Source organism: Hibiscus syriacus, unplaced genomic scaffold (assembly GCF_006381635.1).
Source record: "Hibiscus syriacus cultivar Baekdansim isolate YM2019G1 unplaced genomic scaffold, ASM638163v2 tig00112131_pilon, whole genome shotgun sequence".
Classification (NCBI taxonomy): Eukaryota; Viridiplantae; Streptophyta; class Magnoliopsida; order Malvales; family Malvaceae; genus Hibiscus; species Hibiscus syriacus.
The window spans coordinates 185,186-257,274 of NW_024063261.1; the positions used below are offsets into that span (position 1 = coordinate 185,186).

At 34.1% G+C, this 72,089-nt stretch overlaps 4 protein-coding genes and 1 pseudogene across 5 annotated transcripts; 4 read left to right on the forward strand and 1 right to left on the reverse strand.

Annotated features, from left to right (window-relative positions):
- Nucleotides 1-5,680: 5,680 nt before the first annotated feature.
- On the reverse strand, nt 5,681-7,538 carry LOC120174967 (annotated as a pseudogene).
- Nucleotides 7,539-17,594: 10,056 nt separating this feature from the next.
- Nucleotides 17,595-36,032, forward strand: LOC120174968 (BTB/POZ domain-containing protein At5g60050-like). Of its 2 annotated transcripts, XM_039181689.1 has the most exons (3): nt 17,595-18,541; nt 18,911-19,876; nt 36,021-36,032. In XM_039181689.1, exons 1-2 carry the CDS (start codon nt 17,972-17,974, stop codon nt 19,862-19,864), a joined length of 1,524 nt encoding a protein of 507 aa, XP_039037620.1. In that variant the 5' UTR covers nt 17,595-17,971; the 3' UTR covers nt 19,865-19,876; nt 36,021-36,032. The 2 variants fall into 2 exon arrangements, with proteins under 2 accessions (XP_039037620.1, XP_039037619.1); XM_039181688.1 differs by lacking the exon at nt 36,021-36,032 and having other exon boundaries at nt 18,911-19,925.
- On the forward strand, nt 21,772-22,479 carry LOC120174948. Its single transcript, XM_039181676.1, has one exon. The coding sequence runs from the start codon at nt 21,772-21,774 to the stop codon at nt 22,477-22,479; it is 708 nt and encodes a 235-aa protein (XP_039037607.1).
- A 27,189-nt stretch (nt 36,033-63,221) lies between the features above and the next one.
- LOC120174949 lies at nt 63,222-65,060 on the forward strand. Its single transcript, XM_039181677.1, has 3 exons — nt 63,222-63,468; nt 63,745-63,999; nt 64,210-65,060. The coding sequence occupies exons 1-3, from the start codon at nt 63,222-63,224 to the stop codon at nt 65,058-65,060; spliced, it is 1,353 nt and encodes a 450-aa protein (XP_039037608.1).
- A 3,600-nt stretch (nt 65,061-68,660) lies between these two features.
- LOC120174962 (WUSCHEL-related homeobox 3-like) lies at nt 68,661-69,624 on the forward strand. The gene is made up of 2 exons (XM_039181685.1): nt 68,661-68,987; nt 69,364-69,624. The coding sequence occupies exons 1-2, from the start codon at nt 68,661-68,663 to the stop codon at nt 69,622-69,624; spliced, it is 588 nt and encodes a 195-aa protein (XP_039037616.1).
- The last annotated feature ends 2,465 nt before the right edge of the window (nt 69,625-72,089 follow it).

Sequence of the window (72,089 nt, forward strand, 5' to 3'; positions counted from 1 at the left end):
TTTACATTTTCAGTTAGGCATGTATTAGTAACTTGAGTTTGAACATTGCTATGATCTGTTCAGTTGTTATCACTTATTAGACATTCATTTGACTATCGCAACGGGGAAATCGCAACGCGTAAATGGCTATCGCAACGCGAAAATGGCTATCGCAACTAGAAAATCGCAATGCGAAATGAAAATCGCATTGCGATTTTCTCGTTGCGATAGTCAGTTTCGTGTTGCGATAGTCTGTTTTGCCTTCAACATAATACAGATTGAAAATCAACAAATCAACTATTACATTTCAATCAATTAAACAAGCACAATAAGAATTATGTACACATCAATTAAACAAATCAACATTTACAAATCATTTTTTACAAATCAATTAAATAATCAAAAAATAATAATTCTTATTTCCTCATCAATTATTGAATCAATGAATCAACTTTTGCACCCGTACATCCATTTCACGCAGCTCACTTAAGGATTAACCTGCAGAAACCAAACATTTGCTCAAACAAGACTTCCTACACATCTAAAACCTACAAACAGCAAATTATTGAATTCTAGGTACTTAACCAAACATTTCAAACCAAAAGGAGTATATATGTTAACAAAACTTGCATTTGACTTACCAATTAACAATGGATACTTTCATAACGCGGATGCAGGTAGGCAGCGTCTAGAATATATCGCTCTAGCCATATAATGCCAAAACCACAAGCCTACTGCAGCTCTATCTCTATCGGTGGGAGGTAGAAACTCTGTGCTTCCCGTCGTCAAACGCGCCAAGCACATGCATACGAGAGGACCATAATCCCCTCTGGCTCTCGACGATTGTTGTGGCACGGTCTCGTCTCTGACAACTGTGACATTGAACTTCTTTGGCTTCTTGTATCCAGAATGAGTCCAATAATTAATCCATCCAAGAATTTAGCCAAATGAGAGCTCCATCCCTTGATAATATCTCTCAAATCAGACAGTGATATGTAATTTATCATGCTGTCATATACTATTATCTTCAGGGATGGGAGCTGAAGTTGGACGAGAAGCCAATGACGACGTTCCAAAACAGGGATAAACACATGCAATCATAAGTAATAATTCATTTATTTGCGCACTTATTTATGAACACCTTTAAAAAATTTTAAAAATAAACACTAACCTTATCGACCTCCCACCATGCAGGATAAAGTTTAGCTTGTCCATTGCCCAACAAAAATGATTCATCTCGTTGATTCTTCAAGTGAACTGCGTGAAAAGCCGTCGGTATTATTGTATATCATGAATTTTTTTTATTTTTCCTAAGCTTCCTTATTATTAAAAGACGTGACACCCACGCATCGATATGTTGTTTTACAAAAAAAAGACATATATTAGTGAATTACATTAATTTTTAAAAAAATTAATCAAAATCATATATAAGACAAATATAAGACTTACCTCCCCATCGAAATATCCAATGTCTTCAACCCCTAATAACATACCCCACCAAGACCGATTAAGCAACAAATACATCTCATCGTTGAGTTTGCTTATGTCAATGTAACACCCTTGGCTCCGCTAGATAAAAATCAACTGCGGTCTTAGCCCAAAGGTATTATCCAGAATTGTTTCCGGTAGTTGTCTCTCTCCACTTCAGATACCGGAAGGGTACTAGCCGGTAACTCATACGAGAGCCAACCCTCATCCATCATATCCAACGGTGGGGGTTTCTCAATAATTCGATATATTACCCCATGTGAATCGGGCTCTAGAATGGTGGGAGGGACCTCTTCAACGATGACAGTGGCCTCTTGAACGGTGGGGGGGACTCTTGAGGGATGATAGGGCCTCTTGAACGATTGGAGGGGACTCTTGAGGGATGACAGGTGAGTCGGGCTTCTTCTTGCGGAGTCTTCGTACCATTGGGGTGAACGGATACGTAATAGCAAGTGCACGCCGTCTGATGCGTGAACTCCGTCGTGCAAGGAAAACCCGACGTAAAGCATCCACCTTATCGGGCCGCTAAAAAAATTAATACATAAATCAGTAAATAAACATACATGATATTAAACAAAGACAAATATGTTTCAAACTTGCATTGTATTCACCCAAGTCATTATTCTATCATAGTTCACAAAATGCATCATATAACATTCCAGAAGTAAGCACTTATATAAACATTTAAAAGGACAACATATAAACATTCAAGAAGAAGAATAGTTTACTTTTGCAACACGAAAATGACTATCGCAACGCGGAAATGACTATCGCAACGCGGAAATGGCTATCGCAATGCGAAATGAAAATCGCAACGACAAAATCGCAATGCGAAATGAAAATCGCAACGACAAAATCGCAACGCGAAACACAAATCGCATTGCGATTTTCATTTCGCGTTGTGATTTTGTCGTTGCAATTTTCATTTCGCATTGCGATTTTGTCGTTGTGATTTTCATTTCGCGTTGCGATAGTCATTTTTGTGTTGCGAAAGTAAATTATTCTTCTTCTGCAAATTGAAACTTGAATGGATTGCATTACTTCAACCAAAAGACAAAAATAAAACCAAAAACAAATACTAACAAAAATAGTTTAGCAGTATTGGCAGCAACCGAATGAATTTATTAAGCAATCTAAGTGAAATGTTAATCTAAGTGAAATTACGAGTAAATTTATCATCAAGTTAAATATGAAAATCTTAAACTTACCTCGTTGCGTAGAGTATGAACCTCATTCTGCAACGATGCTACTATCTCACGTAGAGCGGCTACCTCACCGCGTAAAGTAGACACCTCAACACGCCATGCACCATCGTCTTTGCGTAAAGTACCGACCTCCTCACGCAAGGCATTGACCATCACGTAACTCTCCTAACTCATCCCGTGGAGGTGGAGGTGGAGAACAGGGAGATAAATGTCGTGGCATCTTTGCCGGTCGCCTATCTTGCGGTGATGGTGGAGAAGAGGCTCGATGATGTGATAGAATAGGTGATGACTGTCGTTGTGGAGGTGTATAGTCGGGTCGATCAGGTGATGGCTCTGGGTGAGGTGATAGCTCTGGGTGAGGTGATGGCTCCCGAAGTGGAGGCTGCTCATCATCCGTGCCATCAAAACAACACTTACTAGCTTGCCACCAATCAGTGGTAAGCTCAGCTTCCGTGGGTGTCAGCCTCTGTAATGGAGTGTTGGCATCCTAACAATATAAAAGCTCAAACAAAGTTAAACGTGTACTAGTAATAACTTGTTTATAAACATATGGTAGTATTTATGTTAACTTACATTATTTATTGTCGTATACCGTAGTAAATCTTCCCATTGCAAGGTCCGTTTCCTCTTCCAGGAAATAGCCCTGGGAATATCATTTGAAGTTTTTATTGCATATGTCTTCATGGCGGGAAAGGCCTCAAATATCCAAATCTACAAACAATATAATAACAAACATTAGTAATTGTTAAATAATTACTTATAATTTTGGAAACATTATATAAAAATTCTTACCTTAAAGGCCCAAATAAAGCTTGTCAAAGTGTATTTGAAACCATCGCCATGCAAACTTTTTCGATCATCCAAGGCAGACGATAACTTATTCCATGTAGCTTTCCATAAATACGAGCCCCACGGAACAGGTTCCACGCATTTAGGTCTTCTACCAATTTGATTAGATCATTCGGAATAGGTTGTCTGGCCTCTCTGCCTAAAAAGCCGGCATGCAAAAGTATTAGAAGGCATACTCGAACAACATCGACGTCATCCATCCGAGTAAAACCATCTTTCTTATTCAATAATATCGTCAGGTCTTCCACGTGTAGATTCGGCCTCTCCAGCTCGGGAAAAACCCGGGATAACCATGATGGGCGGGTAATGTGTCTAGTGTACCGACCTACATCATCGTGTTCGAAGCGTAGACCGGTGATTAAGCAAAACTCCTCCCGCCCAAAACACGTATACGCCGGTGGAAAATTAAACCATATCTCTTCATCACGACGTTGTATAGTATCTGGTAGATCCCTAGTCATGGTTTGAAGAAACAGGTGTGTCAACATCGCATCTCCACCGGGATGTTGTACTTTCAGCCATGGCCCGAAGCAAGTATCCTCAAACATTTTTCTTTGTGAAGGTGAAAGCTTCGACGCAATTGTTTTGGCCAGGCTGACTTTATTTCTTAAGGTTAATTGAGCCGAATAAAAGTTCTACAAAAACAATAAACATACTAAGTTAGATATACCAAAAACTACACTGTGAAGATATACCAAAAACAATAATAAACATAAAGAGTAGTAGTTTATTCTTCAAACTTAAATTTGCAACACTGTGAATTTCTTTTTTGTCTTTGTTTTTTGGTTGAAGTAATGCAATTCATTCAAGTTTCAATTTGCAGAAGAAGAATAGTTTCTGAAAATGAAAATCGCAACACGAAAATGACAATCGCAACGCGAATTTGACTATCGCAACGAGAGAATAAAATCGCGTTGCGATTTTGTCGTTGCGATTTTCATTTCGCGTTGCGATTCTCGTTTGATTTAATAAGCAATCTAAGTGAAATGGTTAATCTATTATTGAAATTACCAGTAAACTTATCATCAATTTCAATATGAAAAACCTAATAATAATGCAAAAATTTCAAAAAGAAAATAATTAAAAAAACTAACCCTCGGTGGTTGATTTGGTTGATTTTCCATTTCTGATTGTGAGGGTGGCTCTGAGAGATGGAGATAGACGGATTTCGCCGGAGATGGGGACGGATTTCGTCGGAGATGGGTGAGAGAGTGAGAGATGGAGATGGGACTGAGTTGTGATTTTAGGTTTTAGGTTATGAGTTGCGATTACGGGATATACTGTGGACGGTTCAGTGTTCCAATATATTAATATTCGTGTTTGGAATTTGAAAATAAAATACGCTTTGCGATACTAATGGCGTTTTAAAAATCGCATTGCGATTATGTATTATCTCGTTGCGAAAGTCAGTATTGCGTTGCGAAATTAAGTATCGAGTTGCGAAAGTCAGTATCGCGTTGCGATTTTGTATTATCGCGTTGCGATAGTCAGTATCGCGTTGCGATTTTCAAAATTCGCATTGCGATTTTCAAAATTCGCATTGCGATTTACTTATTCGCATTGCGAATTGGGAAAATCGCAACGTGAAATTGGAAAATCGCATTGCGATAGTCATAATCGCGTTGCGAATCTGGAAACTGATTTGCGATAATGGAGATCGCGTTGCGAATTAGCGATCGCATTGCGATTTTATTGGTCATTTTGGCAAATCCGAAAAAAATTGGTTAAAATCGTATATTATATGAGATTTTTGGTCACTAAGGTTATTTTCTCTAATTGGAATCAAAGAAATTAGAAACAATAATTAAAGTACTGTTCGAAGAATCAAGAATTTGATTTGATTTGATTTTGATGATTCTGAAATAATAGCTAATGAAGTTATACCCTTTTGTTTGGTTATCGAGAAAGCTGTAGTAAATATTTCATTTTTTTTAATAAAAAAGCAGTGAATGTGGAGATGATGATGGCAAAATCGTTGATATACATCATGTTGAACTGAAAATTACACATGTATGAGACACCATCAAGAGAAAACAGCATGAACATCCAATGTATGAGATTCGCCTCAATGATTTACTGAATTCTGGGTGAATTATTTGTTTGCTTTCTCTGAGCTTGTTGGAGTAGTTTCAGATTTTTCTAGGTTACATTGTGAGTGACTCGTTTCATGTATGCCTTGGGGTAAAAAGGAAGACTAAAAAAACCATTGAAAAAAATGAGCTATCATGATTCCTAAATCAGTTTTAACTCACTGATTTCACCCTCTCTGCAATTCCCCACTGATATAATCATTGAGTTATTTGTTTCTGATTGAAGAACTCTGCAACAATCCCTCCTTGGTGACTGCAAAAAAACAAAACAACATTAGGGTTCATGTTTCTAATGCCATTCCTATGGTGATCTACGAAGAAAAATAAATTATTGTACCTTTCGCCATCGCTGATCGTCCTGTTTTTTTATGACGATAACGTAATCGAATTTCTCCGGGGAGGCCATTCTCCACCGACATTGACGACTCTTGATTTTATGACGGAAGTAAACGCCGATCGTTTGCCTACTAGGACGATCAAATGTAACCTTTCTCATATAGAAAAGGAAGGGCTTTAGACAAGGGTGCCTTTCAACAGGCCTAGTGTTGAATGCATAAGCAGTGTAATCGGCTCCCTTGTACCAATTGAGAAAAGTTCTCGACGGCATCTCGAGCTCTCTAGGAGACATCACTCCCCACATGATTTGAACCACATAGCCCCAAGAGACCGAGATCGACCAAAACCGATTCGAATCGTAGCATATCGATTGTTGCATCAAACTCGCCGAGTCCACATTGGCAGCTTCAAGCAGGTGTTCGACTGCTTTGACTCGTTTCATCCTGGGGAAGACAGGTTCCACTACATCTAGGTGGTGAAGTGATACAAATGGAGTCACTGGGTGGGCTCCCAACAGGCCTAGCAAATCTCCATACACATCATACTGTACAAAAGCAAGGTGAAAACTTCAAAAATAATAGTTACAAGGACTAAAACATCAAGTTAAGTATAATATAAGGACCAAAAGATAATTAGCGTACATTGATTCAAGAAGTAATTTGATTACCTGATGGAAACCAAGTTCCCTGGTGAGTGGCACTCCAAGCTCCGCCATGCAAGCCTGAATCCTATCATCACTACCGTACAATCCCGGATATCGTTGGATGCATTTATCTTGCATCTTCGACAATTCTTTAGCCAACGGATAGCTTATTGCGAACCCGCCCCCACCATACGCCATAGCATACGAAAACAATATGTTCTGAATATGGCACTCCGATCCACTTCCGATGTAATAAAACTGCGTATGGTCGTATTGGAAAGCACCTTCACGACGTGTCGACGATAAACACTGTGTCGTCGTCCCCCATTACGAACCACCTCACGTCCTTCATCCCGAGCTTAAGTGTCTCGGATATCACACGCGTAATCCTCAATGCCGAACGAGACCCATGTTGTTTGAGTACTTGAACCTTGAAGTGTCTTGAGAGACCCTAATCTGGGGCACTTTTTCGTTTTATAGGTCCTCACTTTCTTATCCACCCACACTACACCCCTAGTTTGATTCGGCCTCCACCATGCTTTGATGTACTCTTTCCGAGTTTCCCATAAGTTCGACGAGGCTGCTATCCCGAAAACGATGTGTTTGAGCTCGGTGTTGTAGCCGTGGTAGTGTCTGGTCAGTTCGATGGTCTTCGCCAGTTCTGGCTTTGTTTCCTCCGGTACATTCGAAGACGACGACGATGAATTAGTAGTGAAGGAATGGTTTGAGGATGAATCGAGTTTGGTGGAGAGATTTGTGTACTTTTTGTTGCGGTCATCGTCGCTCAACAAGATGTTTGAGTATAGGATGTAGAATAAAATCATGGTAGAGAACAAGTATACGAGTGAGCGTTTATAGCTGCGTTGTGCGGTGCGGTGCCGGGGAGAGGTCATTTGCTCTTAAAAAATTTTATTGGTTTTTGTGATTGTTTTGATTTTGGCATTTGTTGTTGTTCTGTTTGGTGTTGTGTTTATGTTTTCCATGTGTTTCGGTCCAAGGCTTCGTTATAGAAATTAGCTTGGACTGAGGATTGTTCGGATCCGCATACATGAATTGATTGTGTCAATCAGGAACGAAACTCTACTTCGTCGCCTTCTTTTTTATTATTAATATATATATATAAATATTTATTTAAATTTCTTAATTTTAATTTTGTTTCTCTCAGTTTTATTATTAAATTATTAATTATATTTTGTCCCATTGGGTTGATATGTTAACTTCATCACGGGTGTCAATTTTATAACAAAAATTATAATAAAATGGGTAAACTTCATATGGATATATGCCATTTAGGTGTTGTTTGGACTATAGAAAAGATGATTATCTGAAAGACCTTTAAACTTAGAACCTTTAAAGAGAACAACATACTCTTTCTAAGTCACAATCCAAATAAATATATGCATGGATGCAGGTAAGTCGCCATGCAAAGCAGTTAATGCATCGTTTATTGCATAGTGATCCGTAAACCAGATTAGGTTGGCGTAAGGCACATCCATTCTTCAAAGGTGTAAATTGCGCTCTGGTTCGCTTGACGGTAAATTCAATATCCTTGCAACTCAACTCATTCAAGTAATAAATGAAGTTTTAGCATGATTGACAAACTCGAAACAATCTATGAACACTGCCATCAACAAGCAGCCCAGCCACGGAATCGACTGCAAAAGGGGAAGGTTATTGATTGTATGTTTCTGTTATGTTTACATAATATTTTTTATGTGAATAGTCTGAAGTGATTGCAATGATAGTATCTGTGTATAATTATTCTTAACGATGACAACACACACTCTTTAAATATAATTGTTCGAAGTAAGATATAAAAAAGAATAATATTATGTAGTATACTTTATTTCTGGAACCCACTATGCCCTCATCTTTGCATCATCATTGTCCTTGATGTTCCTTCTATTGTCGACAATGACATTTATTGTGAAAAAGAATGACAAACAAACTCTAAACCAACTCATATATATATGTTAAAATCAATGCCATGAATGTAGTATTATCAATTTGTTACAGTTTATATTCCTAAAATTCACCACTTCAAAGCATAGTTTTGGGAGGACAATTACCTTAGATTATGTCCCAAGTGAAACAATGGCCGACATGCTCATTCACCCTCCCTTTTTCACTGTCAACGGTATATAATGAGTTTTACCTTTTCTTTTCTTTTTCCCTATGTACATGTTAATTCTCATTTTGATTATTATATTATCTAATCAAAGTAATATAATTTTTCTAAGTGCTAATCATAAAAAGGATAAGGTATTAAACATGATATTGTACAAAGATGATCGAAAAAATATATATAAATTAAAAGATAAGAAAAATGATATTATTATTTTTTTATTTAAAGCCTCTTGATATTAAATAAATCACATTTAATTGGGAAGATGAGTTACCAAGGAAAAGGGGAATGTTAATGGGGACATGTGCAACCCATTCTCCGCAAAAGAACCAACAAGACTAGCTAAGGGCAATCATACATTTGATCCACTGACCTCATAAAGAAGACATAAAGTTATAAGGTCAAATAATTTGACTGAAAAAGCCATCTATTACGGTTTCACAGCTACACATATTTGTTATGATAGCAGCTAAACTATCATTGAAACACAAGAAGAAAGGAGAATGAAGAATAACTTCTCATTCATTTTATTAAAAAACAATCACACACATTTCATACTTAGCAATAGGTACTTATATACTAAACAGAATAAAAGTACTAACTGCAGAATAACAGTACTAACTAACTCAATTGACAGCTTAACACGCAAAGAGAGGGAATACACGTGAGCTGAATACACGTAAGCAAACAAACTCATAACAGAATCTTAACAAACCCATACTTAACATCATTCAGTAGGTAACAACAGTATAGTAGTGCTGCAATGTATTTCATACTCCAACATTCACCCTACTCAATTACTCTTGAAAATTTGCATTCATCAACATTCACCCTGCTCAATAACCTTTAACATTTCGAATTACATTCATCAACATTCACCCTGCTCAATGATTTTGCAACGCTTCAAACTGCATTCATCAACATCCTCAACAATGGCTTCATTACACAGTGCAGGAATTATAGACTTATCTTTGAGTTGAGCAATTAGTAATCGTATTCTATGCTTTAGAAACAAAGGAGCAGAGAGTGGTTTCGTGAAAATGTCAGCTACTTGTTCAATTGCTGGAATTTCATGAACTTGTAATGTTCCAGCAGTAACCATCTCTCGAACAAAGAATAAATCCAGTTCCACATGCTTAAACTTAGAATGAAGAACTGGATTAGCACACACGCACTTGAATTATCACACCATAGAGTAGGTGTACCATGCACCACAATATGCAACTCAGAAAGTAAAGATAAACTCTATCACATGTCAACTGCAGCACATGCAACACTTCGATATTCATCCTCAACAGTAGATCAAGCTACCACCTGTTGATTACGAGAGCTCTATGATACTAAGTTTCCAGAAAAGTAAATACAATAACCAGATGTTGAACGCCTATCATCTACATCCGATCCCCAGTTAGTATCAGCAAAGCCAGATAGCGTTAATTTGGAGAAAGGTAAAAACCGTAACCCAAAATCAACGGTACCCTGCAGATAGCGTAGGATTCGCTTCACTGCCTGAAAATGAGACTCCAGTGGTGCTTGCATAAACTGACATACTCGATTAACTACAAAGGCAACATCTGGACGAGTAATTACAACATACTGTAATGCATCAACAACACTCCTGTAGTAAGCTGCATCTTTAAAGATGGGTTCACCCTTACTCGACAGTTTACAACTCGACACCATTGGTGTAGAAAGATTCCTAGCCCCAGCAAAACCACTATGCTGGAGCAAGTCCTTAATGTACTTTCTCTGACTCAACACAATATCACCTGAGTCATAACAGACTTCAACACCCAAAAAATAGTTTAAGGTTCCAAGATCCTTCAAGGAAAACTGCACATTCAATTTGTCAATGACAAGTTGCACTTCATCAACTTTATTCCCAATAAGTATTATGTCATCAACATATACTAACAAGTATATAATACTGGTAGCTGTCTTCTAAATATAAAGAGATGAATCAGATTTGGCTAATACAAATCCCTCAGACTCCAAGTATATACGGAGTCGTTCAAACCAAGCTTGAGGAGCTTGTTTCAGTCTATAAATAGCTTTATGAAGCTTATAAGCAATGTTCACATCACCTAGCTCATAACCTGGTGGTTGAATCATATAAACTTCTTCAGTGATAATTCCATTCAAGAAAGCATTATTAATATCTATTTGTCTTAACGCCCAACCATTAGTCAAAGCAAGGGAATGTATAATACGAACTGTAGAAGGTTTAACCACTGGACTGAAAACCTCATGAAAGTCAACTCCTGGTTCTTGAAGAAAGCCCCTTGCTACAAGACGAGCTTTATATCGAGCCACAGAACCATCAACTTTTCGTTTTACTTTAAACAACCATTTGCACGCAACAACTCACCTATTTGCAGGAAGAGGAAAAAGATACCATGTTTTGTTTTGAACTAATGCATCATATTCAGCTTGAGCAGCAGTCTTCTAATGAGGATGCATGAAAGCCTCTTTTATATCGTGAGGCTCTCTAATAGCACACGCAACTTGATAAATTCTCGGTTTCCTAATGCCGCTTTTACTTCTAGTAACCATAGGATGGGCATTAGTAGTTGTTTTAGGAGGAACACGAGTAGCATTTAGTGATACAGTTGATTCAAGCATGATTTCATGTGGATAGGACTCACTATCAGTGTTATACGTTTCAGCAACACCATCAACTAGCTGATTCATACTGATATTGGTCATACCTGGACTAGAACAACATTTGATTCATCAACATTTGTGCTATAGGAAACATCCTGCCCATCGATACCACAAGTATCATGAACTGGAGTTGCATGAGAATTATTACTAGTACATCTCTCAACCGAAGACTGATGATCTCGTGGAACCATAACCACTGGCAAGACTCCATTCGAAACATGAGGGGACGCACTGTGATTTTCAGTCACCTTGCACACACTGTAGGGAAATACTATCTCATAAAAAACCAAGTGCCTAGAAACAAAAATTCAGCTATTTTCATCCAAGCATTTATAATCTTTGTGAGAAGAGTTGTATCCAAGAAACACACATTGCCTAGATCGATACCAAACATTTATAACCTTTGTGAGAAAAGTTGTATCCAAGAAACACACTTTGCCTAGATCGATACTCCAATTTGTGCCTATTAAAAGGTCTCAAGAATGGAAAACAAGTACAACCAAATACTCGTAGATCAAAATAGTTAGGTGATGCTTGATATAATTTCTCAAAAGGTGACTTACCACTAAGAACATCAGTTGGTAGGCGATTTATCAAATACACAACTATTGTAAACGCATGACTCCAGAATTTCAAAGGCAAATGAGCCTGAGCCAACAAAGTCAGCCCCATCTCAACCACATGCCAATGTTTCCTTTAAGCTTTTCCATTCTGTTCAGAGGTATTCAGACATGAAATTCGATGTTGAATTCCATGATCACGAAACCTTGTATGAAGAGGTTGATACTCACCTCCACCATCACTTTGCACAGCCTTGATTGTTTTACCAAACTGAACCTCTATCATTTTGTAAAAATGGATAAAACACTGCCCACCTCAGACTTATGCTTAAGCAAATAAAGCCAAGTATGCCTACTAAACACATCAATGAATGATACATAATATACATAGCCATCTGAAGAAGTGAAAGGAGCTGGTCCCCATACATCTGAAACAATCAATTAAAAAGGAGAAGTGTATTCAGTCATCGAATTACAAAATGGAAGCTTATGTGCTTTGCCTTGTAAACAAGCAATACAAATTTGAGATAAGTTACATGCATTAGTAGACACATTACAAGTTTTCATAATTGCCTTTACAGTTTTAACCGAAGCATGGCCCAATATTTTATGCCACAGATCCAAAAGAGATTGTGATCTTGACACATTATTAACATGATAGCTAGTATCCTTTTCAACAGTAGGATGTAACTGGTATAGACCTTCATCCGTGAGCTTCCCTCACAATAGAATGGTCTAAGTCTGACCATCATTCACAAAACAGCCAAATGGATGAAATTCAAGAAATACATTGTTATCACGTGTAAACTGAGAAACTGATAACAACTTTTTCTTAATATCTGGAACATGCATCATATTTTGCAAGATCAAAGGCTAGAAACTAGTCTGCAAGCAACCTTGACCAATGTGTGTTATGGAAACACCCTTACCATTACCCATTAGAAGTGTGTTATTACCTGTATAGGTAGTTCCTGAATCAAACACTGAGAGATCATTCGAAACGTGATGAGTAGCACTCGTGTCAGGATACCATAGTGCACCAGCAGCAGTAGACTGAGATGTCACACTCGAAGGCGCAACACCAGGCAAAGAAGAAGTATATGCTGCTGCTGGTACCATTGGATTGGATGAACTAAAACGAGTGTCTATAGGCATGGATCCAAAAGATGAGTATGAAAAACCATGATAAACCGGAGGTGATAGTCCGGGAACTCCAGGATACAACGAGGATGGATAAATCATACCAACTGAATAAGGTGATGCCATAAAATATGAGTAAGCTTGCATCCTAGGAGCAAGTGAGGGAGATAAATGACTACCAGCATTTGAATTTGAAGACTTCTTCCAAGTATCACTCTGCCCAGCTGCAGTAGAAACACCAGTGAAGTCCCTATCAAACCAATGATAGCACTTTTGAACTGTGTGACCGAACTTACCACACAACTGATAATGAGGTCGATTGGAACCATTAAACCTTCCTCGGTCACGCCCACTATAGCTATTACCTTGCTACCCAGTAACTTGAGAAGATTGCTTCTCAAACGTCTCTTCACTTACTGAAACATCACGAGCACGAGAATAATTTGAACGAACCACCAGATTTGCTGAGAGACCCTCACTAAGAAAGGTCTTCTGCTGAGCTTCACAATCAAGAAGCATTTCCGTAAGGACATCTAGTGATAAAGAATCACGAGACGTAATCGCAATAATAAACTCAAACTCCATGGATAATCCAGCAAGCACAACACTTATATGCTCCTGCTCTGTAACAACACAACCAGCTGCATTTAATATATCACATATAGATTTTACCTTTGCTAAATACTCACTTACAGTCAAACCTGTTTTTCGTTGAGAATGCAAAGTATGTCGAAGTGCAGAAATTTTAGCACTAGATCTAGCCCCAAACAATCGTGCTATGGCATTCCAAATAGCAAGGGAAAACATTAAACCTGTAAGGTGAGGTAAAACATCCAAGCTAATTATTGTCAACAACCAAGACGCAAGTAATTTATCTTGTTGTCTATAAATAACAAAGGTTGGATTCTCCTCAACCTGGCCAGATTCTCCTCAACCTGGCCAGACTCATTTGTAATTCATTTATATGGAACAACACTATCAGGCGTAACATATTTCAGCAAACCATATCCATCAAGAATAAGAGATACCTGATGCTTCCATAGCAAATACGTACTTTTAGTAAGTTTGATCGTGTCATGTTTGGGAATATGTTGAACACAGGATGGAGTAGAGAGAGACAAAGAGGAATTCCAAATTCCCAGGGGAATTCACTGAAGACGCAACTTGTGGTTCAACCATAACTCTTCACCAGCAAGTGCAATACCACACAGCGAAAAACGCATTTCCAGGAAAATCGACTGATACCATGTTATGATAACATCTAAACTATCATTGAAACGCAATAAGAAAGGAGAATGAAGAATAACTTCTCATTCATTTTATTAAAAAACAATCACACACATTTCATACTTAGCAATAGGTGCTTATATACTAAGCAGAATAACAATACTAACTCAATTGACAGCTTAGCACGCAAAGAGAGGGAATACACGTGAGCTGAATACACGTAAGCAAACAAACTCATAACAGAATCTTAACAAACCCATGCTTAACATCATTCAGTAGGTAACAACAGCATAGTAGTGCTGCAATGTATTTCATACTCCAACATTCACCCTACTCAATTACTCTTGAAGATTTGCATTCATCAACAATATTGCCTAAATCATTTAAAGGATGAAATTATGATTGTTTATATAATAGTAGTATAAATTTTGTTTTTTTTATTAAAATATATCAAAAAAAAATTCAATCTCGATATGATATCCTTTTAATAAAAATATTCCTATGAATCGTATTTTTAAAAGATACTTCATTAAAATACATAAAGTTACAATAAATTTGAACATAATATAAAATTATTAGAGGAAGAAGAAAATAAGAAATGCATTAGACCAAGAGTATATAACACTTCATATCCATATTGCAACCCCCTTTCATGTGAAACAATCATATACGTAATGCATAAAGTAAAAGTATATATAGACACGTTGAATTTAAAGTCAAACATCTACAAATATTCCTAACGATCAAAAAGTTTCAAGGCATATGCATACAATTAATTATTTACAAATATACACCTTGAATTTAAATTCAAGCAAATTTCCCAATAAGTTAAGCAAAAGTGAAAAAAATCATCGATACGATTCTCAACAATGTATCATAAAATCTCACACAATATATTTTTGAGAGATCAAATAACGATATTTTAGATGTCATTGAATAAGTGAGTGATTGAAGGCCACAATAAAAGTTCTTTATAATATAATGGCAAAAATGATTTAAAAATGAGACAATGGGAACCACAACTAAACGTAAATATATAGATAATACATTAAATATAGAGATAATGACGTGAATAGCTACATAAAAATCAATAGTTACACCCTTTTGGAAATAGGGGATGTAGAGTTTCTCTACATAAATGGAGGTTTCATTTCAGTATAAGTTCTTCTCCTTTGTAACATATATTCTCTACAAGGCCATCATATTTCAAACATACATACAAGGATAAGTTTCTCAATTTTAAAATTAGGAGGTGTGATTCATATATTCAATTTTAAAATTAGGTGGTGTGATTCATATAGGAACATTCATCCAATACGTACACAATGAATATTGAAGCAATGTACGTACCATAGTTTATTGATATGCCTAATTTAATTTATGATAACATTAATTTCTCTTTCAGTAATGAGGAGTTATATATTGAAATGAAGTTCTCAATTAAAGAGCTCACACAATGATTATATATATATATATATATAATTTTGTTCATTCTAGAGTTAAACGAAAAAAAATGAACGTATAATACTAATGCAATTGGTTGCTGATTCAGTTATTTTAAGGTGCATGATTGTTAATTATTTCTTGAATAATCACATTGTATTGGAAACAAGTGTTGGTAATGCTCAATCCCACATAATATTGGAAATACTATTGAGAATGATATTTAAGGCTTGACTTTCCCACTTCCTTGTTGAGTGATAGAGAACAAGGTGGACTCTCGCGCGCCGCCGCCGCCGTCTCGTCTCGGGTCGTGGTCGTGGTCGTGGTCGTGGTCGTGGTCGTGGTCGTGGTCGTGGTCGTGGTCGTGGTCGTGGTAATACGTGTCTTCGACACGTCCGCGCGGATACTATCTTTTTAGAGAAAATTCTTAAGAAACAAAATCTTTTTTTTTAACTATCACAACGAATTTGGAAAATCGCAACAATAACTGTAGACTATCGCAACGCGATTTTGAACTATCGCAACGCGATTTTCAATTACCGCAACGCGAAATGCAACGCGAATTTGCGATAGTGGAGATCGCAATGCGAATTAGAGATCGCATTGCGATTTTGTTGGTCATTTTCGTAAATCTAAAAAAAGTTGATCAAAATCGCATATTATCTGGGATTTTTTGTCACTGAGGTTATTTTCTCTAACTTTAATCATATAATCTTACACAATAATCCTAAACTTATTTATTCAATCGAAAATTCTAAATTAACCTAAAATAACCTTAAATCCTTAGACCCCTAATATATACCTAAACCATAAATATACTAAAAATCCACAATAAAAGAACATTAAATTCTAAAAATCTAAATCATTAACCTGAATTTTGAAATTGATGATGGATTTAAGGTTTAAAAGACGGTGTCTTTTAGGGATGTATTACCCTCGACAAAAAAATGCTTTCTACAATAAATTTATTTCTTACGTTTGAATAAGCACTTTTTATAGAAAAATACTTTTTTTGAAAAATAATAAAAAAATTAAGTATTATTTTAGTAATATCTTTAGATATATTTGAGTAAAAAATCCTATAAACTTGTACGGACATAGATGTGTAAGATTCTATCGAAAACTTGAAATGTGTTGAAAAAATGTTTGGTCCTCAGGAAGTGAGACTTGAATAACAAAAACATGGATGAAGACAATGATTGGAAATGTGCGAACAACTTTAATTTACGGTTAAAAAAATATGTTATTGATTTTATTATTGTTTAAATAATAAAATCGGTAAAATAATTGAAAATATTATTATTTTTATTGATTTTATTATTATTGGACGTTTTATCAAATTTAATAAAATGCTATTGATTTTTTTATTTTTTCTATTGATTTTATTATTATTGAGTATTTTTACCGGAAATATTAAAAAATTAATATTTTAAATAAAAAATTATTTTAAATATTTTTTTAATTTTATTATTTAAATAAAAACAAAATCAACAACACTTTATTTTAACATTATATTAAGGTATTACATTATAAAACATCCCGACAATGATAGAAGGAACCAATTAAGCTCATCCGTGCGGTGAAGTTTCATAAAAGGAACCTGTGGTGTTGCACAATTTTTAGGTTAACATTTTGTTAAGGCCAGTGGGTCCTGTAATCAATCACAGAAGTCACGTGCTCACACGTGCAGGTGAAGTCAGTTCTAATCTCTCCCTCCGTCTTCCTTAAACACACAGAAAACCGTTTTTTGTACACCCTAATGTTTTATGCAAAGGAAATAAAACCATAATTAACTTAAGCATTTCCCCTTAATTACATTTACAACACCTCTTTTGCCATTTGCTTTGCTTTTACAAAGCGCCGATGAAATCTCAGATCCAAAGCCTTGCCAATTTTTGGATTCTTTCTCTCTCTCTCTTTTCCCAAGAAAATTCAGCTGCTCTCTCTACTTTCCCGGGGGGAAAATTGCTCAACTCTGCAAGAAAATCCCCCCTTCCTTCCCAGGGTTGCCTTCTTGGAAATAAATCAACCATCTTCCGAGAAAACCTAGTTTTTGTTCTTTGATACCCTTTTCAAAGAGCTTCTTCTTTTGTTTTTTTTAAAATAATTAATGGAATCAAGATAGTTTCCCCCTTTTTTTCTTCTCCCTTGAATCCAAGATAAACCAAGTTTATTAACTTCATTTATTGAGGAAAAAAGCTTTATTTTTTCTTCTTCTTTCAATGGCTTCAAAAGAAGTATCAGCAATGATAAAACAAGGGTTTATTTCAGACCCGACACTCTCTTTATCTTTCTCTCCATCTAGAACAACTCCCCCAAGGCTCTATTCCCCTTCCTCTTCTCCTCCACCTCCTCCAGCTGAGCCAACTCGACCGAGTCTCAACAACCCCACCCTCTTCGAGATGATGTCTGAGGAAAACCTCCGTGGGTCCAAAACCATGGAAGAATCTCGCAGAAGGACCCAACGCCGAGTTGCCAAATTCATTTCTGAACTCAACGCATATAGCTTCAAAAACGGCGGGCTGGGACCGAGTGATGTAAGGCTCACGGTAGTCTCTAGAGATGGCAATAGAGTGTCCATGGATGTGCACAGGATAGTTTTGTCTGAGAAAAGTAGGTTCTTTGCCGAGAACTTGAGTCAAAGGAGAGAGAAAGGAATCGCTCATACAGTGGAAATCAGTGAATGTGATGATATCGAGGTTTATGTGGAAACTGTTGTTTTGATGTATTGTGATGATCTGAAGAAGAGATTGATCGGTGAAAATGTCACCAATGTCTTGGCTTTGCTTCAGGTATGATAAATTCTAATGAAATTTTGCTTTCACTGCAAGTTTTTTTACAGTTCATGCAATGTATAGCTAATTAGAAATTCTGGGTTTTCTTTAATTAGACTGGTTTGAAGAACTGTAAATCATTGTTTACTATTAATTTTGATTTTATTATAGACTGGTTTGAAATGGATGTCTGTTTTTTGGCCAATCTTTTCCTTCCATTTGAAGCAAAGCTCTGTAATTTATATATCTCATGTGCCTGACCACAATTTAGCTATTTATGCGGCGGTATATATATCTATACGTATGCATTGTTTTTTTTTTTTTTTGCATTTTTTCTTATTTCAGCAGAAATCAGGGCATTTGTAATATTAATGTTTGTTGTTGTAGGTATCTGCGGCCATTATGTTTGATGCAGGGATTACTTCTTGTTTGGAATATTTGGAAGCTGTCCCTTGGTCCGAGGATGAAGAGGAAAAGGTTGTATACCATCTCAGCCAACTCGAGCTTCATGGCTCGATTCCTGAAGTTCTTCAGAGAGTATCGTCTGAACCATCTACTTCCGCGAGATCGGATGGCATCCTTTTGAACCTTCTTGGCGGTATTCTTCAAGCCAAGGATGATAAAGCGCGTCGAGAAATGCAAACTCTTATTTCACGGTTACTTAGAGAAGATTCGTTGGATGAGGACAGTCGGTTCGATGTTTCAAAAGACACCCTTTATCAATTGTGTCACAAATGTCTTAGCTCTCTTGTTCTATGCTTATCTGAAGCTATAGGAACTGACGGTAGTAAGCGAGACCGAGGAGTTTTAATGGCTGAAATAGCTCGAGAAGCTGACAATTTGCAGTGGATTGTCGATATTCTAATCGAAAAGAGAATGGCAAATGACTTTGTGAAACTGTGGGCAGATCAGAGGGAACTTGCAGAGCTTCATTCGAAGATCCCTACTATGTACCGGCATGAAATCAGTAGAATCACTGCTCAACTCTGTATTGCAATAGGTAGGGGAAGCATCTTGGTTCCGAAAGAAAACCGGTTATCGCTGCTGTCGACATGGCTGGACGCACTTTATGAAGATTTCGGGTGGATGAGAAGGGCTTATAAATCAGTAGACAAGAAACTAGTGGAAGATGGGCTGAGTCAGACGATTCTTACTCTGTCTTTGCGGCAACAACAGGTTATTTTGATGAACTGGTTCGATCGGTTTCTGAATAAAGGGGATGACTGTCCCAATATCCAGAGAGCATTTGAAGTTTGGTGGAGAAGAGCTTTCATAAGACAATGCACCGATGTGGAGGATAGTTCACAGTTGCAGATAACTGTCTGCAGTTATCCACCCTGAAACTAGTCAAACGTGTAGTGTATACACAAACTGATTTTTTCTTATAATTTGTCAACCTATCGTCTCCATTTCCTTTTTTTGTTTTCCTTCAGTTGGGTACAAAGCGTAGTGAATACATGAAATTCTAAATATTTGTACTATGTGTGATCTCTACGTACGTTTATAGTGGATTATTGTTTCTTTCATCAGCGAAGTTAAACAGACTCTAGTCACGTAAATTATGAACGAGTGGTATCAACACCATAGTTTGACTCATGACATGATGTGATTATAAATAATTATTCGATTTCAAAAGAAAGGGTTTTATTAATGTTACCGGAGACGTACAACAATAATTTTATTGGAACAAATCTTTAATTATATAAATTTATAACTGAATGGATATACCCATTATGTTGCACTCATTAACTCCTTCAATGTTGTCATCTCTCTCATCAACGGAGAAAATTAGATTATCAACAGTAAATGCGATGACAAGAACTAGAAGCACTAGTTAGTTACTCATTATCTTCCATCTCATTGATTATGTATGATCTTATAACTTCAATTTCTGATGCTAACAACATTTCATTGATATGGTTACTCATTATTTCTTGTAGCACAATGCGAAGACTGTAGATGACATTTGTAACAATCAGGAAGATGTTAAAAAGTAGGAAATGAAAGTAAATATGCATCACAAGAGCAAGACATAATTGAAGAATTATTCCTGGACACGCTAAATATTTGATTCTAACTCCGTCTCTATTTGAAACCACTTCAAATTAAAAATGTAGGATACTATACCTGAGCCAAATGATTGGACGATCACATAATTTCACAAACTGAAACATTCAACTCATAAATCACACTCATACATTGATAAACCATAAATGATATGCATTCATCAAAACTAATCCAAACATTAACAAGGAGTTGCATGCTCGACTTAAACATAGAAACTTTAGTGGAAAAGAAGCTAAAATTGTGATTCAAGGCATAGTGATACCAATACCTAACCTTTGATATTGATATCTAAATGAGATTTAAAATTAAAAAAATACTTTAAAATTTTAGATTTTGATACTAATTGAGGGATATCAATAACAATTCAGACATCAAAGTTCAATAAAAACAAATGAAAATCATAAGAATCAATATCACCCGTGAGGTATTGATACTAACATGTGATTCAAAATTTAAAAAAAAAATAGATTTTGATGTTAGGACCTCACAACCATACAATCTGGATGACTAAAATTAATTAATTTTTTAAAACTTTAAATGCTTTTAAAACCATCTAAGTGACCTCCAATGACCTAGTAACCATTCCACACATGAAGTACACACTACATAGATAAATCTACATAGAAACCATTTCAAATACTTTCTAATTTTAATTCACTGAATTTATAATTAAAAAAATGTCAAGTTATATATCCTAATTGAGAACATGGACTAAAATGAGTAATAATGCATATCTTAATGAAAGTCATGTAAGAAAACCACATGATGTGACGCCCATGTTAAAATTATTCCATCATAACCTCGCCATCATGCGTGTAAGTTCTACCAAACTGTACAATAATAAAAGTTAAAGATTATATGGGATATTATATTAATTTTATTAATTCTTATATTATTTATAATTTTTTATAATAATTAATTGACTTTTTAAAAATTTAAGGATCATAAATTTTTTAATTGAATATTTGAAATGAAATTTGTCTATTTTCGGAGTATTATTTGTATATTTTATCTCAAAATATTTATATAAAATAATAAATAATATGAATACTTTAATTTTATTTTTCCTTTTCGTGTAAAATAAATAAAGATATTTACCATCGAACCCGAAAACCCTAGACATAAAATAGATTGATCGTTAAACCCTGAGGATTTGAGTTCTCCGAAAATTCCCAACCCTAATGAAGACTCTAACAGGCAAAATCCTCTCTTCAACTCCGATTTCCGTTTCCAAGGCAGCCAAAATCATTAATAACTTCGCCGCTACAGACAACGGCGCGTCGCTAGCCATCAGTGCATACCTTCGACGCGCCTCCGCCTCATTCAGCGAGCTCAAACAGTTGCATAGAGAGCTCCAAAAGCCCTCGAAATCGAATCGCAAGCACAAGAAGTCCAAGTCTGAGACCACAGTGGACGGTGCTCGGGAGTCGAGCCTAGAACCGAGTGTATTCAACTCGACCCGTGAAGATGTGGAGCTGAGTCAAGAGGCAAGTCGCGGGCATGGAGACGGAGACGCTAATAGAAAAACGCATAAGACGAAGAAAGATAAGGGCGGGGAAATTAATTCTCGGGACGGTGGGAGCAAAGTTGGAATTGAAGACGGTGGGAGCAAGAGGAAGGAGGAGAAGAACGAGGGTAAGTTTGGGGAAGATGAGAGCAAAACTGCTACTGAGCAGAGTGAGGTAAAGCAGCAGAAGGATAAAAGTGGTAAAAAGATTGAAAATTTAGAGGAAAATGGGGTGAACATTGAGAAGGGTGAAATGAGGTATGAAGAAGGAAGGGAAGGGGAGAAGAAGACGAAGAAGAAGAGGAAGAGTAGAGATACGGAGGAGGGAATTGAAAATAATGCTTCTTCAGAACCCCGGAAGAAGAAGAAGATTAAAAAATGAAGTTGATAAGGGATTGATTTGAGACATTTGAACAATTTTTGTTGTTTCTTATGGCAGATTGAAGGAGGGTTTTGGTTTAGTGGCAATGGTTTGCTCTGCAGGTAAAAAATGGGTAATCATTTTTGGGTACTATTTACATTGTAATGTTTGGAGGAAGTATCTTGTTCCTAATTTGTAATGAATGAAATCTATCTGTGGCTAACTTTGGCATATTTGTTCCTAGTTCTCAATCATTTTTTCGTCATACCAAAGATGCATATGCATGATTGTTAACAAAGTAGGAACTAGTTTTATCGAACGCTTTTGAGGTGTCATATTATTCTAATATGATCTTAGTCGAATATGCAGTTGACACAATTGCTTTGTTAGGAAGAAATATTTCAATGCTTGCAACTTGCAATTACTGAATAGCTTGTTTTGTTGTTTTTGGCATCTCTGAACCTTCTTGCTGCTCCCTGAATGTTAATGATGTTCCAGATGTCGGCAGTTCCGGTATGGTTGAAATAGTAATAAAAAAACATAATGCTGCTTGACAAATGGTATTAGTTTGATTATCATTTAGAAATTCCAAATCACACTGTGCAAAACATTGGTGAATGATTGGAAACCTCTTTTAGCTTATCCTTCAATCTTGTGACCTATCAGGGTTGACTGATATTCTAGACTTTCCTTTGCTCTTACTTATCTCGTTTTGAGGCGTAACCAACATCGGCAGCCTTTTCATATTTCATTTCAAGGTCTGGTTGGCTATCCTGAAAATTAGAGGCATATATTGAGATGATGAATTGTTAGGAAAAGTGTTTGTCAATGCCATGAGGTGTAGATTCTTAAGTTGATTTAGGATTTGTTTCTTGGTGCATTTCGTTTTCTTGAATCGTTGAGAACTTGGGGCACTTAAGACTTGCCTTTGAAGTGGTATACTTGTTTCTGTTGAGTTCAACAAAAACAAAAATCTATGCTGCCATTAGTATAGGGTCATTACCATTTGGGTAGATTTGTTTTGAGTTATCTGCAATCCTTGGGGCTACGACCTGTGGCCGGTGTCGGATACCCCTTCCTCTGGCTTGATAAGACGTGCCTGTTTGATGACTTGCAGATTATTGTGAAAAAAGTGTATTTGCTGAACTGAAATAGAAGCAACAAGCGAAAAGATTATAACAAGCATGTTTTGCTAGTCGTTTTCAGTAGATCTCAAGTAGAAAAAGTAAGCAACAATAGAACTTGAAGCTCTGTTTACAATGTCAAAATGCATGAAAAAGAATGGTTATATAAGTGGCGAGAGTAATATATTTGGTCGGGGGACTGCTGAAACCCTTTGTGATCGATCAAATGTTGGTACCTGAACCATGTTAGTGTTTGATATCATAGTCATATTCTCACTGCATTTCTAGGTGTCGCCGTGTTTGTATGCTTTTGAGCTCTAATGTTTCATCAGTTGTTTTTTTATATATAATTATTTAAAAGATCGATTCTTTTTATATTTGTAGACACTCATTTTCGTTCGGAGCTTATTTTTTAAAATATTTTTGAAAATATTTTTGAAATATAATATACAGTTTTTAGAAAACGGTTTTTGAAAGCATATAATACTTTTTAAAAATCGGTTTTCCAAAATATATATTATATAGTTTTTGAAAACATTTTTCAAAATATATAATATATAGTTTTGAAAACGATCTTTAAAAAATATATACAATATATAGTTTTGAAAACATTTTTATATATATAATATTTTCATTTTCATTTACATTTTTATTTCTTTTTCTTTCATTCATTTTTCTTTCATTCATTTTTCTTTTTCTTTTTTTGGGGTCTATTAAATCCAATAAAGCTTAGTTTGGAGGAAAATGGGTTTGAATCAAACCCAATAGATATTTAGGGTTTCACATTCAATTCAAAGGCGTCGTACAGCGCGCGTGGCGGCCATGTGCTAGACGACCAGGCAAGAAATCCGATCGAAAACTGGTCACAAAACAACCAAGGCAGTGAGTCCCAGTTAAATCAGGGTTGACCTATCCTATTTTAGCCGGTTAAATGTGCAACAACCTCGAACAAATTGGGAACGGGGGTAAACAACCCCGAGCTTACCGAAAACGAACCCCACCGAGAAGGTTATAAATACCCCGGTGAGGCCAAGCGACAGGGGGGCAACCAGAACCAGCACAACGACAACGCAATAGAACCACCGAGAAAAAATAGAATAGTAACCTAGGAAAATCGACAGAGAAACCAAGCAGCATAATACCAAAAAAACAAAAGCAAAAGAATCGAAATACCAAGCCAAATATTGCACAACCCACAAAAAAATATATATAAAAAAGAGTCGGTCTTGGCTCGGAAAAGAAGCAGTCCCCGGAAGTCGAAGGGATTCATCGGAAAAAAGGTGAGAACTGAGTGATTCTGTTTAGATCTACGATTATTGGAGTTTATTTTGGAGATTTGGGGCTCGAGTTTGGCTTCGGGGTGTAAAGGGTAGTTTTTTTGCGGCCGGAGCGACGGTGGGCGGTAGATTTATCACCTGCCCGTGGTCGATTTTCGGCCAGTTGGGGGAGAGGTTGAGAGAGTTTGGGATTTTTTTTTGGAATGGGGGATAAAATGTTTTTTTTCTGGGTTTTGGGCTATTTATAGGGGATGGATCTCTTTGTAATTAGCAAATAGTTAAATCATTTCCGCAGTCCCCCAAGTTTTGATGTGTAATTCATTTTGGTCACTTGTTTCAATTTGGCCTTCGTATTTTCAATTAGTTTAATTTCATCATTTGTTTTATTTATTATATTTTACGATTTGGTCCCCTAACATTTTATTTTTCTCTTGTAGCTCATTTTTAGCATCAATTTGATCCATGAATTTCAATTTATTCGAATTTAGTCCTTTAAGTTTAATATTTTATTTAATTCCTATTCTTTTTTATTCTGTTATTATTTTATTAAATTTAATATTTTTTCTCTTCTTTTTAAAAGTGAACATTTTTCCACTCGTTTTATTATTTATATGTATTTATTCATTTCCTTTAAATTTTAAATTTTCATCATTTTTTCTATTTTTTATTATTCTTTCTGTTAACCTGATTTTATTTATTTATTTATTTATTTAATCTTTTTCTATTTTTTCTATTTATTTAATATTTATTTATTTATTTTTATTGTACAATCTAACAATATTTTTGACTTCTTAAGGGAATTTTTAATCAATCAAATGTAAGTGATTTGAATCAAGTTTTTCAATTTAAATTTAAATTTTTGCAATTACGATAACCGACAAATTAAATGGTACCGAAATGGCAGTTCAAGGGTGCTAATTCTTCCTTGACTGTAACCGACTCCCGAATCTGACATATTTCTGGTAAAACGCAGATCAAGTAAGATGGTGTCTAATCAACTTAAATATTTTCTAAATGATCGATGACAACTCTAACGTGTTTTATTTAAGTCGAAGCTCAATTCTAGGCCCACCTGAAAGACGATTGCGACAGCTTGGCGACTCCGCTGGAGACATGTAAGTGAGTTAGGCCAGAATTAATTTTCGGCTGTCTTTTTAAGTGAAACTAATAAATTTTAATTTTAACTTATCTATTCTATTTTAATTATTTATCTTTGATTATTTTTCAAGTAAATAGTTGTACTGACGTTTTTTCAATGATTTCAGATTTTTGAAAAAGTTTTCATCTCTGGCTCTATACCTGAGCTCCAAATTTTTTTAAGTGGGGGTGAAAGCGACGCCTTCTTGAGAATTTATTCTTCGTGCGGGCCTAGCAAGTAACCTTTGGGGTTTATATAACTTATGCTTCGTGTGAATTTATTCTCCGTGTAGGAATAAGGGAATGTATACTCTTGATTTTAATTTAGTCCACATAAGCTTGTAATGGGCTTAGGACTAAGGGTCTGGCAAGCCCAATGGGGCACCGGTAAGGAGAACTCGGGTACCTTCTTTAAAACCTAAACCGGGAGAATACAAGGAGTTAGAGCCTACCCCAAAACTTCACTTCAAAACCTAGGTTGTCTTGAGTTATTTCATGCTTTACTTTCTGCTCAAAGCGTGAGAACTAGAAATATATGCGGTTAAGACTTGTTCAAAATTAATATGCACGATAGAGATCATGTCCAGGTAGGAATAATAAGCATGCGGCATAAGACTTTTTATTTTCATTATTATTTTGTTTTTTTATATTTATCTCACTAACTTTTTTTCTCCCCTTTCATTTGTGTTTTCTTTTACTTTATTTTTATTATTATTTACATAATTCAAAAGAGGTATTGATCCATAAAAAACGTGTTTGTTAAACATAAATAATTTGCATTAATGGATAAAAGTGTTATAATACAAGAGGTGAAAAACACAGAGGTCTGACTATGGTCAGAAAAGAATCGAAAAGAAAAAAGAGACAGTCTGCAAGGCAATTATGTGTCACATTCAATCAAGAAGACATGTTGCCTACAATTGAAGAGTATACCACTTTGTTGCATTGTGAAGGACTCATAATGGACCATGATTTATACCAAGCACATCAAAAGTTAACTTTTCAAAAATGGGTTGGCAAAGGTTGCAGGGGCAAGACGAGAAAAAGGTTACTGACCCGGAAAGTCCCTTAAAAGATAACAAAAACAAGATGACAAAGCGATGGCTGAAATTAGAGACCATTGTTGACGAATTCAAACAAATAGTTCTTTTTGATATAGGGTTCCAATGATATTTCCGCTAGGAATGCACTCATTCGAGCAACTCAACACTTGCATTAACCAGAGAAGCCGAAATTGTTCGACAGAGTATTCAACCATATACAGATGAAGGCGGGAGATTAGTCAATCTGTTAAAAGCTGTTTGGGGTATAGAAGACTTAGTCAGAATATACTTTTAGTGGGTTTTTGTCTATTAAGAAATAACACTTTTGTCCCAATAAGGATTATTTATAATAACAAACGTGTTTTTTATATCAATGTCTTGAACATTTCATGCATAATACATTTAGACATATTTTGCATTTTATTATTTTTATTTCTTTACATTCGCATTAACTAACAGAAGAATGTCTCATCAAAAAAGGGAACAAACACTTGACATATCGCCCCGAGCATTTGACACACCTCATCCACATAACACTCGTTCAAAGAAGAAGAAGATGGAAGCCAAAATTACTTAACTCGAAGAGAACATGCTGAGGTTGCAAAGGGAAATGGAAGAAAAAATAAGCCAGAATAATCAAAGTACTCTAGATACGATCACTAAGAGCCAAGAGTCATTGGTTGATCAGATTATCGCCAAGTTAGCTGGCTTACATCAAGCAAGTGTGCCCGGGGCAGGTTCGTCTGATGGGTAGCTATGCCTCTTACCCCACAGTTAGTTATCTCACCTGGAATTTTACCAGGACTACAAGGGGACTCATCCGCTACAAAAACAAAGGCCTCGTCTGTTATAAAGGTACAGACTTCTGTATCTAACCTTGATAATAATCTGGGTGATTAACTTATGTCGGATTTTGATGAAGAGGACAAGGCAAAGAAAATGGAGGATAAAATCAAACAATTGGATGACCAAATGAAGGTGGTTAAAGGATACCATGACTACAATGGAGTCGATGCCGCAGAACTCAGTTTAGTCCCAGATTTGGTTCTTCCTTCGAAATTCAAGTCCTCGGAATTTGAGAAGTTTGATGGGAACATTTGTTCGTCGGCCCACATTAGCATGTTCTCGAAAGATGACAGGATATGTAGGAAACGACCAACTCCTGATCTATTGCTTCTAGGAGAGTCTGTCAGGCTCCGTCATCCGGTGGTACAATCAGCTAAGCCGATTCCATATCAAGACTTGGAAGGATTTAACCAAGTCATTTATGGAACAATACAAACAAGTCAATGACATGATACCAAATCGAGTTATGCAACAAAGAATGAAAAAGGAGCATAAAGAAAATTTCAGACAATACGCACATAAATGGAGAGATTTAGCTGTGCAAGTTCATCCACCCTTGGATGAGAAAAAAACTAGGAAGCTCTTCATGCAAACAATGAAGGCTCCTTACTTCGGGCACCTGGTTGCAATCACATCAAAAAAAATTTCGGACTTAGTCATGGCCGGGAAGATGGTAGAAATGGTCATAAAGCAAGGCAAGATCGAGGAATGTGAGGCTAGTAAGAAACCTCCTATGAAGAAAAAGGATGGAGAGATTAACAATGTCAACACCTACAATGCCAATAAAGGTGTTACATCTCCAACAGAAAATCAACCGCAGCTGTACTGTCAGGTACTTCTAGACAAGATTTTAGGGAACCCAGGAAAGAAAGAGAAAGAGAACATTTCAACCCTATTCTTATGACATACAAAGAACTTTATCAACAGTTTTTTGACACTCACGTAGTGTCACCATACCCGGTGGAGCCCATGAAGCCCCCGTACCCCAGGTGGTATGATGAGAACACTTAGTGCAAATATCATAGAGGTGTCCCAAGGCACACTATCAAGAACTGCTTCGCATTTAAGAAAATCGTGTAGAAAATGTGAACAAGAATTGTATCAACTTCAACAACTCGGGGGCATCCTAATAAGGAATAAGATCATTTCATTCCATCATGAAGCTTTATTCCATTTGCAACATTTTGTTTGAATTTTTTTTCATCTTTTTAGTTTTTTGTAAGAATATTTAAATGAATTTATGCTACTTTAAAGATGGTGAGCAATGAATCAAATTTGCAGACTTGAAATTCTTTGAATATCAATTGAATTAAAAAACTCCATAAATGATTCAGAGTTACAGATCTTTGACAAAGTGACATGATTAAAATTTGAAAAAACAAGGACCTTGACCTTACCCTAGAAAATACGCTCGAACACCATACCATTCTCTTGCAAGAACCAATATAGCTTTCTCCTCTCATAAGGAAATGCACAATAGGCTTGGTATTCAAGTATGTACAGGAGCGGACAACATGGGGCATCTTTTACGTATGACAATACAAAACTGACTAGACCATACATCTGTTGATAACGTTCAATGATGATGATGATCTTCACATATGGAATAGTCAAATAGGTGAATCTAGTTTAGGCCAGTTGCTTGGAAATTGAAATCTAAATATGAGATTTCTTGACTTTCAACAACACCTAGACTATAACAGGTTCTTCTTGACAAGCTTAAGAAATTGAATCTGTATGCCCAGAATGTAATTATATAAAGTTGAGCTATTCCGCTAAAGCAATTGGTTATAGAGGAAACTTGAAAGCTCTGTCTTTTGAATATATTATATTCAAACCATGACATTGCTCAAAAACTTGGTAGTTCAGTGTTTGTTCCACTGCAATTGTCATGTCGAAGACTTTGTGATGAGATGAACCCTTCAGTTAGCCTGATAAAGGCTATTATAATATATATATATATATATATATATATATATATATATATATATATATAAAGTTTAATTCAGCTAGTCAATAAATGAAAAATTAAATCAAATTTATCTGAATAAAGAGTTTTTATAAAGATTGACTAAGGGAGTTAAGGAACACCTGTTATAGTCAATTTCACACGAGCACTCAAGAATTTCATTTTTAGATCGATATTTCAGCACTCTCTTTATTAGAGGAGTCTACGAAGCTTGAACAAATGAAAGATTTCAGAGAACCAAAATAGAAGTGCTCTAGAAAGTCTAACAATTGATTATGTTAGTTGCGTCATTTTGTTCGCGTCCGATTAAAATACCAAGCCAAAAAAAGGGGCACGCTGCGATGTTCAAAACGACCGAGAAAGAAATGATATTTGGTTATTGAAACCTTAGAAAATAGGAGGCCAACCTGAAGCTAACTAATCAATTTGGATACTTGTCAAAGAACTATAACTCTGAAAGCATTAAAGAGCTATTTATTCTTTTAATATTTTGTGAACTCATGTTTATGAGTTGATTCGATTGAGAGCTTGAATTAAGAGGCAATGTTTTACAAAATTCTTATATTCTTTTTTCCTAAAATAAAAGAAAGGAGAAAAATATTCTCAAACAGGACAGTCTCAAATGTAAAAGGTCCTTGAAGCGGGTGAGGCTCATTTTGTCTCTATTGAAGAATGAACAAACAATGCCAGAATAATGGAGCATTTCACATTCTTAAAAGGAAATAGTCCGAGTGATCAGATAGAGCTTGTAACACTCCCTTGTGACATTGTCTGCAACCCGAGAAGAAAATGAGACATGATCGATTCCAAGGACAAGACTGATAAACAATTAGGCTCTATCCAGGAGATAAAACATAACTAATTCATGTTGCATACATCTTAGACATACTTAAGACCATCACATTTATCATTTTTCGCATACATAATTTTTACAGCTTTAGAGTCATGTAACACCCCAACCCGTATCCGACCCGGATACGAATCCGATGTGTCACATCAACTATTAAGAACATGTACTTTTATAAAAAAAAACCATAGAAAATTTAAAACTTCCATTCTATAAAGTTATTCTTTTACATAAACATGTTCAAAACATTACCAAACTCCATTAGAGCGTATATACTTAATGACTTTATTTACATGCCAACATACTAAATTACATAACAAGACATACTTTACAAAATATTTCTGATCTGATCTTCGAGTGGAGATATATTGTTCTGCTGGTCCTAAGCTTGATCCTCTTGCTTATCAACACCTACGTGTAAGACATTTACCCGCTAAGTCATAGACTTAGTGAGATATGTAATTACATATACAAACTAACAAATGTATGTATATATCATGCAATACAACATCATACTTATATACATACTTAACCCATCATTAACATGCTTATCATTACTCATTTTATTATCACTAATTTCCTTCATATCATATGAGTAAATACTTGACATAAACATACAACCTATACCCTAATTCACCACAGTGCATGAACCATTACTACTATCATATCATACACAAGCACATATAATCTCATATAAAAAAATACACATATGCACTTATTATTATTAACATGAACTTATCGTTTATACATATCATATAACACATATACCATTTCACAAAGAAACACACATATTACAATAGCAAGTGATTTATAATCATTAAAGTCCATGTATACTTTTGAGAACATAAGGTATATGAGTACATAGAGGTTGTGCACATATGTTGTCACCACAACACGTAATATTCCCACTAGGGGTGCGTAGAATTTATCCCAAATGGCCATTATGTCCCGAAGGACCACATATAACACTCAACTCATGGCATACCAACTATACCCCTAGCTCATAACACATAACATAGGCATTATTATTATGTTATCACACTTTCACATATTCATCTTATATACACATTTAAGCTCATGGCTTCTTATCATATATATTGTGTAATACTCACTTGGAGTCTCATATCTTCTTATCACATATCTCACGTCACAAATTCTTGTATTTATATAGCATGTCATCACGTAGCTCATGTCACGTTTTCATATGATTTCATATTCACATAGCACTTAACTTATTTATTATTCTTATATCTTTTCATATACATATGAACACATATTTTCTCATCTTATAACTTATATTACATATGCATGTAATCTTATGACTTATTATCAAGTACCTCGGGTAACATTTTTGTATTATTTCATATATCATTATCAAATAACACATATCACATAAATGTATATCACATAACATGTAATACAACAAGGCACATTCACTTAGTACACAATCCTAATGCTTCGACTCATGATATCATATATTTATATAAATCACATACATGTAATACATACTAGGCATATTCATACATATCACATATAGAAATGCACTTACCTTTAACATATGCATGGACTCATATACATCTAAGCCTCATATCCATATATGCTTATATTCACATACTCATGCCACTTAATATAGGAATTAGACTTATCACAAGTCTTAATTTCATAGCATAACTTATTCTTATCATCATGTACTCACCTAGGTCTCAACAGACACTACCAATCTCTTATTCTTTCTTGCGAATCTCAATCTGACAGCCTATCCTAACTTTGCTTTCGGTCGATATCTTGTAGCTAGAGCCAACGTGAAGAAGAGGAAAGCAAGAAGAAGAAGAGAGCTTCCAAATAACTCTCCCCCACATTTTTCACTCCATTTAAGGGGAAAATATCTTTTAAAAGAAAAAGACCATAATACTCTTTTAATCCTTCCATAATTACAATTTAATCAGTACTGATATATTCCTATTTCAGTTCTTGAACTTTTTAATTTTCCTAAATTAACCCCAAATTTCAAAAATTCTCATTTTAGTCACTAACTCGATCTTTGGGATGTTACAAATCAAGTTTCAACTTCAAGATGAAAGATACTTGATTCAAAAGCACATTCAGAAAAGATCGATGGTGGTTACTTAACTCAGCAGTAGGGACCTACACTTAAACCAACTTGACATATTGAAAGATTGACAGATCTTATAATCAACTTCAGATGGGTTCGAGAGCCAATTCAAAACGGACCCAATTTAGCTTAACTCAACGACGAGTGGCTAGTTTTCCACAAAGAATGATCTCCGGCTGATAGAATATACCACTTAGCTTTCCCGTGAAAGGGAGTCATCTAAAGAATTATGATCGGCTTAGACCCGTGAAGGGGCAATCCTTCATTTAGCCAAATTTACAGTATAGCTTAAGTCGAGAAAAGTTGTCTATCAACAAACAACTTTCCAACTCAGACATCGAGTTAGATTTTAACTTCATGGTGAAAGATATTGAACTCGAAACGACACAACTTATACTAGATTAGATTTCACCTTCACAACGAATGATATTTAACCCAAAGCCAATTTGGCGAATCACTACAACTCGATATTGGATTTCAACTTCACAAAGAAGGATATCCAATACAAAGCTCAACTTCACAACGAACGAGCCATCCACGATTTCAACTTCACGAAGAAGGATATCGTGCCCAAATGGATTGACCCAGTTTCACAGCAAATGAGTCATATGCAATAATAGGGGTTATCTCCCAGCCTATTCCAGTATAGCTCAAGGCGAGAAGGGTTATCTGCAACATAAAACCGCCGAGTTCTATTCCATTCAGCTCAAGGGTGTATCAATCGCAAGGTAGCAGCGAAGAACTACTTTCAAGTTGAATTTTAAACCGAGGTCCTTAAGTCAAAACGAAGACCTGGGTTGGCTGCGATTTAGCAACAAGGAACTATATCCCAGTTAAATTTACAGTATAGCTCAAGGCGAGAAAGACTATCTGTCAACAACAACTTTCAAGTTTGATTCTATTAAGCTTGATGACATATCAACTGCACAGTAGTAGCAAGGAACTACTTTCTGGTTGAATTTTAAACTGAGGTCTTTAAGTCAATAAGAAGATTTGGGGCAATCTTTGAGCCTAGTGCAACATAACTCAAGGAGAGAAGGGTTATCTGTCAACAAAAACCTTTGAGTTCGATTCCATTCAGCTCGAGGGCATATCAACCACATGGTAGCATCAAGGAACTACTTTCCGATTGAATTTTCAAACTGAGGTCTTTAAACCGAGAAGAAGACCAAGGTTTACTACGATTTAGCAACAAGAAGTCATTTTCCGAAATACGATTTCAATTTCATGAAGAAGTATATCATTTCAAGACTGACTTAACTTCGCGACAGAGGATTCATCCGCAACTCAAATTAAAAGGGAGTTATTCCTAATTGCAATATCAGAGTCAATTTTTATCTCCGTAAGGGAGGATATTAGACTCAGAAACCCCTTTATACCAGGCGAAAATATGTGCCCTTTTATCTTTGTCATATTTTTCGTTATACGAAAAAGGACAAAGAGGGACAGCTGTAGACACTCATTTTCGTCCGGAGCTTATTTTCAAAATATATAGTTTTTAGAAAACGGTTTTTGAAAGCATATAATACATACTTTTTAAAAATCGATTTTTGAAATTTTATATTATATTGTTTTTGAAAACATTTTTCAAAATATATAATATATAGTTTTGAAAATGTTCTTTAAAAAATATATATAATATATAGTTTTGAAAATATTATAATATATAACATTTTTCATTTACATTTTTATTTATTTTTCTTTCATTCATTCATTCATTCATTTATTTTTCTTTTTTCTTTTTCTTTTTTAGGGTCCATTAAGTCCAATGAAGCCCGTTTGGAGGAAAATGGGCCTGAACTAACCCATTAGAGGTTTAGGGTTTCACATTTAGTTCAAAGGCATCGCACAACACACGTAGCGGCCATGTGTCAGACGATCAGGTGAGAAATTCAGCCAAAAACCGGTCACAAAACAACCAAGGCAGTGAGTCCCGACTAAATCGGGACTGACCCAACCCGTTTTAGTCGGTCGAACGTGTAATAACCCTGAATAAATCAGGAACAGGGGTAAACAACCCCGAGGCTAGCAGAAACGAACCCCACCGAGAGGGTTATAAATACCCCAGTGAGGCCAAGCAACAGGGGGCAACCGCAACCAGTACAACAATAACACAATCGAACCACAAAGAGAAAAAAACAAAATAGCAACCTAGGAAAATCGATAGAGAAACCAAGCAACATAATACCAAAAAACGAAAGCAAAAGAATCAAATTACCAAGCAAAATATTGCACAACCCACAAAAATATATATATATAAAAAAGAAGAGAGTGCCTCAGTCTTCGCTCGGGAAAGAATTAATCACCGAAAGTTGAAGGGATTCATCAGAAAAAAAAGGTGAGAACTGAGTGATTCTTTTTAGATCCACGATTATTGGAGTTTATTTTGGAGATTTGGGGCACGAGTTTGGCTTCGGCGTGTAAAGGGGAGTTTTTTGGGCTAATAACTTTCTTTTCCTACCACCGGAGACGGTGGCCAGAGCGGATACGGGAGACGGATTTGTCACTGGCGGGTGGTCGGTTTTCGACTGGCTATGGGAGAGGTTGAGATTTTTTTTGGAATGGGGGATAAAATGTTTTTTTTTCTGGGTTTTGGGATATTTATAGGGGAGAGACCACCTTAAAATTAGTAAATAGTTAAATCATTTTCGCAGTCCCCCAAGTTTTGATGTGTAATTCGTTTTAGTCACCTGTTTCAATTTGACCTCCACATTTTCAATTATTTAAATTTTAAAGACGGTTGTGACAATATTAAATCACTCAAAATTCGGATCTTTTATACCTCTAATGTTGTTCTTTTTATAGTTGTCAAGATTGTAAGTGGATCTTTTATTAAAGTTAACATTCTTTATTTGGATAATTATTTGGTATATTGGTGGTAAAAAAATTAATTCTAGAATTGGAATTCAGAAATCATTATATCCTTAAGTGGTATTTAAAAATTTTATAAAATAATACGTATGAAACTATCAAATAATAGTCCAAATTTGTTTTGTATATAACATATTAGAAGTAATAAAACAAATTCAAGCCCAATTTGATTTGAAAGTAGAGGCTGCAATGGGCAACAGCAGGATATGGGCCAAATCTCCAATCCATTTGCAAAAAGGAGTTTGGAAAGCCACAGATACGTGCAAGTGCTCCCATTGGACCAATTCAGCTTTCTTTATTGAAGTAATAATAACTTCCGCAACCAAATGGAACAGAGATTTCTTTCTCATAAAATCTCCCAGTACTTCTAAAACTTCATAATTTACAGATTCAGACCCCTCAATTTGACATGAATCATTATCAAAGACTTTACAGCAACAGCTGGTAGAGGAAAGTATCCCATCCAAGATCAGGACATGTTCAACACCAAGCCTCTATGCATCGGTAGAGACAGATGCATGATTTTATACTAAAAGGGTGAACTTATAGAATTTTAAGGGGGTGTTTGATTTAGGTAATATAGGATTACCAGGGGAATGGAATGTCATTCCCCCGTTTGGTTGTCCAGTAATCTTATTCCCCGGTAATCTTTTATTCTCAACAGTGGTATTTTTTGGGTATATTACCAAGAATGTGATTACCCACTCCCTTAGGTATTGTTGAATTATCGGTGTTTTGGACTAAAATGCCCTTAAATTTCCCCCCAAAAATATCCTTCTTCTGTCGTTGATTAATAAAAATTCTACGAATGTTAAATTAAAATTTTATCCTTAAACTATTTAAGATTTACAAAAAAAATTCATAATTAGAATTTTATATGAAGTTCAGGGGTTAAAATAAAATTTTTACCATTTCATTAAACCTATTTATCTTTTCAATTTTGTAAAAAAAATTATATAAATTTTATGAATTTAAAATTTTTAAAGAATATATATAAATTAATTATAGTAACATTATAGTAGAATTCAACTTCTTAAAAAAACAAATATATAATAAGGACAATTTAGTAAAATATACATTCCAATAATCCTTTATTCATTTAACCAACTACTGTAATCTTACATTCCTGCTAAACGAACCAAATACAAAATACAACATTTTCAGTAATCTTATTCCCGTCGGTAATCCTATTCCCACGGTAATCTTATATTCCGTGAATCAAACCACCTAACAGGTAAATTTATAAATTTTAGAATGAACCACAAATCTCAAATCACGGGTATATCCCGGTCATGTCATCAATTCTACTGACCATGTTTGTCTTCTAGATAATGAATTGCCACCCACGTCCTACCACAGTTTCTTTCAAGGGTTCAAAAGGGTTTAGGGTTCTTATTTGGAAGCCATGCTAGTGAAGAGGGTGTTTTTCCTATGCATGGTTAGGTGGCAACTTTGTCATTGCAAAGAACCATTATTGACTAAAATTGCAGACGTAGTTCCATTAGTTCCCTGACAGGTTTAGTTCTTTTGGCATGGGGTGAGTCCCAACACCAACTGTAAACAAAAAACTGGATTACCATCTTTTAGAACATGTAAAACTGCTTTAAAAGTGGCTTATCAAAGATGGGGCATCTGAATATCTTAGTTTGGTCCTAACCTAAGAGCTCGTTGTTTATAGCTATAGTGATTAAAACGCAGGTATGTGTTGTCGGTCTTCACCTTGAATGCATGTATGAAGAGCCAATGCTGATTCTTGACCAGCATTGAATTAAATATATGGTAAATGTAATCCATGGTGACGACATCACATTACAACACCATTGACAGTGCAGTTATATATATTTAATGGTCCTGGAAATGTCCATTTATGGTGGAGGGCCTGCCTAATAATTGCTTCAGGGATTAGATATTGAAATTGAACCACTCTCTTGCAATTCAATGTATCTTGTCTTATGTTCTTTTCCGAAGGATTCGCGTGATTTAATTTAGACTTCCCAGTACTGGACCATATAACGTTGGCATGGTGCTCTCAGCCATGGCATATGAATAATGATAACCTGTTGAATATTGGTGATTTATCTTTTATGATTTAGATAGGAAGTTACCATCAATACAAGGACGATAGTAAGTCGATGAGTCTTTACGAGAGAAAAAAGGAGAAGAAAGATAGCATGGAAGAAAAGATGAAAATGTAAACGAGAAGGAGAGAACGAGTCCCTCTTTCAACATTTCCTTGAGGTATAAATAGCCCATCTAAAAGGTAGTTGGTGTCAGACATAGGGTAATCATATCTGTTAATACGTTAATAGATTGTATAAATACATTTGTCAACTATTAGATTTGACTCTGTTAAAAGTTATGTCAAAGATCAAGAGAATATGAACTCTGAAGAACGATCTCATTAGAGGATGTTTCTGAAAATAGTGTGGTGTCTTCGAAGATCTTGTTTGTTTGTTTTTTTCACACAACAATTATTTTATTAATATTAAAATACCACTCGAAAGTGGATAACAAGACCCTAGATAAGAGAAAATAAAAAAACCCCAGATGAAAACAAAATATCCGCGGAGGTATAACACAACCAAAAGTGCCTCTTTAGCCTACGTGCATTAATGCCAACGTTATAAGAGCCGATCAATGAACATATGCCGGTTCATCAGCTCAACGAGAGCGCAGCTCTCTAATGCCATGCCATCTAAAACCAGAACGTAACTCAGATCATGGCATTTACTCAAAATCATGGATATTAAAAGAAAATCTTCTTATTTAGATTTTCGATCTGATGCATAAATATAGTTGAAGTGCATATATATAGTGATAAAAAAATGATGTCTGTGGACCAATATAAATTGATGATAATATAAGCTTGAATTAATGAGCATGGTCACAATGACGCAAGAATTTAAACTTTTAGTGCATGGTGATTCCAAAAGTACATGGCAGGTTCTGGATAGAGACAAAGATCATAAATGACGACAGAAATGCTCCCCAAAAGGTGATGTTGATGAACTTACCCATTTCTTCTCTTCCTTTTCTTCTTCTTTTAACATCTTAGACAAAACTGAGTATCCCTAATGGCAAACCCTGAGATTTCCATATCAGTAGGTATCCATCAAAACCCCTGGGCTTCATATATTGATTGGTTTATTAGAAATATATTTGAGAATTTGGCTCTATCAATTCGAATTTGAATTCATCTCAACTCGCTTTAATCATAAATGTAAATAATTCAAACTTAGATCGATTCAAATTTAAAACAAACTCAAGTTCTAAAATGACTCAAAATCGAAACAATTTAATATAAAATGATCCAAACAAATAATCTACAATTATATGATTTTGAAGTGATTAAAATATGTAATGGTCTGACAATCTTCAAATTCGAACAACTATGTCTAAAATAATTAACTTGAACTGAGATAACTTGACAATGTTAAAACATAGAATTTACCTAATACAAATTCACCTAAATTAACTTGTGGATTAGTAGGAAAACTATGAGTTGATAGTTAGATGTATGTCTTTGTGGTTTGATTGCGATGAATCGAAAACGGTAATATTAGATTATGTCAGCAACCTGTGTAGAGTTTGAACCCCTATATTAGACGAATCACTTAAAAATCGAAATGTTGAAGTTTAAATACCCAGTATCTGCAATCACATTTCTTATCTTCTTTATAAATATATAATATGTTTGATATAGTGACATTATATAAAATTACATATGGTTAGTGAGCTATATTACGATACAAATTTATTAAAATTAGAATTCATTTAATTGTTTCAATGATAAAATCTTTCTAGAAATCATAAATTCAAGTATTTGTGTTTGTAAGATATATATTATCATTGGCTAAGAAAGATTTTGAAAAGATGCTAAAAATGATAAATAAATTTCTGACTGTTACTCGAAACAAGTCTGACACCCACTTAGTATATCTGGACAGAGCTTGCATAAGTTAAAATTCATCTCGGGTTGATTCAACTCAAATCTAAATTAAACAATAAAATCATTTATAAATTTATATTTAATTAGAAATATATAAAATTTAAGCTATAAATTTATTATTTTTGAAAAATAAAAATTACTATCAGATCAAGTTAAATATAAACATGAATTTAATGTTTTTTGAAGTCGAATCATAACCCGAATGACCCATTAACAAATAACAACATTTTTCTAATCATTATTTAGAAAGACATTTGAAAAAGTATGTATAAATTTTATTAATTTATTGTTATGTATAATTTTTAATACATAGAGGAAGAGATAATTTCCGAATAACTTGATTATCTGACAATGAATAGACTGAAAGTGAATGTTCAATTAATCCATGTACTCATTTTCTCTCTTGCATGGCCCCATCTATCATTAAACATTTTTTTAAAACTAAACTTGACTAAATAATCTATATTTTTAATAAAAATATAGATAATTGTTTAATATATTAAAGATAAAATTATTATTTTTACTTTTATAAATAAATCAAGAGTCAATTATATATATATAATGTATGCAAAGAACTAAAAAAAGACGTTTTATAGTCTTTTAAGTATTAATTTTGAAAGAAGAGACGTAAAATATATTTTTAAAAAGTTTAATTTGAGATTTAAGCATTTAATATTATTATAAAAATATATTTTGAGAATATAAATGATTATTTCAGTCCTGATTTATAATATAATTTTATAATATATAAAATGTACCAAACTAAATTATGATAAATAAAATGTAAATAATTTTAAATAATTGAGTGGTCAAAGAATATAAATAAGTGGTCAAATAGATAATTTATCCAAAAAATACTTTACAAGACATCAGACCTTTAATAGTCGATAATATATATTTATTCTAAGGGTAGACTACACATTTAGTACGTCAATTATCAATTTGGTCTTATTTTAGTCACTAACTATTATTTTTTTAAATTCATACTTAATGTCATGTTTTAGTTTCATTTTGGTCGCCTGTCATTAAAAATTAATAAAACCGTTGACGTGATTTTTTTATAAAAAAATCAATGAAGACATGGAATTATCTTATGACGACATGTCAAAATTAAACCAAACATAACGTTCGGTATGATTTTGAAACAAACAATAATTGGGTGACCAAAATGGAACAAAGATGATAATTGTGGTACTAAACGTGTAGTGTACCCTAATTCTTCTAATAACACTTTAAAGAATTAAAAACAACCCATTCATCCATCAGCAGTGCCAAGCGTGTTATCTTCATTAATGACACTATCCTTTTTTTCCAATCCAAATGACCTGAAAAACAGCTCAATATTTGTTCAAACCAATAGCTCTAAACAAGCTAAACAACAGAGACCTTTCCTTTTCAGTTAAACTGTCAGAACAAAACATAATTAATCAACAGTATTATTCCCAGAAAAAAAACAAACAATATGTTACTGTTTCCATTTCGCAAAAAGAAGGGAGAAAAAGAGAGCAGGCTTCGATGAAAGCAGTTAGCAGTATAACGAACTCTCCATTAAAGAGAGAGAAAAAAGAAAGTATTTTTAGGGTTTTCTGAGCCACTGAAAGACAGAAGAAAGAAACAGTAGCCATGCCATAGTTTACTTAACGAACTGGTACTAATAAGCAATCAGATAAAACTGTGGGGAAAAAGAAGAAGAAGAAGATAATAAATTTGATACGTCCCATCACAAGTTTGTAGACGATAATGAAGGGTGCTTTAGTTTCCTTGATTTTAGGAAGTATAGTTAATGGTGATGCTACTGTTATTATTAGGCATGCTTAAACTACTTTTTATCTGTCTATTTTGAGGAAGCACTTGTTTTGTCAAGCTTCTGCCATTTTTACTCGGAAATGATACCTTCCTTTCCGTTAAAAGAAGCTTTTACAAACAGACATGGAAAATAAAAGAAACTTTTACAAACTGATACCTTCTTTTATTTTGGTTAAATTCTATAAAAGATCATTCAACAACGTGTTTTTCCGGATTTAATCCCTTTGTAATTATTTGATCATTTTCTGTTATTTCCATCAAATAATTAGTAGTGATTTTTTTAAATGTGTTTTTCGAAATCTTCTTCTTGTACGAAGAAGTAATTACCTTCTGTATATTTTTAGATTACGACATATAATAATATTTATTTAATGTCAGCACATGTCGGCAAAATCATAAACAAATAATGGCTAAAGGCATTGAATTTGATAATTGAGTAGTCAAATCAGCTGATTAAATTAATCACTACCACCTCTTTTAATCTTTATAGATCTTGACCAATGAGTTTCAGCCGGGTGGGCTTACTGTCTCCATTGCCTTTCTTTCTTTTCCATGCACTTTTAATTTCATGGCATGAACATATATAACAAATTCAATTGTTATACCCACCTCCCAAAAACCCAAAATAAATTACGGGTAAATATATTTGGACAAATTACACAAATGGTCCCCCGGCTATATAATGATGCTTTATTAAGTTGTTCGATTATTAAAAGTTATAAAATGACCATCTGACTATTTATATTTTCAAAACTCGTCCTTTTTTATTTAAAAATTATAATCTTCTGAGTTGGACATTAACCTATTGGCTAATATAAGATAAAATTATATTTTAATAATATCTACTGGAACCGTCGTTGCTTTTAAACATTGGCTCGATAGTATAATGTAAACAGAGAATTAATCTATAAGATACAACTCAAACAATTATGAAATCATATTTTATCATACCTTAGTCAATAGGTTAATGTCCAGCTCAGACGATCATTATTTTTTAATGAAAAATAACGATTCTTGAACATATGAATAGTTAGGTGACCATTTTGTAACTTTTAATAGTCGAATGACTCAACAAAATAGCATCCTATAGTTGAGGGACCATTTTGTAACTTTTAATAGCCGAGGAATCAACAAAGTAGTGTCATATAATCAGGGGATAATTTGTGTACTTTTTCCAATATATCTTTATCTAATTTTTAAATATATAATTTTTTATATAATTCAAATTAGGGTTCATGAAAAAATCATGAGATTTTGCTTAGTTTGATCAATTGTGTTGATGGATTCATGATGATTAAGTGTTCTTCTACCTTCCTAGTGCAAGTAAGGATTGGTGGAAACTATCACTCTAAGAAGAAAAAGATAAGGTTCTCAGGAGTTCATAATCGAGCTAAACTAAACTGCTTCAATTGAGATACAAGTGTAGTCTCTCTCTTTGTGTGTGCATTTTCGATCATCACCATGTAGGTGATATGCTTGTGCACTGTTGGCTCAATCAGAGCATTAAAGGATGACAACTTGTGTTATGGTAAGATTGATAAGTTATGTGATTTCCATTGTTGTTTAAGTAAACTATGTGTATGTACATGCTTATGATGATGTCCGATAGATGTTCTGAACCTAAACTGAGCCTATGAGGCCATACACATGTATTGAGAGATTTGAGGTCAAGGAAGGTATGATAAGTTATGATATTGATTTCAAGGTGCTCATGATTATCTTGTCAATTTGAGGATACAATTAGAATATCATGGTGTCTATAGTACTTGTACGTGTATTGTTTTGACTTTGGTCTCGTTAATGATAAAGGGATGATGATATGACCGAACTTATGTCCATGGCAGTGACAACATGATGTGTATATCCGTTACTAAAAAATATACCATCGAGCTTATGCTTATTATTCTTGACATGATATTATACATGTTCATTGTTATGTTTATTGTTAAAAGTGAAAAGATTGCCATGTTAATGTTATGATTATTGAAATTTTCATCCTAAGTAAAGTTATGTATGATTATCTCATTAAGCTGTATAAATTTACTTTATTTGTTTTAATGTTTTCAGGACCTCACTCTACTTAAAGAATTGACATCACATTTTATGAAAACCTCTTTCAATCATCTTGTCAAACCCACAGAAAATGAACCCTAATTACGTAAAAGAAGCCTAATCAAGAATCCTAAATGTAAACAATACTATTAACCTAATTATTGACCCTAAGTACTTTGACTTTCACTCCACACCTTTTGATTCCCCCCCACTGAGGATGAACCTCTAAGACCTTTTTCCCAAACCTTTACATTTTTGCTAGAGTATAATGAACCCTCTGATTTTTATTTTTATTTTTTGCTTAATTGTAAATTAATTCCTGTTTAATTTGTTTTTTAGTAAATCAATATTCATTTAACTTGGTTAAGATTTATGTGATACGTTTAAAAAAGGTTTAGAAACGTTTAATATATTAAAATAATTAGTCAAGTTTTTTAATCCATGTAAAAATGATATTGTTTCTTCTATTTATTTATCGTGTTAGGTCAGCAATTTGTTGTTGGTTTAATGTCATTTAACGTCTTAATGATTAAAATATTAAAAATGATAAAATAATTAACCAACACTTAATGAAATGATAACATAAATAATAAAAATATAGTTTTTTTTAAAACAAATAGTGAGTGGAATATACAAATGTAAAAATGTGACCAATCATGTAGTTGACTATTTTTTAACCATGACATGCACTTTTGGAATTTCTTAATGGACATAACAATTCCTTTTCTTTTTCTTGGATCCTATTTCTCTTCTTAGAGCATATATTTTCCATTTTTTTAAATAACATTTAAATTTGTTTTCGGATGATAATTATAAAAATGCAAGTATTTTGATGTTGTATATAAATTTTTGAAGGACTAAAATGTAATTTCACCATAACTAACACCATCATCCTCCCTATTCAATCCTGAAATCTCATTAAACTGTATATTTGATGCTATATATGGTGGTTGTAACATATGTTAAATATGCTTTGAAAATGGCAAATGAATTGACAAAGACAAGAACTAAAAGTTAAAACCCAAACAAAACAAGCAGTGCTGATGCGTTAAATGATACATTTTTATTTATTATTTTCTGTATTTTTGGGGAAAAATAGACCCACAACCTAATTTATTGCTTTACTAATTACTATGCATGTTAAATGCATTCAATGCAAAAACCTTCCTTCCTCTGTTACCTGCTAAAACTTTTCTTTTTCATAAAATATTTAATTATATAATTAAATGTTTCTTCACTCATAAATTAAAAACATTAAGTATTTAAATGCTTTTAAATTTATTTTCAAACATTAATAATATATATATATATATATATATACATAAAGGAGTGTAAATGAATCTGATTTGAACACATCATGTATCTAATTTAGTCTCTACTTTCATAAATATTTAAAAGATAAAAAGATAAAAAACAAAAAGAGAACTAGGCAAACAAGTTTATAAACAAGTCTTTTTTTGAATATAAATGAACCAAATACACTTCTATTCATGTTTGTTCGTTTGTTAAATGAATATAGAGATTTTATTTAGTCTCATTTATTTAACTTAATATACTTTTTTTTACCAATAATTAACTTGATATACAAACATAAACTAGCAGTTCATAAGCAATTTATGGAACGTTTTGTTGATTTATATAAATTGTAGTGTTGCAAATAGATGTTGAAAAAGCAATCATAGCTTACCAGTGGTTAAAGAGGGATGCCTTTTTTCTTTTGGGTGCTTTAAATTAAATAGAGATTCTGGACAAGGCTGATTTCAGTGGTCTGATTCACTATCATGAATATGGTCGATCCACCATCACCTACTTTAGGAATATGCTCGGAAACCACTGCCGTTGGACAACCCCAATAAACAACCAAACGACCAGTTTCTCGTTGTCCGAGATCCTTGTCTATATTACACTTGCAGTAGTTGTTATATTGCATGCTAGTTTTACGTGAAGATTCCCTGCCTTTGAACTTAGAGCTCCAAGCTAAGCCCTTCATGGTTTAGTTTTTTTATTACAGTAGATATGTGTCTCCGGTGTCACATTGTGGGTTTACGGTGAAAAAAAAGGGCAGGAGCTAATAAAGGAATAATGAAGGAGTAGTGGAAGGGAGGACACAAGGAGGCGTCCAATCAATATATGTATTCATGCATGACGAAAGCAATCTAAATTGACGTACTAACACAAATTTAATGCAGGCTCAGCCCTGAGTTGACGTATTTGTTCTAGTTTTTCATTTTTTTGGGACCAAATTTACTTGTGTTTCGTAATTTGGTAATGGAACTGATATGTGACTAGACAGTTGAGCTTGTGGAATCCTGTCTTTCCTCTTGTGAAAGTTTACTCGCTTACCAACTTTCTCAATTCCTGAGACCCACTTGTCTTTTCATGGAGATCAATATTTATGGAGCACGCAGATCGCAGTAATCGTTGTGTTTTTCATTTATGAAAATAAACTTATTTACCATTTACCAATCCATCAAAGTGAATAAACGAAAATCATTAAATAATTTTAGAAGTAAATAATAATTTTTATAGATTTTGAGTTCAAGTAATTATATTTATAAAATATATATGCGTGTGAATGATGCTCGTAATTGCTGAAATCATGATGACCATGCACCGGAAACATATGCAGCAAAGAGTTTTCATTTTTCAAATGAAAGTTTATTTATTTGTTTTTTAAAAAGTTAAATGAACAAAATGTCCTCGAATCATGAAGTATGTTTTAAATTCTCTTAATTTTAAAATATTATTATCATGTTAACTATATCATTTCTCAGTTTAATTGTCAATTTGAAATAGGGGTCAAAATAGAGATAAACATGGTGATTGTAAGAGAACGAGAGAATCAATAATCTGTTCAGTGATATTATTGAAAAGTTCCTTCACATTCACAAAGCTATGCTCAGTTATATAGCTGAGGAAATAAATTGTATGTTAAAAATAAAGCTAACAAGTAACAACTCGACTAATTCAAATTAGGATAATTTATCAAAATTGTCACTTTAGTTTCATTTATCTTTAATTTTGATCATCAATTTTTTTTTTTAAAAAGTAGCACTTTAGTCACTCACATTATCAATTTAAAAGTTTTGGTCATTGAAATGTTAAATGTAGTTATTTTTGATGTTGTGACACATTAGAAAAAGATGTTAATTTTCTATTTGACCCTTGAAACTTAGATAAAATATTATTTTGACGCTTAAAGTTTAGATGAAATATCAATTTAACCCTTGAATTTCATATGAAATTTCAATTTAACCTTCTAAATCAAACCAAAGTCCCTTGTTGTTGACGACCATTGAATTTAAAATTTTAGTTCACTCTTTTTTTACCTCTTGACCGTGAATATGATTATTCGTTTCATCATAAAATATCTTGAACTTCACAAATCTAACATAGAACCATTGGCGTCCTTTAAAATTAAACTATAATAATAAATCCATCATTAATATTCTTTTAAAGGCAAGGACACTAAAACTCAAAATTTATATCACAAACGAACCCATAATTTTTTTTTTGTTTATATATAAACTTGAAATTAATTTAGACCAACTCTCATGAGGGCTAGTAATTTAAAGTTAATTAAAAATAAATAAAAACATTATAATATTATAAATATTTATAAGAGGAAATCTTTGCTACATCGTTTTCTTTTCTTTTATTTAAAAAATGTTTTTGTTTAAAATATTTTTTGAAATTGATCAATATTGGAGATTCATCTTCATTAAAATCCATGATGAGCAATTAATAATCGAATAGTATGACACTAAAAATTAAGCATAGTACGAACTAAGCGACTTTAGTAGTTAAGGAATTTGTTGTTATCTCTTGAGGTTTCAGTTCGAGCACCGTATATGTAGAGATATAAGCGATTATTATCAAAATGTTGAAAGTCTTTAAACATATACTATCTTGTATTCAAAAGAAAATCTTGATATTTTGAAACATAAGAGGGCTAAGAGAGGACCATTTTGCTAGCCCTCATATGGTATAATTTCCCAACAAAAATGCCCACATGGTTAAAAGAAAGGGGTTTTAGATTCGGTCAAGGTTAGATTGTTTTGATTAATTTCAAGTTTGAATTTAAAGAAAATACTTGAAATAAGATTTTATCTAAATCTATATCATTATAAATAAAAAGTTATGAATTTGATTATGATATAGATTTAGACTTTTAGTGCTATTATTTTTAAAAGATTATTAATTATAAATTTGTTTTTATGGTTTAAATTTAGATTAAGTCGAGAGTTATATGTAACACCTCAAAAATCGGTCTAGAATTTCTTGATTAAATTAATATAACGATTCCTTGATAATGAATAGGATAAAAAGAGATTGTTTTGAATCGAATATGATTGATTCAAGTTCTAAAATGTATTAAAAAGAGAGTTTGATAGTTGAAGTGTAAATGTAACACCCCAAAATTTAATTAAAAGAAAGCTGAGGACCAAAATTACAAATTTTTAAAAGTTTGCATCTCAGTTTTGGAACTTGTAGGAAGTTCATGGACTTAGCCCTGAATTTTTCCAAATTTTCCTGGTTAGTTAAAACTCGGTTAACCCCTCAATCCCCAAAACCTAATCCCTAATTCCCCTCGCCGACCTCACAGAATCCCCGCCATCCGACCGTCATTCAACCCGCCACCTCCATCATCGTGCTCGCAGTCGATCGACAACCAAAGCCCGACCATCATTCCATCTTGGGACTACATTGTTCGTTGTTAATTTCATCGCGAAATCTAGTCGCGAAAACCAACTAGCCATCATTGGTTTTCCGTCGATTCCGGCCAAATCTGCGACCGCTTTGCCTCACCTGTAACATCCCCAAAAACAGGGCTAATGACTAAAATATAAATTTTGAAAACTTTGTGCTCAATTTCAAAACAAGTTAAAAGTTCAGAGATTTAATTAGAGAATTTTGATGTTGGATTGATTAACACAGTTGGATAGATGAGATGGTATAATGGTCATTTCATAAGGAAGATTTTTATTTTTCCTTTATAAGGATATAACCACGTAGAGAATGGGGAAAAGGAAAGAAAAGTCTGGAGAGCTGGGTTCAGCTAGCTTCTTCTTTCAGTGAGCTCAATTAAAAGGTGAGTTTCTTACAAGTTGATTATTCCTTAATTTTATGATGGGTTTTGATTCTTTGGGTATTAAGAAAGCTTAAGGAAGCTTAAAGTAAGTAAAAACTCAAAGGTGAATGAGTTATGAGAGATTAAGTAAATAGAGTTTTTAAGAGAATTATTGAAAAAGAAGAAGTAAATGGATTTTTAAGTTGAATTTGACTTGTCAATGGTCTAATTAAGAAGTTAGAAGTGAATTATGAACATGCTGAATAATTGGTGTGAATTTCGTTTCTAAGTATTCTATGGGGATTGTGGTTGTTAAAGTGTGCTTAAGTGATATAAGTTAGTTCTAATAAGTATATTTGAGTTTAGTAGTATGAAAGGAGTTAAAATGGAAGGTATATTTAGGTATGTGTGAATTTTCGAGTTGAAAAGATGAATTCTGGGCATGGGGTATCAGTACTGTTCATCCAATACGATACTTCAAAGAGAAAAGGTTAATATTGGTGAGAGGGTATCGATACTCTATGAATGGGTATCGATACCATAAGAAAAAATTTGACAAGTCATTCAAGGGGTATCGATACCTAAGAGCAGTATCGATTCTGAGGGTATCAATATCATCTAGCAAGTATCGGTACCATTTTGAAAATAAGAGGGCAAAATCGAAATGGCCACGTATCGATACCACAAGCATAGAGGTATCAGTACTGTACTTGTAGTACCGATATTACTTGAGCTGGAAATTAGAGATTAGTGCTTTGATTAGCTTGCAATAGTAAGAATCTTTGCAAGTAATTTGAATTCCGATATTTATTGGATTGAGTATTCTTGTAGATAACAATCGAGAGTAAAGTTCGGACAAGTCAACCAAGTTAATAATCATCGAGAAAGAGATAAGAGATCGGTATTGACTAGTGAGGTCAGGTGAGTCCATTCTAGTTATATATGATGTTTAATGGAAGTAGTACTTGCGACGAGTCTATTTCCTATACAAGAATGCATAAATTCATGAATGTAAGCATATGTTTGATATGAGTGCATGTGTTATATGTTATTGCATATGTTACATGATTTGTATGAATATATGCTAGTGTGATAAGCCATATGAACCGACATAAGTGATCTATGTGATTATATAAGTTATATGATATGGACATAAAAAATGATATGAACATATGATATGTGAACATAAGATAATAAGTGACATGAGCTATGTGACCATATGAGAGTATGACATGAGATATGTGATATGTGAATTATATGGAAATATACTATGTGTAAATGAACTACGTGCTATATGAATATGTGAAATGATATAAATGATAATGCCCATGTTATGTATCATGAGAGCTAGAGGTATAGTTGGCATGCCATGAGTTGAGGGTTCTACTTGATCATTCGGGACATATATGTAATCCTTTGGAACATATATGCGGTACTTCGGTACACTTATTTGGTCCATTGGAATATGTATGTGGTCCTTAAGGAGTGATCCTTCAGGACATATATGTTATATATGGTCTTTAAGGAGATCTACGTGGTCGTCCTTCGGGACATTTCTACGCAGTCCGTCGGGACAAATTCATATGCCACTAAGTGATAAATTATATGAGTTGTGGTGATAGCATATGTGCACAACCTCTATGTACTCGCATATCTTTAGTTCTCACATGTGTACATGGGATAATAAAGAGATAACAACAAATACAATATATGTGATGTATATGCTTTGTGATATGAAATGTGTTGTTTGGTTAAATGAATCATATGATAGTTAAGAAGGTTAAGTATAACAATAGATAACTAAAAGGTATTAATGAATATAATAGTGATAATGAAATGAGTTATTGATAATAATGACTAGATCTGTATATGTGTACATTTGATTATATGTAATGTTATATTATTTTGTGTATAGCATTATATGATATGTTCATGCATGATTAAGTAGTTAGAGTTTACTTTATAAGTTTAATGCCTCACTAAGTCATCGACTTATCGTGTGGGAGTTTCACATGTAGGTTCCGAAAAGCAAGAAAAGGAGCAAAGCATTGATAAGCAAGGCATGTCAGCTTCTCCTTTCTAAAGATCATATCAAAAAATCATATGAATAATATGTATTTTGTTATAAGAAAAGTAGTTGGCATGTAAATAAAAGATTTGAATTGTATTAGCTCTGATAAGTTTGTAAACTCTTTGATCTAAAAGGTATAAATTATGCATTTTAATTTAATAAAAGTTAGAAATTTAATTCTTTTGTAAAAGTAAACGTTTTGAAAAGTCAATGTGACATCTCGAACTCGTATTCTGGTTAAGTACAGGTTGGGGGTGTCACATCACCTCTTCTGCCATTGAATTCTTAGATGCCATGCACCCAAACCCGACCGAGTTCGTCATCCACCATCGATGTTCTCGCCGTCCGTCGTAAGTATGTTCTCAAACATTTTGTTTTGATTATTGGTTGCGGTTTATGGCTAATTTTTGTGTTATTGGTGTTGCAAATGATGTTTGGTTAATCGTGAAGTAGTCAGCTATTGTTCCCCCGACCCGTCGCCATCATCATCCGCAGCCACGCGCTGTTGTGCGCTCGTGGGGCTCTTCCCAAACTAAGGAAATATTTTGGAACCAGTTCGGGTGGACGGAATCGGTATGACCCGATCTGAATAGGGTATACTGGACCCTTATTGGTATGATCGTTGACTGGTCTGAATGTTGACTATTGAACGGTCTGACCAATGACCGGTCTAATCGTTGACCGTTGACTTTGACCAAAAAATGTTCAAATTTAAAAAAATCATATTTTATGTTTTTTGACATCCTGAGTCCGAATCCGAAGTCCGTTTCCCAATATTCAAACATGGTAAGCTATTTTTCAGCATATTACCTTCGATTCGATCCGTTTTTCGTAATTAAACCTCATTTCTGATGTAATTTCTGTTTATATGTATCAGAGATATTATTGGACGTTGGATTCAAGTTCGAGAGTGATCGAATAGAGTTTAAATGTTCGATCGGTGGAGCATGAAAATTGAGGTAATACATTACTACATTGTGTATACTTTATGGAACATGCTGGCATTGGTTAATGCATAGATGAATAAGTTTGGTTACATTTTTGTAATTAAACTGAATAAGACTCAGAATACACGTATAGAACACTAGAAAATTAATAAGAAATAATTTCAGGTTCAGTGATTAACCGATAAAACAATCAACTCAGAATCTTTCAATTCTAATTATTTTCATTAAAAGGCTTAATATTGGAATCATATGATTAATAAATTACAAAATTATCTCTATGAGGTAAAAATGGAACGAATTGACTCTGACAGTGAAAGTACCCCGAGAATTCATTTTTAATCTGATAAACTACTGATTCACCTATTAAATTCCTAATATATTTGGAAAGATGTTGATAATCAGATCTTGGCATCTGAGAATGTACAATACCTAGAATTATTGATTTATCAGCAAACAGCTAAAGACTAAAACATCTAGAGCATTATTTATGTTTGAATTATTCATGAAATTAAATTAAATGGAAAGATTGGATTGAAGGAAATGAACAAAATGCCCCTGAAGTGTAAAATGACCAAAATGCCCCCAAGTGTAAAAGGAACCAAAGTACCTCCAAGCCCTAGAATGACTAAATTCCCTCAAGCTTCGAAATGAATAAATCAACCTCGAATACCAAAATGACTAGAATTTCTATTTCCTGAGCGAACACCCGGAGACTAAATTACCGAAGGTACTTTACACATCTGAATTTCTCGAAATGATTTTATTATATGACCAAGTTGAATTGAATGGAAGAAGTGTATGTATCTGAATTGTGGAAATAGCCAAATTACTCTGGAAACTTCGAAGTGACCGGGATAAACTTAAATACTAAATGACCTAAGTACATTCAATGACCTAGAATTAAGCGAATGACTTGGATAAGTATGAAAACGCTGATGAACTTATATGTTGTACCGTTCATAAGGGTTTTAAACCACGAATCCAACATATAAACATTTCTTGATACCATTGCAATACATAAATGAAATAAATACCATCGGAATAAATGTTTGTCTCCCTAAGATCCATTCAACAATTATTATGAAGATGATTAGTTCGACTAGTGAGGTCAGTATTAAAGTGTGAATATCCTTGAAGTGCATCGATTTGACTGATTGACATGTATCATAGTGCTGGAATTTTTTCAGTTCGAGTTGACTCGATATCTTGATAAATCGACATGAATCTTAAATAGTATGAGTCATCGTTTCACTCTTATTAGATTAAATTACTAAGAATTCTTCAAGAACCAAATGTCCAATATGCCCTTGATTTCTGGATAATAGAATCACTCCTGTCATACCTAGAATCTCAATTAACTTGATGCAAAAGATTCTGAATACCTTACTGATTACTTAGTGCCTTCGAAAAATCTGAATACTATATGATCTTGATAAATCACTTATCGAATAACTGATGAATTCATTAGCTATCAAACCCTCTTTTTATAGGGATCTTGATTCTAAAATCCTATTAAATTACAAAAGTTTCATGGTTCCCTACATGATAAATACGAAGTACCTCCAAAGAATAAATAGATCCTCTAGTGTGTTCCCTATGTGACATGTAATTGTTTTACTTATTTTAAAATGTGATTTTTTGAAATTACAGATTTACTGATGTTTTGATTTACTGTTAATGAACTATGGCTACATGATATATATTCTCTTATTACCTATTTTCATTGGAAACTATAATCGTTCATGATCTATAGATCATGAAATCTACTGGTTACTACTTGAATTGTTTTATTGGGACATTATCTGGGTAGGGTGGAGTATGGAGGTTCAACTCTGATCAAGCTGGTAATTCTTTACGGACCTAAGGTAACCTTGGGTAGGCTTAAGGCCCCAAGGTGCTCCCTTAGGTAAATCATGGGACTGCATATGGTGCATGGGTGGAGGGAAATTATATGATATAAATAACTTATTGTTACTCTTACGATATTATATTGGATCATGATTTTGATATTAAAGTTATTGCTCAATCTGATTTCTATTGGATACTGTATGGGTAGGATTTTAGAGTATAGAGGTTCAGTTCTGATCAAGCTGGTAATTCCTTACGGGCCTAAAGATACCCTTGAGTAGGCCCATAGGCCCCAAGGTACTCCCTTTGGGTGACTCCTTGTTGTGTGCTTAAGGTAAGTCCTTATGGATGCAGTTATGGGGAAACTGCATAAAGGTGTTCAATTGGAGGTTATTATTGTGGTTTTAAATATGTTTTAAACTACTAATGTTTTTAAAGGATATATATATATATTACTCTGTTTTGTTGGAACACACTAGACATCCTATTTCGATCTCTTGACCTTGGTCCTCTGAATGTTTCCTCTGAACTAAAATCTTCATGTCCTTTACTCGAAGAAATATCATTGGAATCTCAGCTCATCCCGAATATCTGTAGACGGATGAATCAATAAAGAAAATTCATGTTTTTCCATTTATCCGCATGTTCTTCGGGATCACTTAGTTGTTTTGTATTACTGAGCTTCCCAAAGCTCCCAAAGCTCACTCTTTTACTCTCATTTTCAGGTTAAAAGAATTGATCCAGTGCATCTATCGACAGCTGTAGTGGGAGTTCATTTGGCTTGGGTTGAAGAGTACGGTACGAGGGTAATTAGGGGGCATATAGGTCACATTTGATTTTTATACTAAGTATGAAACTTGTATAATTTTAATTATGTTTGTAATATATGAATGGTTTTCTGAACTTGTATTTTAATTATAAATTGTTTTATGATTTTACTCGTTTTAACATAAATTTTAATTTTTCCTGCGTTTTTATTGTGGGTCGCTTCAGTGGCCCTAATGTGACACCTCGAATTGGATTGGGTCACCTGCATCGGTCTGAGGGTGTTACAGTAAAGATAAAAGTTGGAGTGCTAGAGTGCAAACAAGAGAAAAAATGGAAGGATATTTCCCATGAATTGTTTCGTTTATTATAATGGGTGAATAAGTATGTCAGGTGTCAAAACCTTATAATTTAGTCCTAATAATTTTTTTTAATTTGAGCAAATTAGTAAACCCAATTAAAAGGCTTTCTCATCAAAATATTAGAGCAAGAGAGAAGAAACGATTATCTTCAACCTTGAAAAAGAAACTCCGTTGATAAACATTTCATGAAACCCTAAACCTTTAGGTTATGGATTAAGCCAATATAGTCATATAAACTCCAAATTGAATACATATTTGGAAAGCTCTCACCTTAAGCTTTCATTTACTACCATATGTTAATCGTTCCGAAAAAGTTAATATGAAACCCTAAATTTAAAATTAGGGATTCAATTGATATGAGAATTCAAAACTTTGTTATGTTGTTTTTAGTTGGTTGTAGTTTTTGCCTAGTTTGGTCGGTAGGAATTATTTTTTCTTTTTTGGAATTGTCTCTATTTCGCTTTGTTGTCTCTGTATGACTGGCTTTCGATTTGGTATGTTTGTTTGTATTGTTCTCTTATGCAACACTCTTTTCCTCCAAGTAGATTAGGAGGTTTTTAACGAGGCTCATAAGTTGTTCTTCGTCTCTTAATTTTAATAAATATTCATTCCTATAAAAAAAAAGAATTCAAAACTTTGAATGGAGCACATTATTGGAAAGCTTAAGTTATTTCTTATCATCTAATATAATGTATTTTCATCATTCAAGTTACGTTAGCAAAACCCTAAACTTGATTCTATTTAGGGGTTTAAGGTTATTTTAGGGTTTAGCTAAATATAACTTTGATTGATGATTATATTGATGAATACTTGTTTATCTTTGCTAGATAAAGAGAATCCATTAGAAACTCTAAACTAAATAAAGAAAGCTAAAATCTTGGGAAACTTGGTGATACGAGGTTTTCTAAAATTTTAGATTAGATGAATATAATCATAATCAAGTCGATTTGTGAATTGAAAATTTTATGATTTTAATTGCATATCTACAACTTGAATATATTATTGAAAGCAATAGAAAAAGCTCACATATATCAATCGAATAACAATAAATACAGTGAGTCAACATCAATAAACTTTATCGGTTAGTTACTTACGTTATGCATCATATTAATAATTGAATATATTGTATCCTTTATGAATTAAAGTCCAAACTATGGTTTGGACTAAATCGAGCCATACTCAAAGTATGTGATATATGAGCTGTGTGCTCTATCATTATAATAGGATGCTATCATAAGCCATGATAGATTGGCTAAATATGTACATTATTTATATTAATATCGAGCCCTTGGTCATTAGACGATTTTAAATATAGTTGGTATATCATAGAATCTATAGTGATTATAGTTATAGACTTTGGTCTTTGGTAACGTGGAGGTATGTTGTGTGATTAGACTTTAGTCTGGATTTTAACGATGTGGAGGTATATTATGTATTTAGACTTTGAACTTAATGAAGTGAAGGTATTGATGTGACATTCTGAGCATTTTTCTATTATCCCTTAGAAGTTAAAAGTATATAAAATTTTAAAAATTTATTAAAAATTATAAAAAGTATATAATATATAGTGTTAAAGATTTTTAAATTTTATATAATTAAAAAATGAAGCTGTAACACAACCAATTCAGAGAGTCGTGTCATTTCGTCTTAAGGATTAAAATTGTGGTACAATACAAGTTTGGAGACTAACTTGAACAAAAAGAAATTCATCAAACTAAGCTTACAAAATTGACCAATCGATGGACCCCAAATGTTATTCCACCCTTTGAAAACTGAAGGAAGATCATTGAACGGTTGAGATTGAAAGAAAATGTTGGCAGAGGGATCGATAAGCCCATGGCAAAGGTAAAAAATGCAGTACCTTGGACTGCATGTATTTATGGCATTGTCCTGGCCTTACGTTTTCTCTACAGCGAAACAAACTATCGAAGAGAGCACTTCAAGAGCCGAAACTTGAGGCCCCTACGTTGCTTGAATGAACCTTACAGCTAAACGCGGTTTCAAAATAGGGACAAGTAGATGCTATTCTTGTCAGTCTTATATATTCAAACATCCAACAGTTTTGAAAGTGCTCAAAATCCTGAAAAATGCTAATGAAAAAAATAAACAGTTTTAGGAGCCCAACAATTACAGCAGTACAGTAAACTCAATCAGTCTTATATATTATTGTCAGTCTGCATTTTAATATAATAATAAGTAATATTATCACTTTTATCTGGTAAAGATGGAAGAGAGAGGGGGGGGGGGAGAAGGAGGTCCTAAAAGCTGAGAAATCTACCTACCATCATGCACGAGTATTATATTCATGCAGAATCATGATGGGGACATGTGGTTCGACCATAATTAAGAGTAGAACCATCTTTTAATTTTATTTTACCAATGCTCTTGATTAAGACTTGTCTATCACACACCTTTTCTTTATATTGCTAGGTCTTTTCTCTTATTTTATAATTTTTTTTACATTTTATTGTATATATTATCAAAGAACAGAGTCAAAATTTTAATTTATGGGGACAAAATATAATTAATCATAAATAATGAAGGAACAAAGTATAATTACTATAAAAAAATAAAAATAAAAAATCAAGATAAATTAAAATTAGGAACTTAAATTTAGGATTTACCTATAAATCATATTTTAATAATAAAAAAATAAAGCAGTGCCCCTCGGGACGAAGCATAAGCATAGCTTCATCACTATTTATTATTATAGATAATTATTTAATATATTAATAAAGTTTTTTCTTCTATAATATTTAATTTATCATCTTATATTTAATTTATCATCGTAATAAATGATAAATTAAAATTATTTGTAAAGAAAAATATTCACCATCAATATATTAATTATTATTATATATTTGTGATTCTATGAATTATATATATTTAATTATTAGTAAAAGGGTAACTTTTGCCCCTATAGTAGACTCAATTTCTCATTTTCGTTCCTATATATTTTCACATCAATTTAATCCTCGAAATTGTTCAATAGCATGATTCTAAACCCTCATACCCCTAACTTAAAACCTTAAATTAAAAGTTTTATATTAGGGTTTAAGGTTTAAAGGTTATGAGGTTATGATTTAGGATTTAGGGTTATCAATTTAGGATTTTAAGTTAGGGGTAGGGTATAGAATGATGCAATTAAACAACTTTGAGGGATAAATTGATATGAAAATACGATATGGACGAAAATGATAAATTATGTTTACTACAGGGACAAATATGACTCTTAACCTTAATTATTATATTTACTTATTTTCAAATATTTTGTCATAAAAGCTTAGCAAGTGCCCTTCCATTTATTTCTTACTACATATCATCACTCAATTTGATATTTTTTTTAATTAATAATAATGATTAGTTTTATTAAATAAATAAAAAATCATCAGAGTTAAAACAAGACCATATAAGAAAAGAGTTAAAAACATAATCAAACAACTCAAAAACTAATATATATATATAACACCAATGTTGATGGTAAAAGATAAATACCCTCAACATTAATAAAAAATATGAATATCACAATGATACATGATATTAAAAATTTGATAGTTTAAAAAAGTAATAGATCAATACGATAAATAAATGTCAATCGAAAAGAAATGAATAAGAAAACAATAAAGGTTATGATATATTATGGATGACAATTATTTGACCAAAGATACGTTACATTAATAATTTAGGTGAATAAAGAAAATAATAAAAGAAAAAAACAAGAATATATTAAGTGATTTCACTTATAAAAAAAGATTATAGCTCTTCTTAGAAGATTTGTGTTTGAGTCGTATGATGTGTAAAAGTTATCAATAATTAATTTTTTTAAATAAATACTATCTTATAATTATTCAAAAATTAGAAGACTACTTTGATATTATTTATTATACTCTTTATAATACAATATTCTAAAATATTTATACATACACGTAGTAGTAATCTAATATAGATGCTGATGACATCATTTTTAGGTATGGGTACCCCACGATTGTAAGGTAATGTCTTTGTAGGACAGCCCACTTTCTAATAGATGAATAAACAAACAAATAAATCACGTGTACATTAACTATGCTGTCTCATATTTTAGGTACCATGAAAGCTCTACGAACATAACAAAAATCGTAAGCGGAGCTTGTAATAGCAAAAAGTGTATATATATATATATAAAATTGAATAGGAGTATTTATAATATTAGGATGAGTCTATTAGTAAATGTCATTTATCGATGTCTGCCACTAATACTAAATATCGATATATACTACTATTTTTTATGTTTTAAAAAGTTGAGGGATTTAAGCTGTAATTAACCCTTTTCAAGATAGAATTTCAAGAATGGTGGGATTTTAACTTCCGTTCTGTTTTTCATCTATTTTGAATTTTAAATATTTTTAAATCAAAAATATTATTTGGATAATTTTTTAATAATAATAATAATTTAAATTAATTTAATTTAATAATAATGGTGGGATTTAAGTTGCAATTTACTCCTATGTTCTATCCCTTTCCGGCCTTATATACTTCACAGCGAAAATCCGATCAAGATGGAAACAAGTGGCTCGTGTGTTTAATGCTTGGCTTGGGCAAAGGCGAACGACGTCGGGGTTGGCAAGAAGATAAACGACCTCGGAATTAGTGAGAAGACGAGCAGCGTCGGCAGTTGATCATCGAAGGCAAGGTTGGTTGAAAAACAAAAAGAAAAGTTAGTTTTAAAAATATAGAAATCCTTCAACCACGGCCCACTATTAATTTATATTATTTTTAAATTAAATTAATAATTAAAATTTATCTAAACACTATTTTTTATTCAAATAATATTTAAATTCAAAGCAGATAGAAAACCGTACGGCAATTAAAATCTCACCATGTAACAGAGATATGAAACCCTCTGAAGCCTCCAGCGCCGACCCCAGACTTCCCAAAAAACAACGGCGAAGAGATGAAGACCCGCCCAATCCTTCCACCATGGCAAGAGATGGTGTCGCTTCTCTGATGGAGTGCGACGGCTCCTCACCTGCTGTCTCTTACAAGGATGTTGTGACGAAATCCACTGCTGCTCAACCAGATTCTAAAACCGTTGATCTAGAAGATGATGATATTGAACTACTCGAAGAGGATATCACCCTTGGCTCCTCTAACGGCATTCCAACCATCGATTTTTCAGAATGTGTTCAATCTCTTGCCGTAAAAAGCATGGATTTAACGCTCGTAGTTAAAGTTCTTGGACGAAGTGTGGGTTATAATACCCTGCACAATCGCATATACGGTATCTGGAAACCTTCTTACCCTCTCAAACTTATTGATATTGAGAACGATTATTTTCTTGTGAAGTTCAGTGATCATGGTGACTGCCTAAAGGTGCTCACGGAAGGACCTTGAACTATTTTCAGACATTATCTAACAGTTGAGCCATTGTCTATTAACTTTCAGCCTAACCAGGACTATCCTAGCCGCCTCATGGCATGGATTCGATTACCGGTCTTTCAGTAACCCTTTACAAAAGAAGTTTCATTGAAGCTATTGGAAACCAGGTTGGCTCAGTGATAAAGATTGATTTTCAAACGGATAATGGTTGCAGGGGGCGATTTGCACGCCTAGCTGTTAGCCTCAATCTTTATTGGCCTTTGGTATCGAAAATACTCATCAATGGTCGCCTCCAAATTATAGAGTATGAATCGCTTCCCACTGTTTGCTTCCATTATGGCATCTATGGTCACCATAAAGACCTTTTTTCGCAACTACCAACACAGGGAGATGTTCAACCAATGACCGAGATTCCTCCACGTTAGCCTCAGACTACTAAAAACTCAGTTTCAGATGAAGCTTTCGGGCCATGGATACTCGTGGAAAGAAAAATGTGTAATTCCAGAATGTTAATTCTACAAAACAATCAGTTCATGATTCCACCCCATCATAGCAAAATCAAAATCCCATTATTGAAGATGTCCCTAATAATATAGAAAATTGATCAAAATCTAGAGTGATTGAAGTGGAATCCACGGTGCCATCATTAGCATCGCCTTCAAATCCCGAAACTAGATCGTTGACTGAACCAAAGAGTATTCTTCTGGATAAACACAAAGCAAAGGATAAGGCTCCAACAAATTCAAATAAAGCCCCAGTTGTCCCCTACGCCCCCAAGAAGCAAACTCACCTTGGAGGTAACCCCGTAAACTACATGCATTAAATAAAAACCCCATACAAGGAACACATAAAGCAGCTAATGGAGCTTCCTCCTCCAATTTGCCACGATTAAGCTCGGCTGAGAATCTCGACCCTAACAAGCATCATGCTGTGAAGCTAATAGATGGAGACAATCCCCGCATCCCAACTGAAGCTTTAGTTCCTCCTGCAACTAGCAAAGGCCCCGAGGCCATGATGGAATAGTCGGCTCTTCTGCCTTCTCTCTTCATATTTTACTTTACTTATGTATCTCAACATATTTATGTGGAATGCACAAGGCTGTGGCCACCGAAATTTTAATCGTGTTGCTCGAAAATATTTGCGAGATCATTCACGAATGTTGTAGGCTTTGTTGAAACCTGTATAAGCAGTCATGCGGCTGATAAAGCTATTGCTCAACTCAAAATTTCGAACTCTTTTAGAGTAGAAGTAGAAGCTGATGGTTTTCTGAGGTATTTGGATCTGTTGGTATGATCGCATTCAAGTAGATGTTCTATTCAGTCATTTTCAATTTGTCCACTCGGATCTACTGTAAGTCCAACAATCGTTCCGCTCTTGCTACCTTTGTTTATGTTAGTACGAATCCTGCTAAAAGAAGAGCTCTTTGGAAGTACCTTTACTTGCTCTCCAATCATATTAACGAGCCTTAGGTTGTCTTAGGCGATTTCAATGTCGCATTGTCTCTAATGATCGTAAAGGTTGTGTTAACAACCCATCATCGGACCACGACTTTAGTAAAGTTGTTTTTTATTCAAGTCTCCATGATCTTGGATATCAAGGACCAGACTTTACTTGGTATAAGGTCCTTGTGCAGTTCGCCTCGATCGATGTTTATGCAATGATAAATGGTTGGTCGCATATCCTGACACATTGGTTTACCATCTCCTTAGAATGAAGTATGACCATAGACCTCTCTTATTATCTATTGGCAAAAACCCCAATAAGCGACAGCAAGGTCAATTCTGTTACTTTGCCGGATGGACCGTCCACAATCATTTTCGTAAACTTGTACTTGATAATTGGGACCCTTCACTCCCAATTACTCATTCTATCTCCAAGTTCAGTAATACTGCAAAAATATGGAATCACTACACTTTTGGACAACTTTCTCATCGCAAACGCACTGTTATGGGGCGACTTAGGGGCATTCAACGATATCTTGATAAAAAAACATAGTGTTTATCTCTCGAGACTTGAGACTAAACTTCAATCGGACCTTGAATTAATCCTTGATCAGGAAGAGCTCTTATGGAAGCAAAATCTCGCTCGTATTAGATAACATTTGGTGACATGAACACAACTTACTTCCATAAAAAAGCTATTATAAACAGGAGGACTAATAGGATCTATGCTCTTCAAATTTCCACCGGAGATTGGTGCTCAGACATAAATGTTCTTCGGCAAGAAGCCAGTTCATACTACCAGAATTTATTTTCGATTCGTGAGGAGGTACACGATACCTATCCCATCTTGGGGTTTTTTCCACCCTACCTCCTGAATTCATACAAAATTTAGACATTCTGCCAAATCCCATAGAAATCAAGGAGGCGTTATTCGATATGGCTCCACTCAAATCTCCAGGAGCATATGGATTGCACGTTCTATCAACAACATTGGGACATTGTTGGCACGTCGGTTTGCTCGACGGTCCAAAACATATTCAATGGTAATAACATTGATCCTCTTCTGAACAAAACAATTCTAGCCATCATCCCAAAAATCCCAAGTCCTTCAAGCTTCAAGGACTTTCGACCTATCAGCCTTTGTATGGTATTATACAAGTTGGTCACTAAGATCATTGTCAAACACCTCCAGCAAATTATGTCTCGACTTGTTGCGCCTAACCAAACAAGTTTCATTCAAGGACGTAGCATCTCGGAGAAATTTATTAATCAAGAGGTCATTCACTCCATGAAATCAAAAAAAAAGGACAAGGATGGTTGGATGGCGATTAAGATGGATCATGAAAAAACTTTTGATCGTCTGCGCTGGGACTTTATAGCCGACACTCTTTATGAAGCATGCTTTCCACCAGCAATTACACGACTCATCTTGCATTGTATTTCATCTTCTTCTATGCAGGTTCAATTTAACGGAGGCCTTAGCAATGATTTTAAACCACAATGTGGAGTTCGGCAAGGAGATCCAATCTTTCCTTACCTTTTTGTTCTTACCATGGAAAGGCTTGGACATCGTATCCACCTTGCTTCTGAGAAGGGCGATTGAAAACCTTTTAAGCTAATTCATGGGGGTGTTCCCATACTCATTTATTTTTTGCAGATGACTTAGTATTGTATGCCAAAGCAACTGTAGCACAAGCAATCTAATCAATAATATCCTGGAGGAATTTGGTCACTACTCGGGCCACAAAGTCAACTAGCTTAAATCTCATGTGTACTTCTCGCCCAATACAAGCGCAGAAACAACAAATGCAGTATGTTCTCATCTCGGCATCAAGCAAGTTCCTAACTTGGGTGTCTATCTCGGAATGCCGGTGATGCACAAGCGTGCTACCTGTGAATTTTATAGCTTCATCATTGACAAAATAAAATCAAAGCTTCATGGGTGGTCGGTTAGAACCCTATCTTTTACGATACGGATCACTCTTGCTAACTCAGTGCTCATGGTTATCCCTACTTATTTCATGCAAACTTGTCGCTTCCCCTCTCATGTCTGTCAAGACATTGAAAAGCTTGTTCGAAAATTTATATGGAGCTCTAGTAATCAAACTCGAGGTATTTCTCTCGTTAGTTGGGACACCTTAACTCAACCTAGACACAATGGGGGCCTCGGCGTTCGGAGATTACAACAACATAATGATGCCTTCCACATGAAACTTTGTTATGCCATCGTTTCGAATATAGAGAATTATTGAATAAGGCTTCTTAGGCAAAAATATAAGGTGCTCTCTAATTATCCCTCCTCCATATTCCGACCGAGCTGCTCTCATCTGTGGAGTTCCTTATCTAAAGTCTGGAATATGTTCTACAGCTTCTTATCTTGGTCTATAGGCGATGAAACTACAACAAGATTTTGGCACGACAATTGGTTGCCGAAACTTGGGTGTCTTTCAGAATGGAAACAAGAGCATATTACTGTTGAAGATAATATGATGGTCCGTGATGCTGCCCTGCCGAATGGCAACTGGAACTGGAATATGCTTCGACAGTTTCTCCAACCCTCCATGATACAACATCTGTTGAATGTTCAACCGCCTAATCTGAATGCTGGTACTGATCGTTGTTGCTGGTCACTGGGCAAACATTGTGAGTTCATAGTATAATCTGCCTATGAGCTTCTAACCAAGGATCTTTGGGACCCCAAAGATATCAAATGGACTACACTTTGGCGCATGACTATCCCGGAGCGCATAAAATATTTCCTATGGCTTTCTTATAAAGACTGCTTGCTTACAAACATTAATCGTTGTGCAAGGAAACTTACAGATGATCTTTTATTTCATATATGTGGCTTAGCTAATGAAAATACACTGCATGTTCTACGTGACTGCAAACACTCCGCAACTCTTTGGCAACTGATTATCCGGCAGCAAATCCTACCGAACTTCTTCAACACTAACGTCTCTGATTGGATCACAATGAACCTAGACTCAAATAGTCTTTTTGCTGGCACAAACATCCCATGGAAAATCCTTTTATCTTCTATAGCATGGCAGATCTGGAAGCGAAGGAATTCTTACATATTTTCAGACTTGTTCATCCATAATGACCAGCTCATCTCCCTAAGCAAAAATTGGTCCCTGTATATCATTGCAGAAAAGTCCATTTCCCCAACTGGTTCTGGTGCTGCTCGTCCAGAACTTATACAATGGAAGCCCATGCCTACATATTGGTACACTCTTAACACAGATGGAGCGGTATATAAAATCGCCTCCCAAGGATCGGTGGGTGGCCTCATTCGAAATATGAATGGTGATTGGATCATTGGTTTTAATAAATCGGTTGGAATCTCAACTCCATTCCAAGCCGAACTTTGGGGGTTTTTTGAAGTACTTAAATTGGCACTATCCCACAATATTGAACATCTCCAATGCCAAACAAACAACGTTGAAGCTCTTAATCTCGTGTCTTCGGCAATGGCTAAATGCAGCCCAATTTCTATTGTTCGCTCTATTGCAAAACTCATATTAAAACAATGGACGATCGAATTCATTCTTATTCGCCGTGAAGTTAATGCTGCATCAGACTTCCTTGCGAAATCTACCGTTATTTCAAATGAACAAGCTCAGACCTATACTGAACCGCCCCATGAGATTAAATCACTTCTTCACCGTGACCTCTATGGTCATGCTTTCCTTCGCACTTAGTATTTCATTGTAATAGTCTTCCTTACAATTCAAAAAAAATCCCACCATTATTGAAATTTGTCTTGAAAAGGGTTTTTTTTCTCGACAAATAAAATTTATTAATAATTTACCAAACTTAAGTTAGTGTCTCATTAAAAACCTCCCTAATCTAGATGGAGGAAAAGGGTACTCAAAACTAGGTACAAGGAACAAAAACAACCTGGTGTTAACAAAACCATTACAACGAGAAGTCAAAACCAAATACCAGCCAATCTGTTTACCCTTACAGTACTAAAGAGAATCTAACAATAATACTACAACACCACGTCTAGGAGGGTTCCTACATTAATACTCAAGGTGTGATCTTCTACAAACCACCTTACCAGAGAATCACTTCCCGACTTAGAATTAAACACAACAATAAATAAAATGTAGCAACAAAACAATGCAAACAACGACGATCTCTAACCCCTCAAGACACAAGAACCCAATCACCTGATTGCACAGACTCCTTGAAAACAACTCGACTACCCACCAATTCCCCAAGGTTCCTACAACCTAGCTGAAGGAAGACTGTAACCTACCGCACCAACCACAATAACCAAGAGCGCATTAGTCCATATGGACATCACGAAACAACCAAGCCTACCACTAAACAACATCAGTAACCAAGTAAAACGAGAACAATCACCATAACGTTATCACATCATAATAACAATAACTTCCCACCTTTCAACCTAGGAATATTGAGACGGTCTAAAAAACCCAACAAAAGTATCTCACCAATGCCAAGAACTCAAAGACGGGATACTAACCATATCAACACCACTTGGGAATCTGTCTCAACTTCTTTATCTTGAAACTTGAAAAGGGTTATGCAATTCACCTTGAAAAAAGGCTCATTTAGCAACCAATTTTTATCAAAGACGAGGCATTCGAATGGAGTGTATAACAACTCCAAAAATTTATAACTTCCAACACCATATATGCATTCGAACAATAAAAAATGTTAACATTATTCCCCAAGAATCACCAAACTTTCACCTACACGCTGCTATGACTTCAAAAGAAAAGCAACATCAACCCTTTAAAACCAGTTACAACAATGGCTACATGAACCACTAATCCCCTATAAAACCACCTGCTTCAACTTTGCTTACTCCGAAGCAGCTAACAATCCAAAACCAACTTCATCGATGGTTACAAGAACCATTAATCCCCACAAAATCGACCCACCTCAACTTCGCATACTGAATTTTATGTGAATTTCCATGCGCTTCCGACAAATCTTAATTCCTGAATTAAGAGGCGATATCCATCCAAAATTGACAAAAGCCAGACTCGTCTAAAGTCTCATCTTCACACTCATGCGCAAAAATATCACAACTCTAAATTACTACAAAAACAAGCAGCAAACAATAGACTTTCCTCCCACATAAAGGCGTCTAACAAACCTATAAAGAATTATCATCACAAAACTACTAACTGCCAGCGAACCCTAACACGATTCAACCCAACTTTAATTCATTTCTAACAATGCTAATTCCTTCACCACAGCTCCTCGCTGGATATTTGGAAACCTAGGTTTTTTCCCAAAGCCAAAGTTTCTTCAGATTCTTTATACGCAGCAAACCATCTACCTTTTAAATTTGAATCAGATAACGACCTTCCTGATAACTCTGAGGACTCCAAATCTTTTATCATCAATTTGAGTTCTTAAACGCTTGATCCCTTTTTCTTCTACTTGGAACCGACATAACTTGATCTTGTAGTTTCAAAAGAGATCCATACCTTTTCGATTTTTTGTTTTTTCTCAACTGCTCTACTTTTGGAAAGAATTTGTCCAAATCATCCGTCACAAAATCATACAGCCCCTTTATGTCCTTAAGGGCCCTCGATTTGTTATGTTCTACCAATTCTTTTTCGTTCTCCACTAGACCTACAAGTATGTCTTTATCTTTCGACTCAACTAAACCAGCAGCTGAAAATGAATTCTCACCAACCACTCCTTTTAGATTCCGCAAGTGATTCATAACATCATTAGTTGCAAGAGAATCTGAACCGCTACCCATATTGAAACCAACATCTCCATTTTTCAAGGCACTACTCTCGACATTCTTGCCAGCTTCTCGATTGTTTAAATGTGCTTCTAAAGAAAAGCTTTAACCTTCCCTATTGATCCTTCAACTCTTTTAGCATCAACTTCAAAAGGACAACCCGACTCCCCACCAGACTTGGAACGATTTTTGTAGTCAAGATTTTCAGTCGAAAGCCCATCTTCATAAACAATCATTTCTTCGACCCAACTTAAATCTAGCTCAGCCAACCCAATCTTGTCGACACTCTTTGACCTCTTTATTGATTCGCGATTTTCATCAGTACAAGAAGGATCCTGAGCCACCATAATAACTCATCCACCACTCAATTTTGATTCATTCAGAAGGCGTGTTTTCTCGGGTGAATGAAGGTCATCATTTCTATTGAATTCGTTCCCAAAACAACACGCAGTTAATGCAGCATCCCTCACCTCTTCAGTTCTCTCAACCTTAACCGAAGACGCGCCAGAGTTATCCTTTTCCGTGTCTTGAAAAGGGTTAATTGCAACTTAAATCCCTTTAATTTTTAAAACATAAAAGACGTTAGTGATGCACATCAATAAATGGCATTTATTGTAGAATTTTCCTACATATTAAACATATATATATATATATATATTAAGGTACATAATTATCCGTTTGTGTTCCTAACCTTGAGGGTTGTGATCTCATGTTGTTATCTAATCTTTTTAATAACATAAATTTTTTAAATTATTCTTATGATATTATTTAAAGTTAATCAATATAATAAATTTGGTCATTAAAGGATAATTTTATATTAAAATGGAGCATAGAGTTGTTTATTTGACGTGAAGGATCATTGATATGTAATCAGTAACAAATGAAAGCTTAAAATTTATTTATTTTTAAATTAGTGACTTGTTATATTGATATTGTCTACCTTAAAATTTTATTTGTGTCTATCCATATAAAAATTTTGTGTAATATATATGTATTAATCTTTAAAAATATTTTTAGATCTATTACTATTTGCGGTCATCCATCATGTGGTGGCTGAAGTAAGCAATGCTCATCATGTGTATGCAAAAGATTCACAAGTCAAATGCTAAACCCAATAAAAAATATGGAAAAAGGGAGTATAAAGATATTCATTTGACGTGAAGAAGCATTGGTCTGCAATCATGGTGGTGGCTGCAGTAACTCATGCTCATCATGTATATGCAAAAGGCAGTTGATCCGAATCTGAATTCACTTAATGATGCTGTTGTCTCCGACCAACTCCATTAAAAACTTTGGTTTATGCTTAGGTGTGTGCCTATGGCCAATAATATGCTGAAATTGACATAATAATCATTCAACCAAATTGGCTATTCCTTTTTTTTAACTCACTTCAGTGCGCCCCTAACAGGGAAACATCAGCATGACAACCCTTTTGTCTCTCTTACTTTACTTCTCAGTGTAATTACTTTCCCCCTTCATCTCTCCATCTATTTATACCCCCTTTTTTCTCCAATCAAAACAAGACATTGTAGTTTTCTAACCAAGGTGTGTTTTGTTTTCCGTTATGTCTCCGGCAGGGTCTAGTAGGTGGTGTCCGACACCGGAGCAAGTGATGATATTAGAAGAGATGTATAGGGGTGGGATTAAAACCCCGAAAGCATCTCAAATACAACAGATCACTTCACACCTCTCTTTCTATGGCAAGATAGAAGGCAAAAATGTGTTTTATTGGTTCCAAAACCATAAGGCCAGGGAGAGGCAGAAGCTTAGAAGGAAACTTAGCAAGCAACTTCAATTACAGCAACAACTTTATCATCACTACTTTGATTCTCTGCATTCTCCTTCTTTTCAACATCTTCCTTACTATAACTCACCCAGTCCTTTTCCACAGGTAAAATAACTGTTTATTTATATAATATTAAATAAATAATGTATTATTTATTGTTCCACTGTTTTTCGTTTTCATTTATTTCCCTTCCATTGTTAGTTAGACTATCAAACAAGAGTACCCTTTTCTCAACTTCACCTTTCCTAGCCTGTGACACCCTTTGGAAACAGTTAAAATTGTCCAATGGAGAGTACTGCTTATCTTACTATCTTGATTTTCATATCCATTTTCTTTCAATATTTCTCATATATGTATGTATAGAATAAGAAATGAGGATGGATATATGTAGGGTTTTCTTATATATGAATGTAAAGAAATGGAACTTGTGGTATTTTCTATATTGTTGTTTTAATTTATTTATTTTTACCATTGGTAACAGGTAGGGGTTCATGAGGGTGCAGCGAAAGCAGAAAAGCAGCAGATGATGAACTACACGTGGAAGTTGGATGTACCTAAAAGAGCAGACATTGATAAGTCTATGATGAACATGTACGGTGGTGATTGGTTGATGATGGTTGATTTGGGTCCCTCTTTATCATCATCACCGTGCTACTTCGCCACCACCAGACCTCCCCTTAAAACCCTCGAACTTTTCCCAGTCACAGCTTCCAGTCTCAAGGAAGAGTGCAACAACAGCTAAAGTAGGCTTAACTCTCCCTTAAATCACCAAAAAAGAAAACCTCTCTTTCTCCCTGTCTGATGCCTGTAACTTGTACTAACTAGGTTTTCATGTTTTTTTTATTGGATAAAATATGGATGTAATTCGGGTTTGTTTTTCTGTCTGGTTTTCTTGGCTTTCTGCAATGTGTCTGTTGTACTGCTACTACTGTTATATTTCATAAGCTTGTCTCTTGTGTATCTTAAAGCTGTCATACATGCAAACACAACATCAGTATTTGATGGACATCCATTCACATAGAAATCAGCTTTTTGTTTTTCATTTTTTTACTGGATTTGGATCCTTGAGACAATTCAATCCAATATTCATAAAAAATTCACGTAAAAAACCTTTTTTTCTTATGGAAATCCACCCCCTTCATTTTAAAATATTACACTCAAAACCTAGATCATTTAATGGAACAAAAGAAAAGAGAATTACATTATTAACTTTAAAGACTATATATAAGCAGACCACTAGGATTTATTATTATTGTAAGTCAAGAACTGGCAAAAACTATTTGACATAAAAGAATGAATGTATAGTTATATAAAAATTTTAGATATTATTTAAAAGGCATAATACTAAAATTAGCCCCCCAACATTTATTAAAATGGTTATTTTGACTCCTATTCTTTTTTTTGAAGTATTTTGAACCCAACGTTTCATTTTGAGACAAAAAATCCCTCAATTGATTAAAACAATTAGTTAACAAATGATTAACGCTATGAGATATGAGTTTTTTACCCTAAAATGAAATATGGGGGGGCAAAATGCTCCAAAATAAAAGAATAAGAGTTAAAATGACTATTTAGTTAAACATTAGGGACTTTTTGTCTTAAAATGAGACATTGAGGGTCAAAAAAATTAATTTGGTAAACATTAGGGAATAATTTTTACATTATTCCTATTTAAAATGTTTGAACCGAGACCCTTCTCTAAATTAAACTGCACCAAATGATATAAAGGATGAAAAGAAGAGAAAATTTTCTAAGGTGGGAGTTAATTTGTTAATGAGTTAATTATAAAAGTACCTTTATTCAATTAATTTTTAAAAATAAACCAAATATTTTTTATAATTCATGTTCGATAGTTAATTATATTCAACATTTTAATTTTTTTAGTTTATCAAACAACACCTCAAACTCTTATGTAGTAACTTTTTTTTTGAGTTCATAATATTTTCTACATAATTATAAATATATTATTAATGAGTCAATCTTAATTTAGTTTTTGTACTTTTAATAAATAATGGTTTTGATCAATATTGGTAAAGAAAATTTTCATTAACAATGTAAATAGTTATTATGACATGCATCAAATTCATATACTATTTATCAATTAATGGGAAGTTTACATAATAAAAAAGAGAAAAAATGGAGACAAACGTAATAATAAAAAGAACATGCATAAAATTAATGAGCATTCCAACTTTAGGGACAAAAGATGTAAGTCCAGCCGATATAATTTAATTACAACGTAAAAGAAAGCAAGCAACATAGTAAAAAACACACAATAATAATTATATTTATACGTGCAATGAACATTGCATTAAAATCTTAGCCCAAACTACATTTCAAACACTGTAGGCTGCACCATGCCCACTTGATTTCTTTTAACCCTTAAATATTTATTTTTATTATGGGTAAAGTACTCAAATGGTCTCCCGACTATAGGATATTAGTTTATTGAGTCACTCGATTATTAAAAGTTATAAAATGGTCGCCGACTATAGGGTGTTGCTTTGTTGAGTCCATCGACTATTAACAGTTATAAAATAGTCACCCGACTATATATTATGTCTCAAACTCGTCATTTTTCGTAAAAAAAAAACTAATGGCAGTCTGGGCTGGAAGTTAACCTGCTGACTAAGATATGATAAAATATGATCTCATAATCTTAAACACTATTATATGACAGTCAGCAGGTTAACTTCCAACCCAGTCTGCCATTAATTTTTTTTACGGAAAATGATGAGTTTGAGACATAATATATAGTCATGTGACTATTTTGCAACTGTTAATAGTCGAGGGACTCAACAAAGCAATACCCTATTGTCGGGGATCATTTTATAACTTTTAATAATTGAGTGATTCAATAAAATAATATTCTATAGTCGAGAGACTATTTGTGTATTTTACCATTTTATTATTTATATAATTTCATTTGGATTAATTTAATATTATGATATTTATTTTAAATTTGAGTGGTAGATTTATCCAACTCATACAACTTTAATTTAAGAAGAAATAATGAGATATAAATGAAATGGTAGGGCTTGCGTATATATATGCAGCAGCCTTAAGGTTACGGGTAAGTTCACTCACTGCTGACGTATGAATCATTAAACACAATCGTTTGCTGTCGTAAGCCGATATCTGAATCTTTGCAGGAACATTGTCCCACAGTCATGCTATGTCTACTTTTGTCTTTTGTAACACACATGG

Bases quoted from the DNA above. Each gene is read 5' to 3' on its own strand.
- LOC120174968 (XM_039181689.1), top strand. From the start codon at position 17,972: ATGGCTTCAAAAGAAGTATCAGCAATGATAAAACAAGGGTTTATTTCA. The intron at 18,542-18,910 runs GTATGATAAATT...TTGTTGTTGTAG, and splicing joins ATGTCTTGGCTTTGCTTCAG to GTATCTGCGGCCATTATGTT.
- LOC120174948 (XM_039181676.1), top strand. From the start codon at position 21,772: ATGAAGACTCTAACAGGCAAAATCCTCTCTTCAACTCCGATTTCCGTT.
- LOC120174949 (XM_039181677.1), top strand. From the start codon at position 63,222: ATGCCGGTGATGCACAAGCGTGCTACCTGTGAATTTTATAGCTTCATC. The intron at 63,469-63,744 runs GTATTTCTCTCG...CTTGGTCTATAG, and splicing joins CTCTAGTAATCAAACTCGAG to GCGATGAAACTACAACAAGA. The intron at 64,000-64,209 runs GTGAGTTCATAG...TATGTGGCTTAG, and splicing joins CTGGTCACTGGGCAAACATT to CTAATGAAAATACACTGCAT.
- LOC120174962 (XM_039181685.1), top strand. From the start codon at position 68,661: ATGTCTCCGGCAGGGTCTAGTAGGTGGTGTCCGACACCGGAGCAAGTG. The intron at 68,988-69,363 runs GTAAAATAACTG...CATTGGTAACAG, and splicing joins CACCCAGTCCTTTTCCACAG to GTAGGGGTTCATGAGGGTGC.